Source organism: Ahaetulla prasina, chromosome 6 (assembly GCF_028640845.1).
Source record: "Ahaetulla prasina isolate Xishuangbanna chromosome 6, ASM2864084v1, whole genome shotgun sequence".
NCBI lineage: Eukaryota > Metazoa > Chordata > Lepidosauria > Squamata > Colubridae > Ahaetulla > Ahaetulla prasina.
The window spans coordinates 23,483,467-23,555,555 of NC_080544.1; the positions used below are offsets into that span (position 1 = coordinate 23,483,467).

General features: G+C 41.3%; 1 long non-coding RNA gene across 1 annotated transcript; it reads left to right on the plus strand.

The window, feature by feature from the left end:
• Positions 1-2,786: 2,786 nt before the first annotated feature.
• Positions 2,787-59,128, plus strand: LOC131201256 (uncharacterized). The gene is made up of 3 exons (XR_009155815.1): positions 2,787-2,921; positions 58,100-58,186; positions 59,046-59,128. It is a non-coding gene; the product is annotated as an uncharacterized LOC131201256 (long non-coding RNA).
• The last annotated feature ends 12,961 nt before the right edge of the window (positions 59,129-72,089 follow it).

The following is a 72,089-nucleotide window of genomic DNA, read 5'->3' on the forward strand; positions in this document are numbered from 1 at the left end:
GTGTGCATAAACATTTGCATGCACGGACATGCACAGACATGCACATGCATGGACGTGCATGAATGTACACATGCATAGACATGCACAAACATGGACAGGCGGGCATGCACAGCAGAGACACGAAGACCAGCTGGCCGATGGGAGGCAGGGCATCCCAACACTGGCAGCACAGCAAGAGGTAAGATCTTTTTCTTTCGTGAGCTTCCGTTTCATCATTTGCAGGGACACAGAAGCTCATGAAAGAAACGCCACGGAGATCTGACCTGGGGCGACGGTGCGCCTGCCAAACAGAGAGGTGTTCTGTTTCCCCCTCCCACCACTCCCCACAAAAAGTCAATCAAAGGCCTTTTCCCAATTTATTTACATTTGGCTGGATTCCTTCTGGCACAGTGATGTCTCCCCACACGCCTGCCAAAATCCCTGGAGATAACCAGAAAATTATAGATAAAGCACAATTCACTCACAAATAGATTCTTCTATCCATGACACAGTTTGCCCGCACAAATTCATTGCTTTGTCCAAGACAAAAAGCCAGGAAGTTCCGCCTCCTGCTTTATAGCCCCTGTGGGTGTCACTCCGTGACTCATCATTCTTTGACTTTGTCCCAACGCCTCTCTGCTGCACGCGCCGGTCATGTCTGCGCAGTCTTGCATCAAGCCAAGATTGTTCTTGGGGCGTTGCCAAATCAGGAGAAGGCCTGGGGGAATCAGGCCTTGCCAGCCCCTCCTCCTCCTCCTGGGTCGGTGCCAGGGAGGGAGAGGGCCCAGGGGAAGCAGGCCTTGCCAGTTCCTCCTCCTCCTCCTGGGTGGGTGCAGGGAGGGAGAGGGCCCAGGGGAAGCAGGCCTTGCCAGTTCCTCCTCCTCACTTTCTGAATCATCTTCCTCCAGGAGTCTGAGTCCGGGAACTGGGTCACAACAGAGAGGGCTCTGCGTGCCACCTTTGGCACCTGTGCCATAGGTTCGCCGTCATGGACCTATATCCAAATCAGGAGCTTGGCACCCAATCAATTATATAGCGTGACTTAAATTTGGGGTCAGATGTACCCTAAAATGAATATGAACGGATTTCCATAGATTTGAGATTCATCCAAAATATAACATAAAATCAAGTCTCCCCGAGAGTTTGAAAAAAATATAGATTCTAAATTTCAGAGGGATTTGGATAGTTTCCGTGTCAGAAATAATGAAGATCACTTTACCATGAATGGCTAATATGCGGGTGTATCCACTTTGACTGTTTTCCTCTGGTCAATTTGCAACTGGTTGAGCAACCACATCCAAAGGCTGTTCAAAAATAGTTCAGCATTGTCCTGGAGGGATGTTTCAAAGCTTTAGTCTCAGCCTGGTGCTATTTATCATCTTTATAAATGACCTAGAAGATGCAATGGCGGGGGTGCTTATTAAATTTGCAGATGATATCAAGCCTGGCTTTGCTAATACTTTAGAGGTCAAGATCTTGAACACCAGATGAAACTCAGTAAGGGCTGTGCATAAGTAAAGGAGTGGAGAGTTGGTCTCTGACAGAAAGCCACTTGAAGAGACTAGAAGCATTTGAAATGTGGATTTACAGGCGGCTGTTACATATAAGTTGGGTTGACAAAATCAGAAGTGAGAAGGTGATAAGCCACCTGGGAAAGCCAAGTGAAATCATCAAAACCATATAAAAACAAAAATTAGAATATTTTGGACATGTGATGCGACACACAGAAAAATATGGCATACTTCACTTAATTCTCCAGGGAAAGATTGAAGGCAAACCAGGTCCAGGCAGAAGAAGAACATCATGGCTTCAAAATCTAAGGGATTGGTTGGGACAAAACTCAGCAACACTTTTTCATGCGGCTGTTGATAAAAATAGGATCGCCAACAGGATTGCTAACGCCCAATGAGGGATATGGCACAAGAAGAAGAGATAAGTAAAAGATTCCTACCTTATTTTCCCATCATTTTCTTTTTTATTTTGTATTTATATTATATTTTGATAAACTAATACAATTTTGAATACACACACACACATACACATACCCAAAACAATCAACCAGATTGGATGATGCATGTTTAATGTTGACACTATATACCCGTGATGGAGAACCTATGGCACATGTGCCGGAAGTGGCAGGCAGAGCCATCTCTCCGGACATGCCAGTCATCACCCGTTGCTCTTCTGGGTTCTGGCACGCACATGTGAGCTGGCCAGCTGGTCTTCTCGCACACATGCATGCCAAAAACTGGAAGACCAGGTGACTAGCACGCATGCCAAAAACTGGAAGCTTAGCTTCTTGGGGCGCGCATGCCCCAAGGGAACTGAACTTCTGGTTTCCGGTACTCCCGCACATGTGTGCCTGGGAGCTGCACTTCCGGTTTCTGGTGCTCCCCTGCATAAATGCACAGGCGCTCCCATTTCAGCACTCAGTCCCGAAAGGTTTTGCCAACACTGCTATTGTTGTGGCTCCAGCCCCCGAACCTGGCCCCATGCCCGAAAGTGACTCCGAGAGTGAGGGGGAAGGGCCAGTAAGGCTTACCTCAGAAGCACCGAATCCTTTGGCCCGGCTCCAGGAGCCAGAACCAGGCCAGTCGGAGGATGTAATGAGGCCGACATCCCCTGATTCCTCCCTTCCTCAGGCTACGCCCTCAGATGCAGCTGATAATCATACTAATCAAGCCTGGATCGAAGATTAGAGAGGCAGTGTCATCAGAGGGACCCCACCCCACACGATATATAAAGAGTTTTGGGACTGCTCTCAGTTCCACAGGAAGCAAATTAGCTGAACCGTGTCAAAGTGAGCTGAAGTCTTAATCTGTTTGACCTTTTTGGCAGGCAGCTGTGTTTTCTCGGCCAGGACTGATAGGAGCCGTGAACCCACTGGCTGTAGGCCAGCTCATTACTCTAGAGTGAGGACGGAGACAGAACAGCTATATACAGTATGTTATGCCCTCTTTTTTTAATTATTCCTTTCTTTTTTTGTCTTGTCTGTAATTGTTTATTTTATATGTAACATCTTATTTTTGAAATCAATACAAACGTTGAAAAATAAAAAAAATACGGGTTTTATAGAAGCTTCAAAGTGCTGTTTTAAATTTATCAGGCTTTTCATGACTTCTGCGTCAGCTGTCTTCCTCACTGTCTCCTTCAAATCAAACTGTCTCGTCCTGGATCTTTTACCTTCGTAAAAGATGGTGGTTATTACAGTCTATTCCCTTTGGTTTGGTTGACTTCTATCCTGATGTCGTTTTGGAAGGCTGTAAAAACAATGTTCTTCTTTAAAGCCTATTATCTGTAATTGTCACAGTAGTACCCCATTTAAACTTATTTTTTTAAATTCTTTTTAACTTGCTTTAATGGCTTGATTTGTAACTTGATTGTGTTAATTGCTTTTCTTATGTGTATGCTACCAGGAATAATATTAGATTCTGTACAGTGGTATAGAAATACTGCAACTACATAATTGGACAGATAGACATAGGCCCTGGGAACAGGTAGAAATTAGCTATTCCTGTTCATAGGAGTTTATATAATGCACATTTTGTTTCATCATAGGGCTAGAAGGAAACTTGGAAGTCTGCTAGTCCAAACTCCTGCCCAAGGCAGGAGACCTTATACCTGTTGTGACCCAGGCCCAGGTAGGTAGTAAGAAAGTCAGTCAATGTAAAAACAAACAAACTTTATTAGCACAGCTGAGAATAAACTCATTCTCAGTGTAGTCCAAACTAAATTAAAGCAAATTCCTCCCAACACAATTCCTCAGTCTTATCACCAACCTGGCTCTTAATTAGGCAAACTGCCAAAGGCCTTTCATGGCAAAAGTTCAGAAGACACCGATACGAAACAAATGCAACAAGACAAAGCTATCAATGTTGCTTTCCGGCAAAGAGCTCAAATGCTGTTGCTGGTCTTTTAAGCCTTATGGGAGGGGCCAATCATCTCTTGGATTTACTCCCGAGTTGTCCTCTTTGCTTTAGCTGCTCTTGCCTTCTGGCAACTCTTCTCATGCGTGCATTAGAACAGGCTCCTCCTGTTCCTCTGCCTCACTACTGTCAGCCTCTGCAGTCTATACATCACTCCCCACCTCTGCCTCCAACACAGAGCCCTCATCTGGGCCTTCCCCAGCCTCCAGGACTGGCCCATGTTCTTCCTCAGCCTCATTGCTGTCTGACTCCGTTGCCAGCTCCGCAGGCTGCTGGCGGACCACAACGCTACCATCCCTTCTTTCTTCTTTCTGGCAGCGCCTTAACTATTGGAACATTCACAACATGTCATCCCTAGACCTCCTTTAAAGAGCACAAAAGCTTGCTGCAGCACCTAGCCAGCCTTGGCTGATTTCTAAATGCTAAGCAGAGTCAAGAAGAGCTTGTATGGGAAACGACTAGAAATTACACAAGATGTAAACCAGCCTGAGAAGCAAAATGAATAAATTCCAGAATAAGACAAGAGCCAACCAATTTCACACTGTTGCTAAGAAAACAACATCCGTATGAAGTATGTGCCGTCACCAGGAATCAAGCTCAAACTGAAGGACAATTTATTTTTATTAAAAGATCGCAGCCAGGGGCATCCACAGCAACTGGGAAAGGGAAGACCCACTGCATTTTGTGTCTATTCAATGCATGAGAAACATGATGAAAAGGGATTTCCATGGCCTGGTCACACCTACCATTTTGAAATCTGAGACCATTGCTACAGATGTTCTGGTGATATATCTAAAGGAGTAGTTCAATGGCCACTGCCATGGGGGTCTATGACAATTCACTGTGGCCAACTCGCCATGGCTAACTTGCCACAGGACAACTCATTGCAGGAAAAGAGTTGCACTAATATCAAAGGAATGGTGGGATAGCATAATTAAGGAAAGGATGGAAAAGGAGGGGCGAAATGAAATGTGAATGTTGTGGTTGTTGTTAGTTGCGAAGTTGTGTCCGACCCATTGCGACCCCATGGACAATGTTCCTCCAGGCCTTCCTATCCTCTATCATCCCCCGGAGACCATTTAACCTTGTGCCAGCTGCTTCAGTGATTCGATTCAGCCACCTCATCATCTGTCGTCCTCTTCTTCTTTTGCCCTCAATCTTTCCCAGAATTAGGCTCTTCTCCTGTGAGTTCTTCCTTCTCATTAGGTGGCCAAAGTATTTGAGTTTCATCTTCAGGATCTGGCCTTGTAAAGAGCAGTCAGGATTGATCTCCTCTAGGACTTACCGGTTTGACCGCCTTGCAGTCCAAGGGACTCGCAGGAGTCTTCTCCAGCACCAGAGTTCAAAGGCCTCAGTTCTTTGGCACTCAGCCTTTCTTATGGTCCAACTTTCACAGCCATGCATTGCAACTGGGAAAACCATAGCCTTGACTATACGCACTTCTGTTGGCAGTGTGATGTCTCTGCTTTTTAGTATGATAAATGTGAATAGCAAAAATTATTTTTTTTAGAATTTTGAATAATTAAATAGAATTGTTAAATTGTCCTGCAACAAGTTGTCTCACGGCGAGTTGGCTGTGACGAGTTGTCCAGCGGCGAGTTGTCCATTGTGAGTTGATCACAGTGAATTGGCTGTGGCAAGTTGTCCCATTCTGAACAAAGGGCCTTGACAGAGTCTATCAGCCAACAGAGAAAGAGGAAGGGAAGGGAGAGAAGGAAGGGAGGAAGGAAGGAAGGAAGGGAGGGAGGGAGGAAGGGAGGGAGGGATCCCAAAGGAAGGGAGAAAGTATTGTTGATATTTTTAGCTAAGAACAAGGGCACACTGGTTAAGAAAAAGGCTGCACACTGAAATGTTCCATTTTTCTATCTACTGAGTTAAAGTAATGTATTGGCCCCAACATCCATATAGCATATAGTAAAATCCAAGCTGCATTTAAAATACCATTGGCTCTGATATGGACACAAGGGAAGGATAAAATACGTAACTGTGACCTTCCTCTTGCGATTTAATTTTCAGAATTTATTAGAACATTGCATCTGCAGCAAAGTTGCAATAGAGAACTCTTAGATACACTGGGTTCTTTTATATTTATAATCTGTAGAATAGAATAGAATAGAATAGAATAGAATAGAATAGAATAGAATAGAATAGAATAGAATAGAATAGAATAGAATAGAATAGAATAGAATTGAATTGAATTGAATTTTTATTGGCCAAGTGTGATTGGGCACACAAGGAATTTGTCTTGATGCATATGCTCTCAGTGTACATAAAGAAAAGATACCTTCATCAAGGTACAACACTTACATGATAGTCATAGGGTACAAATTTAACACTTAATGGTTGTCATAGGCTACAAATAAGAAATCAGGAAACAATACCAGTATAAATTGTAAGGATACAAGCAACAAAGTTACAGTCATAAGTGGAAAGAGATTGGTGATGGGAACGATGAGAAGATTAATAGTAGTGCAGATTTAGTAAATAGTTTGACAGTGTTGAGGGAATTATTTGTTTAGCAGAGTGATGGCGTTTGGGAAGAAACTGTTCTTGTGTCTAGTTGTTCTGGTGTGCAGTCATTTTAAGGGTAGGAGTTGAAATAGTTTATGTCCAGGATGTGAGGGGTCTGTAAATATTTTCACAGCCCTCTTTTTGACTCATGCAGTATACAGGTCCTCAATGGAAGGCAGGTTGGTAGACATTGTTTTTTCTACAGTTCTAATGATCCTCTGAGGTCTGTGTCTATCTTGTTGGGTTACAGAACCAAACCAGACAGTTCTAGAGGTGCAGATGACAGACTCAATAATTCCTCTGTAGAACTGGATCAGCAGCTCCTTGGGCAGTTTGAGCTTCCTGAGTTGGCGCAGAAAGAACATTCTTTGTTGTGCTTTTTTGGGTTGTTTCAAATCCCCCCCCCCCATGAAGCTGTGAGTTAATTATTATATTGCTAATTTACATGCTTTCTTATACCACTTTAATGCCTATTAATAAAGACAATTCTCAATTCCTTCTGGAGATAGCCGTAAACGGAATCCGTTTATCCATTTCTTCCCTTGCCTGACTGCCAGTTTTTCCTGGCAGAGATTAAACTCGGATCAATCCATAAGAATTTGTCTTTTTCTCTGGAAGAATTTCTCCCTCAGTGTTGGTTATGAGCTGGGAGATTCTTAACAATATTTCTTCCCGCCCAACATTTATGCAAGATGCTTCCTTGTTCTGTTCTAGACAGCCAGTTCGATTTGCCCAACTAATCCTAGAAAAAGGCATATTTATAATTAGGAGATCTTTCATTTGTTGGTGACACTTTTCATTACATCTTGGCTCTTTCTTACAAGCAGGAGAGAATTAGCCGGAACATTGATTACTTTGCCTGAAAATTGATGGTATCAATTGACTTCGGCATCTAAAACATCTTGTAACCCTTCCAAGCTGCAGGCATACTTGCAGCCCATGCTACCATATACAATGGCCCTAATTAGAATGGGCTCTGTGTGTGTATATATACACACATCCATGCACATAAGCACACAATAAATTATCTGAAGAAAGAAATACAGCATTGAATAGCTGATAGCTGAATCCTTAGCAGGATGTAGTCAATCATCCAGGAATTATAGCCAAGAAGCAATACAATGATAAGCTTAAGGTGATTTAGATAAATGTTTTGACTTCATCACAGAGGGATTATAAACTAGATCCAGAGAGGTGTAAAATGATTGTTGTAAAACTATTGACATCTTCCATAAGTCAAGGTAGAAAAAAAAAGGTTTTAAGAGAATTTGATATCTAGTAAAAGTGTGTAGATTGTCATATTAGAATAGAATAGAATAAAAGAGTTTGGACGGGACCTTGGAGGTCTTCTAGTCCAACCCCCTGCTTAGGCAGGAAACCCTACACCACTTCAAACAAATGGTTATCCAACCTCTTCTTAAAAACTTCCAGTGTTGGAGAATTCATAACTTCTGGAGGCAAGTTGTTCCATTGATTAATTGTTCTAATTGTCAGGAAATGTCTCCTTAGTTCTAAGTGAAGACCCTGTGAAATTGAAACGGATCATGCAATTTATGTTTAAAATATTACTTTCCCCCCCCTCCAATGGCTTCAGAGCTGCAATGCTAAAACAGTGGCTTGGAGAGAAGCAACTATATACAGTACCTGGAAATAAGGGATTATGTCCCTTATTTCTAATGTCATGCTAATGTCCACTCCTGACAAAGTGTACTTTGGATGGGAGAAAGATGGATTTTTGGCTTTCAGAAGAATCGTCAGGGTTCCAAGTAACACTCCCAATGAAAGAAAACTCTGAGGCCAGATGTTCCTCAAAGTTCTGTTTTATTAGAGATGTCATATTGGCACATCTGGGAAAACCTGAATCTGAAAGCTTCCAGGTTTTCTCCACCCAGAAGAAAGTCCAAGTCCCGTCCCCTGCACCCACATGTCCATCACATGGTCCAATCAATATATCGTCCCAACTGGAGATGCCTCCAGTCAGGGCAGGTGCAGGGCAGGATGTCCTTGACTCTCAAAGAAAAGAATGTTATTATGGCTACATATCTCTCTGCTCCATACAATCCCCCCTCCCAGTTTCCCACAGCATTAAATGTGGCAGCCCTGAAGATCCAAAGTAAAAGATGTCTTCCAGGACTGACAAGAAAATACTCCCCTTCCCTCCTTTCAGTTTTTTGTGCCACCTATGGCTTGGGCCAGTCCCTTTCGCTCAGCCCTAGGAAGAAGACAATGGCAAAATATGTCTAAAAATGTGACTAAGAAAACCGATTCCACATGCTGGAGATATATCTGAGAAAAAAATTTGCATCTTTAATATACAGCAACCAATCTACAATGATATTAACAATCCTATTGAGGTCAGCTCCAAATGTAACAATAATAAAATAAAGCAAACTATATGAGATTGTGCTCCAGCTTCGGAACTCCACAGCCAACAGCAAGATAATTTTGACTGACCTTTCCTAAACAGTCTCGAAGGCATCGACTGTATAAAAGGCAAAAATTTAAAATAATAGAAAACTATTTTCACATTGTTTGATTCAAACCTTCATTGTTTTATGAGAATGGGACATTCGAACATTAAAGGTCACTGACCATCTTTAGCAGAACACGTTCTTAACGTGGCAGTGTAATGACATGACATAAATGTAATGAACGGCCTGGTTTTTGCGGCTATGGTATGTGTTTTATACAAATCAAGTTGAAAACAGGTACCTATATTCTGAGGATACCAATTGACTGATACTTCTCACATTTCATCCAGATTAGGATAGGATAGGATAGGATAGGATAGGATAGGATAGGATAGGATAGGATAGGATAGGATAGGATAGGATGATAAGATAAGATGATGAGATGAGATGAGATGAGATAAGATGAGATGAGATGAGATGAGGCAAAGCAAGGCAAGGCGAGGCGAGGCGAGGCGAGGCAAGATTACCTTTTTTCAATGTAATAGCAATAGCACTTAGACTTATATACCACTTCACAATGCTTTTACAGCCCTCTCTAAGCAGTTTACAGAGTTAGAATATTGGCCCCAACAATCTGGGTCCTCATTTTACCCACCTTTGGAAGGAGGAAGAATGGACTTTTGAATTTCCTTTTCTCAGCAGTAAAGAAAAAAAAACCACACACCATACAGTATGGCTGTTATTCTCATAGGACAACCTGAAGTTCACTTTTAAGTGGTGGTGAGCCAATGATATGTAAGACCTTCCGTTTAGGTTATTTCTTTGTTGTCCTACGTATTCAGAAGAGTCTGGAAATTCACCTGAGGTAAAATTTTTCAAACCTTGCATTTTATGGTCAAAGGGGAAAAATGATATTTTGAAAGGCGTTTTCCCCAGTGAGATAAACACTGACATCCTGAAATTTTGAGAGCCTTGTATTCCTAGAGCTTTCACTTCTCTGGCGTTTTCAACGCATAGATAATCGTGAATCTTTTTGGCCTGGCTGATCTTGGGAGTTTTAACTAATTTTATACTTAACTATTCTTCACCGCCGCATCCAATACTTTATTTGTTGAAAGTATATTTGAAACAAGAGTGACAGATAGACTAGGACGATATCGGTAGAGGACCGGAAAGACAAAACTGCTTAATCCTATGTTTACTTCAGCATAAATTCTGCTATCTCTAATAAGCATTACTTCCGCAACAGATCAGCATGGGATTACAGCTTAAATCAATTTCCCCCCTAAACCTGCTGTGCTATAGATACGCTAGGCTTCCACTTCCATAATTATGGAATCCAAAAGATACAGAGGATTTAACCGTGTTGGTAATAACATAGCTGCTGTAAAATGCAGAATGATGCTTAAAATTTAAGATACGCAGATTTCATATCTTAAATTTTAGTTCTTGCACTTATGTCTTAGTTGTATCGTTTTAAGAGCTTGAACAGAAGATAGGTTGAATTTCATTTTGTTAGACAGGGCCCAGTGTTCAATTCTGTCACAGTTGTTTTGGATCTTGAGCTTATCTTCTGGAGTGGTAGCTATTCCTGCCAGTTTAGGGTGGTTAAGTTAGTCTAACTTAGTCTCCTTCCCAATTTTTGCTTTTTTTTTTACTTCCAGATATTGACTTAATATTAAGGGGCTTGTCTCATTTGTAACCAGTTCCTGGTCTTTGTTCTACATTTCTGGCTACCATTCTGTGCCGTTCTTAGCTATAGTGACCAGACGTCCCGCTTTTGGTGGGACAGTCCCGCTTTTTAATAATTTGTTCTGCGTCCCACGGCATTTCAAAAAAGTCCCGATTTTTTCCCCACTCCCATTCTGAAAATGGGAGGCGGCAACGCAAGAGGAGGAGGAGGAGGAGGAGAAGGGGGAGTGGCGGAGAAGGGGGCGCGAGATCGCCTGCTGCCTGGAAGAGCCGAGAGGAGAGCCAAGGAGAGCCGAGCCTGCCTGGAAGAGCTGAGAGGAGAGCTGAACCTGCCTGGAAGAGCCAAGAAGCAGCAGCCATTCCTCCTTCAGCCAGGTGGCGAGACTCAGTGTGCATGCGCCCCCCCCCCCCGTCAATGGTGTCCTGCTTTGCCATCGCTGAAATCTGGTCACTTTATTCTTAGCACAACTCTCCACCTGGCTCCTGTGACAAACATCAATCTGATTGGCGTGACAATATTTTACTTCTCATCCAGCGAGTGACTTGGTCATAAGGCATGACTTTATCTCACTCCTGGTGATAAGATATTGTTTTTCTTTCAGTGTCATTGAAAGGCTAATAGATAAATCTCCTTGCCTGAGCTCATGCATTTCTCTACAGCGGGTACACCAAAGAGCTATCATAGAGGTACTCTGATACAGCAAGAAAAGAGCGACAAAACCCTTTGCAAAGTTTCTAAAACATGTACATTGCCAGATCTCTCTGTATTTTTTTTCAGCTAAGCTATATCTTTTTTAAAAAAGTTTTTTTTATTAATAATTCAAAATTAAAAACATTGGATATAGATATGACATCACTGGTTCCAAGCATCTTCCAACACCTTAAAGTGATACATAATAAACTAATGATAAATATAATAATATATTTCTTAAACCTTATACGTTATTTACACATAATATAATAATAATAATTTATATCTTATTTCTATATAATTATACAATCTATACATATATATATACCTATCTATACAATTCACATATCCATTTATCTATCATAATGTATATATTTCTAGTCTAACACTACACATTTGTCTCGGCTATCCTCCTTTTATCTAACCATTCATAGAATTTTACCCAGATTATATAGTACAATGTTTTGCTTTTATCCTTGAGTTCCAAGGTGAATCTATCCATTTCTGCACAGTTGAAAATCTTTGGTAGTATTTCCTCTTCAGTATCTTTCTCTTTCCGCTTCTGAGCAAAAGCTATCCATGCCACTGTAAGTATATGCAGTAATAGATAATTTATGTCTTTCTTGTATTTACCCTCTGTCATTCCCAAAAGGAAAAATTCCAGTTTGACTTCTATATTTATTAACAGAATTTCTTCCAACCAATTCTTTATTAGATTCCAATATTTTTTTTGCCTTTGGGCATTCCCACCACATATGATAGAAGTTCCCCGGGGCCACCTCGCACTTCCAGCATGCCAAAGAATTTCCCTTATTAATTTGTGCTAATCTTGTGGGGGGGAGGTGCCACCTATAAAACATCTTATATAAATGTTCCTTATATGAAGTTGCTAATGTGATTTTTAATTTTTTTCCCCATAAAGTCCACCAATTGTCCAAATCAATACTACAACCAAAATATTTACTCCAAATATCATAGTTTCTTTGACTTGTTCCTCAATCGTGTCTTGTTTCAATAAATAGCTAAGCTATATCCTTGACCTCCATGAGGCAGTTCTGATTTGCCTGGATAATATTCTTTTTTAAAAAAAATATATAATTTTTTAAAATTTATAATACAAATTAAAAACAATGGACATAGCGTGACATCTCCGGTTTAAACATTTTCATCAACTTTTTTTTTCTTGAAAAAGTTTTACAAGATTTTTTCCCCCATACCTCTCCCCCTCCCCCCAACCCTAACTCTTCCCCTCCCTCCTCCCTCCTCCCTCCTTCCCCCATCCCCTCTCCCCCCACCGACTTCCCAGAGCAAATACAGAGTATCGTATCTAACAATCATAAACTAAAATATGCTAATTAACATAAACTCCCATCTCTCTTCTTGAACCTCAACTCCCCTTTTCCATAAAAAAAGAAGAAAAAGGAAAATATTAATACTAATACAATTACCTTCTATTCATTTAAAAGCTATTTAGTATTTTGTTATTAAAATCTCCATTATATATATCTTTCAAAAATAATCTTTCAAACATGGTGATAATTCTACCTTCTCATCTGTCCATTAAATTTAAAGTCCAATCTTCTGTAATAAACAATATCCCATCTTCCAATGTTGTAATATCAAAAATTATTCCTCAGTATATCTTATAATCCATCATATTTGTATCTCCATCATACTTAATAATAAACATCATCTTTCCTTATATAAATTTAACATTTACCTCATATTCCTTCCGCCGCGAACTGAAGACACATCTTTTCATTCGTGCGGGGCTGGCTTAAATTTTATCGGTTTTTTAAATTTTTAATATCAATTTTAAATGGGATTTTAGTTTTTTATATATTTTAAAGTTTCGGGCTAATTATAATTAAGTTTTTTAATTTACATTTTAAATTGTACATTGTATTGTCTTTTTTACTTCTGCCTGTACACCGCCCTGAGTCCTTCGGGAGAAGGGCGGTATAAAAATCAAATCAAATAAATAAATAATAAATAAATATTCTTCCCCACATTCCCCGTACCATAACTTTCTAAACAATTTACACCCTATTTATCATACAATCCATAACTTTTTCATCAACTTTTGTCATATAATTGATACACTTCCTTATCTCTATACATTTTGACACTAATTATCACATTTCAAATACGTATATTCTTTCATCCATATAGGTTATATTGATATCTAATTCAATTGTATCTATCATAACAAATTAGCATAAAAACCTCCAAACATTTTACTTGTCAATGATCCTATATTTCTCCTCCTTTCCAGCCAATAAAATTTGTTCCAGATTTCATAATACTCTGATTCATTCTTATCTTTAAGTTCCAAGCTCAGTCTGTCCATTTCTGTGCAAATTAATATTTTAGCTAACACTTCTTCTTCTGTGGGGGTCTCTTTGTTTTTCCATTTTTGTGCAAAAGCTAATCTTGCTTCTGTTAGAATATGGTAAATTGAGCTCTTATTGTATTTGCCCTCTATGATATCCAGTAGAAAGAATTCCGGTTTTGCTTCTGTATTTTGCGTTAATATCTCCTCTATCCACTGTCTTATCTGGTGCCAAAATTTGAGGCTTTTGGACATTCCCACCACATGTGATAAAAAGTCCCCAGCGCTGCCTCACACTTCCAACACATCGACAAATGTTTTTTGCTTATCTTTGCTAATCTTATTTTATATATATATATATATTAAAAAAAATTATTTTCCATAATAATTCCCACAATTTGACCAGTGTACAGTACAATCACTTATCCAACAATCAATCCTATACTCAAATTATGCTCAATCGGGCCTGCTCGGTCGCCACTCTCTTCCTTAATCCTTTCTACCCTTCTCATCCTTCTTCTAATTTCCCCACCATCCTCCTCCTCACTTTCCTACTTCCCCTCCTCCTTCCCACTTCTCACTTCCATCCTTTCTAACCCTCTATCTTCCCCCCCTCCTCCTCCTCCTATCCTTTCTTCCCCCTCCCTTCTTTCCTACCTACCTACCTGCCTACCTACTTTCTTCCTTCTTTACTCCTCTTTCCTTACCCTTTCCCTTCCGGAGTGGTTACCGAGCAGCCCCGACTTTACACTATTCCAATTTATTTAATTCTACCATTATTCCTGTACAATGGCAATCAATCAATTTATAATCTTCCCCTTCCCCCCCCCATTTCCCCTCCTTATCTTTGCTAATCTTGTGGGTGGGAGATGCCACCTATAAAACATCTTGTATAAATTTTCTTTATATGTAGTAGCTAAGGTAATTTTTATGTTTCTTTCCCAAAGATCCTGCCACTTATCTAGATCAGTACTATAGCCAAAATATTTGCTCCAAATTAACATAGTTTCTTTTACCTGTTTTTTTTATTTTTATTTTTATTTTGTCACAACAGTATACACAAGCATCAACATAAATCAGCAAAATATCATTTAAGCATATATATGAGCAAAAGTATGTAATAATTGTATTAATTTGATATAATGAAAGGAAACGTTAGGACAGGAATGGTAGGCACTTTTGTGCTCTTATGCACAGCCCTTATAGTCCTCTTAGGAATGGGGTGAGGTCAATGATAGACAGTTTTTGGTTAAAGCTTTTGGGAGTTTGAGAAGAGACCACAGAGTCAGGCAGTGTGTTCCAAGCGTTAACAACTCTGTTACAAAAATCATATTTTCTGCAATCAAGATTGAAACGGTTAACATTAAGTTTGAATCCATTGTTTGCTCTTGTATTATTGCGATTGAAGCTGAATTTGTTCTTCTTCTAACTAAGCTGTTCTTCTAACGTATCTTGTTCCAATAAATAATGAAGAAGGCAATAAGGAAAATAATAATTTTCCTTATTGCCTTCTCCTCTGTTCTTAATACAATTTTATCTAATTCTGTTAACTCTATTTTTATGCCGCAATCTTTTTTAGCCTGGATGACATTCTTCATGCCACAAAGATAACAGGGTGTTTGTTGACAGTGGAGGAGATTTCCAGTGCTGGTAGCTGCTTTAAAGGAATTCCTGTGTTAGTCTCCTTAGACCAGGTGTCCGCGGCTCTGGAGCTGCATGTGGCTCTTTCATCTCTCTGCTGCGGCTCCCTGTCACTGGTCGGCTTGGGTGGGGCGGGGAGAGAAGCATGACATATCAGGGGGAGACTCAGTGGTGGGTTTCCTGATCAGTTCTACAATTGATAGGGCTTTTGATTAGGACAGGTAGAGGAAAAAGGACACCGCACTAGGAGGAGACTCTACAGTGGGGGAACCAGATTTCTGGTTGGCTTCAGAATTGAATGGGGGGCATCTGGTTAGGACCTTTGTGAGTCTTTGAGGGTTTAAGGTTGCCGACCCCTGCCTTAGACATAAGATTCAATAGGTTCCATTCTAAGAGAGAAACAGCTAACTTGACTTTTCTTAAAGTCAACCAACCAAAGTTTAGGTTGATCCCCGATACCATCATCTTGAAGGAAGGGGATTGCAGATAGACAGTCCATGCATCTCATAATCAGAAATGTATGAGTAAGCAGAAAAGCAGTGATATCTGCTTTAGCATTTCCCCCATGGGGGGAAAATGGGACATTCCATTCCCAGCTGACATTTCAGTGGTATTTACCTTTCCATCAAAGCCCATTACACTAATGTTCATCTTTCTCCAATTAAAAATCTATTTAAAAAGCACATTAAAAAAAAACCACAACGGACGGAAGTTGTTCGTACAGTGCAGTAATTATATATATATTTTTTTCGTTTTAAAAAAATTCTATACCAGGGAAATTTGCATTTTAAAAGCCTGCATTAGGGAAATTTATGTTTAATGCAAATAAGGAGAATTTGCATTTTAAAAAGGTTCTTGGGCAATTTACATTAAAAGTTATGTAAATTAGATAAAGATGTATAGAAAGTTTTTACATATTACGAGGCGCTGAGAAAGCAAATGGTTACAAAATTTTCTACGAACTTTTAAAAAAAAGAAAAGAAAAGAAAATAAACCCATGAGTAGTCGGTATGATTTTCTCCAAATTGAATTCAACTCCTGTGACTTAATGCTGCCCTAATAATGTAGTCAATTTTTTTTTTTTTTTTTTGTGGAGGTTCCTACATCCCTAATCAGATTTTATGGTCATACTAATGATGAAAGTGCATTTCCTATGAAAATTGATTCTGAAGGGTTTTACCTGCAACGGGTCCTTTTTCATGCAGAAATAACGCACTGGGACTCCTTTGGATTGTGATGTTTGCAAGCACTTCAAACATAACCTGAAATTTCAAAGCCGACAAGGAAAATTTAGTTAATAAAGCATCTGTTTCTCTCGTATTACTTGACTAGAGGAGTCTGTACACTTAAGAGCTGGAGGAATAGTGGTGGCCATTATTGGAAGATGCAGGGAGGGAGTAAAGAACAGGCGAAAGGAACCTTCCAGATATCGGTTGAAGGATGACTTGCAATTTATAAACTCTCCCCTGAAATGGATTTCCAACTATATTTATTGCAGTATGACTGCTGGGCAGTTCAAAAATCAATTTTGTAAATGTAAAGAGAAAGGGTGAAATTGTTAATGTGTGTTTGATATAAACATCGAAGCAGCATCTTCCCCTGTAAAATAGGACCTATTTGTCCCTCAGTGCCAAAACAAGAAATTTGCAATCCCCTGTTTCTGGTAACAAACAAAACCTGGAATATTCCCGACACCTTTTGACCCAAACTTCATCACTTGGAAGAGTAGATCCAGAGGTGGGTTTCAGCAGGTTCTGACCAGTTCTGGAGAACCTGTAGCAGAAATTTTGAGTAGTTCGGAGAACTGGTAGTAAAAATTCTAACTGGCCCTGCCTCCATCTATTCTCTGCCTGCCAAGTCCCAGCTGATCTGGAGGAAATGGGGATTTTGCGTATCCTTCCCATGCCATGCCCACCAAGCCATGCCCACCAAGCCACACCCACAGAACAAGTAGTAAAAAGCTTTGAAACCCACCACTGAGTAGGTCACACTTATTTTCTGTATCAGCGGGCAAGTTCTGCCCAAGAAACAAAAGCCATCTCAATAAGTTTAAAAATACACAAAAACAACACTTTGGCCTCAAGCTGATTACCATGTTGTGGTGATTCAGTTCACGGTTGTGGGGAATTATTGCTTAAAATAGAGTCACAGCAAATTCTCCAACAAGCAGGCAGAAAAAAAAAACCTAAGAAAGATGTTGTGGTCTGGGAAAAAAAGGGTTCTTAAGATGAAAAAAAGGAGGCAATAAATCAATAGGACCTAATAAAAAAGGAAGAAAAGTAGAAATAGGTTCAGTGCAGGGGGAGGAAGTAATGAATATGAAGAAAACACCTGAGAACAAGCTCATCGGGGTGAATTACTGAGAACAGAGGGGGAGAGGATTTGTATCACTGTACTCCCAAAACACCGCCTGGGAAATGTGTGGCTGAAGATAATAAGTTGTGAGAATGGAGGAGAAAGTTGTCTAGGCCAGAGGTCTCCAACCTTGGCAACTTTAAGACTTGTGGACTTCTACTCCCAGAATTCATCAACCAGCTGTGCTGGCTGAGGTATTCTGGGAGTTGAAGTCCACAAGTCTTAAAGTTGCCAAAGCTGGAGACCCCTGGTCTAGGCTGGTCAGATATAGGAAGTCAAAAGGTTCTGTGTAATATAATGGAAGAAGTCTGGGATGATGGGGCCGTTTCCATACCGCAGATGGTTAGTGGATTAATTTATTTTTATTAATTAATTTATTTAGTTTGTCACAACATCATATAAAAAGATTATATAGTATATAAACATATATATGAGTAAATATTATGAGGTATAAGCATCTATATATATATAGGAAGAAGAAAAGAAAAACAATAGGACAAGAACGATAGGCACGTTTGTGCGCTTATGCACGCCCCTTATGGTCCTCTTAGGAATGGGGTGAGGTCCATAGTTGAAAGTTTTTGGTTAAAGCTTTTAGGATTATGGGAAGAGACCACAGAGTCAGGTAAAGTATTCCAAGCACTGATGATTCTGTTACAGAAGTCGTATTTTCTGCAATCTAGATTAAAGCGGTTAACATTAAGTTTAAATCTGTTGGTTGCTCTTGTATTATTGCAATTAAAGCTGAAGTAGTCTTTAACAGGAAGACTACTTAAGAGAAGATTCTATTTCCACTTCATTGTATATTAACCGAACAGGATATCAGCATTGGAAGGGACCTTGAAGATCTTCCAAACTAACCCTACTGCACAAGCAGGAGATCCTAGACCATTTCTGACAAGCCGCTGTCCAGTCTCTTCTTAAAAGCCTCCAGTGATGGAGCAGCCCAGAATTTCTGAAGGCAAACCGTTCCACCAGTTAATTGTTCTCACTGTTCGCAAAGTTTCTACCTTAATTCTAGGTTGCTTCTCTCCTTGCTTAGTTTCCACCCATTGTTTCTTGTCTTGCCTTCTGGTGCTTTGGAAAATAGGTTGAAAACCTCCCCACCCCTCTTCTTCGTGGCAGCCCCTCAAATATTGGAACACTGCTATCATGTCATTTCTAGTCCTTCTTTTCACTAGACTAGAAAAACCCAATTCCTGCAATGGTTTTTCATATGTCTTAGCCTTATTTTACTTCACATGTTTTAGCCTTATGTTTTGCTTTCTTCCTTGGCTATCTTTGTTAATTTTCATGTTAAGATTTATTGTTTTAAGGTTTTCATATTGTCATTTTTATCTTGTAAGCCACCTAGAGCCACTTTATGGTGAGGTGGGTGGCAAATTAATTTGAGTAAATAAATGAGAGGACATTTGGGGATAGTCTGATGCAGAACTAACATTTCTGCAAAAGAGGCATTATAACAAATGACAGGCATGGAAACACCCTGCTGAGCACAGCAATTGTACTGATTAAACCAGCAGAACTTCAGGTAATGGTAACATCTATCACCCTAAATGTGACCTGGGGTTGTTCTCCACTTTGAAACTGATTCTCTACATATAGGTAAAGGTAAAGGTTCCCTTGCACATATGTGCTAGACGTTCCCGACTCTAGGGGGCGGTGCTCATCTCCGTTTCAAAGCCGAAGAGCCAGCGTTGTCTGAAGACGTCTCCGTGTCATGTGGCCAGCATGACTCAATGCCAAAGGTGCACGGAATGCTGTTACCTTCCCACCAAAGGTGGTCCCTATTTTTCTACTTGCATTTTTTACGTGCTTTCGAACTGCTAGGTTGGCAGAAGCTGGGACAAGTAACGGGAGCTCACCCCGTTACGTGGCACTAGGGATTCGAACCGCTGAACTGCCGACCTTTTGATCCACAAGCTCAGCGTCTTACCCACTAAGCCACCACGTCTCTACATCTACAGTCACTTAAAAAAACTCCATTGGGTTATAACATTATTCACATGCTTAATAGTGAAAGGATGGGTCAACATATTTGCAAAAATTCAAATTGACAATCATTGTAGCTGGAAGGGGTGCCTTATTTAGTATAGCAAATCACATTTGCCATAGGAGGGAAGACTATGGCAAATGCCAAGTCTTCTTGGCATTTGATTCTATGATTCTATGATTTGATTCTATGAGTTAAACTTAGGTTTATGACAAGACCTAAGTTTAACTCATAGAATCATCTATTTTAATGTCCTTCCTGTTACTGACTACTTCAGCTTTAATTGCAATAATACAAGAGCAACCAATAGATTTAAACTTAATGTTAACCGCTTTAATCTAGATTGCAGAAAATATGACTTCTGTAACAGAATCATCAGTGCTTGGAACACTTTACCTGACTTCCCATAATCCTAAAAGCTTTAACCAAAAACTTTCTAATATTGACTTCACCCCATTCCTACGAGGACCATAAGGGGCGTGCATAAGAGCACAAATGTGCCTACCGTTCCTGTCCTATTGTTTTTCTTTTTTTTTCTTCATATATATATATATATGAAGAAGGGAACGACATATATATAAATATATATATATATATTTAGTCACAACAATATATGTAGGTATCATACAAAAAGATTATATAGTATATGAACACATATATGAGTAAATATTAGGAGGTATAAGCATATATATATATATAGGAAGAAGAAAAGAAAAACAATAGGACAGGAACGGAAATATTATACCTCCTTATACTTTTTCATATATATGTTTATATACTATATAATTTTTTTGTGTGTGATGCTTATGTATATTGTTGTGACAAAATAAATAAATAAATAAAATAAAATAAATGCACTGCCAGAGATGAGTGAAAGGAACAGAAATTCAGGCAAAGAGTAGAATACATGGTTGAGGATTGAGCTGTAATGAATTGCTTCGCATAAAAGCAAAGGGGCCTTGTCTGATCTTGGAAAGCTGTGCAGGATCAGACCTGGTTGCTGCTTGGATGAGAGACAACTACGAAATCAGAGAATTGAAGATGAGAAAGGAATTTTTAAAAAAAAATCACAGAAGGAAAATAATAATCCAATTTTCATATTGTTGCCAAGACCTTCCATATGGTCTCCAGAAGTTGAGTTTTACTTGAGGAAACTTTATTTTGAATTGCTTTGAGTGTTATCATAAATAAAAAAAGGGGAAGTGGCTGCGGAGAAGTGGGAATGTTAGATCTATGGTGTAGGTAAGATAACTGACAGTTGAAGTCTTCAGGAATATCAGCAGAGAAATATACCGTAATATTATGGTTGATGGAACAAAAGCATCTCTATGCTGTCAGAGATGCAGCAGGGCTGAGAGGAACGGGTGACAAATTAATTGGTTTTGATTCTTTTAATGTTTATTCAGATACACTACATTTTGCATTAAATTTTCTACCAATCCCATCTTGGTTCAGGGAGGCCACTTGTTGTGTCCCCCTCGCCTCCGTCCGAACGATGGCTTAATTAGCTGGCTCTTATCAGCTCTGGCAGCAAAAGAATCAGCGTCTGCCAAAAGCCCTCAATAGCTGCCAAGACGCTGGTGAGTCACAACCTTCAGCTCTAGTCAATCCGTGGATTTGCCTGATACAAAGAGACACACCAGCTCTTGCTGCCTTTTATATCCTGTGAGGTGTGGCTCCATGACTCAGCACTTCTTAGGCCTGCCCCTCCCCTGTTTCTGTCATTCCCTTCTCTCCTGCCTACGAAACCTAGGATTCAGCCAAGCCTGATTGCTTTCAGCTGGGTCTGCAGATGTGGCCTTGATGGGAAAAGAGTCAGGGGAAGGAGGCCTCGTTATCTCTTTCACCTGGCCTGCTCATGGCTCCTGGAGCTGAGCCAGGGAGGCCGGTGCTCCCAAGGTAAGTCCTGACGGCCCTTCCCCCTCACTGTCCAAGTCGCTTTCTGGCAGCAGGCCCGGCTCCGAGTCACTTTCAAGCAGTAGGCCTGGCTCCAAGGCACTTTCGGGCATGGGACCAGGTTCGGGGGCGGGAGCCGCAACACCACTGTGATATACAGTCCTCATGGCGATTGAAGCGTTTTTGACGTAGTTGTGAGACAAAATAACCAAGCTGCTCTTCTTTTACTTTAAAAAATTAAGACAACCACAACCAACTTGTAATGCAAGCTAGTTCTTTGAATTCTTAGTTGTATCTGTAGACTTTTCTCTCTTTACTATAAATGACTTCCCAATTAATTCTCTGTTTAGGACAAGTAGATCTGTTGATTTCTCTGAGGAAAAGGCCTATTTCCTTCTAATGTCCACCTTGGAATTCCTGTTTGTGATGCCTTCAAGCCATGGTGGCTCCAGATGACTGCAGAGTGTCTTTTCGGCACAATTTCAGAGATGGTTTACTATTGCCTATTTCCTTGGAGCTGAGAGAGTGTGAGTGGCTCAGCTGATTTTGTATGTAAAGCAGGACTAGAACTTATGATCTCCCCATTTCTAGCCTGCTGCCTTAACCTCTATACCGATAACAGTAGTCCTAGCACTTAGACTTATATACTGCTTCATAGTGCTTTATAACCCTCTCAAAGCAGTTTACAAGAGTCAGCATATTTCCCCTAACAATCTGAGTCCTCATTTTACCAACCTCGGAAAGATGGAAGTCTGAGTCAACCTTAAGCTAGTCAGGATCAAACTTCTGGCAGTGGGAATGCAGAGTTTGCCTGCAATGCTGCATTCTAACCATGATGCCACAAAGCTGACTTTCTAGTACAAATGTGTAAAACTGACAAGCAACAAAGGTAGGAAATGGGGTGCCTCTCTTGGAACAATTGGAAACTCACACTCAAATATTAAGCTCACAGTGAAATGAAAGTATTTATTAAGGAAATGGAATGAAAAGACGAGATAGACCAAAGTAATTTTTGTAATAGTGGTAGATATCTCTAGCTTGGGTTTAGGATAAGAGTGAAGGTTCATTCTCTGAGCTTGGGGGTTGGTTTCTGAACGTTTAGTTACCAGGCTAGGTAACACCTTCAGTGGAGTTTAGGGGATGTGTCAGTGTTCTGTTTATAAGGGCTTCAGGTGTGGGTGTGTCACCCCTGCTCTGACCCATCTACTTACCTTCCTTACCGGTTTGGAAGTGCACACATTGCATGTGCAGACCTTCTGCGTATGCAATAAACCTTCTGCGCATGCGCACAAGGTAAAAAATACATTACTTCCTGGTTAAACTAGGAAGTAATGACACCTGGGCAGGTGGGCAGAGCTTTGCTCCGTCATCGCTACTGGATTGCCGAACCACCAGACACGATCGCTACCGGATTGTGAGGTCCGGTCAGAACCTGGAGCCTTTCATCCCGGGGTTAGAGTAATTTTTTAAAAAGAAAATTAAACTTGCTGATTTGGAAATAAAATATAGACCATCCTTTTTAGCAATTTTAGATGATCAGAAAAGGCGCGAAATTGTATTTCACTGTCATCATAATTATTATAAAATAAAAATAAAATAATTAATTATTCATTGTATCATTGGAAAGACAAAGAGCCCATGCCAACCAGTCTTCATCAGAAGACTGGAACATTTCCATTAAAGGCTTTTTCACACCTGAACTGATGGAGCCTTATTTTGTCAGTTGGTCAACCAGTGGAGGAAAACGTATTTAAAAACAGGAAGTCTTTGGAAGGTCTGAGAGGCTAAAAATGCTTTTATTTAAAAGATGAGAAAAGCTTAGAAAAAATATTCAAGTTTTTCCTGAATATTCACAGATGCCAAACATATACATTTTTTAAAAAAACTTCTCTTATTGCAGAAAGGGAATGATTATTTTTTTTAAAAAAACCTTCCATTTTGAAAAAGGCAAAATAAAAGAATATCCTCAAATTAAAGGGAAGTTGCAGTTTAATATTTTTTAAAAAAATAAACTTTAGAACAGGGGTCAGCAACGTGTGGCTCTGGAGCCGCATGTGGCTCTTTAACCCCTCTGCTGCGGCTCCCTGTCAGTCAAAATATGTGTCACAACCACCAATGTGCGACACCCGCCGGCATGTAATTTATTGAGCTTTTCAACCCCAGGTAGGCCAACCATGGATAAATCCAAGAAAAGAAAAAAAGTTTCAGAAGAAAACAGAACATTTAATTTGACTACATATGCTAGTTTTGTGGCCGCTCTAGAAATAGTCAGGCACGGGAAGGGTTTTGTGGCTCCTGGTGTTTTCTTTTCTGTGGGAAACAGGTCCAAATGCCTCTTTGAATGTTTAAGGTTGCAGACCCCTGCTCTAGAAGGACACACATTCTTACAGCTGATTGGTATTAGAAGTTTGGCCAACAAAAAGATAACAGAAGGGAATTAAAGTATGACCAGTATCATGATTTATTTCACTGGAAAAGTCATACTGGCTTACTTCCACATTCCACACTGCAATTTTGGATTGACGGTTTTGCCAGTTTTTTCTTCTTTTTAAATGCAGACCAAGAGCAGGAGAAGTTGGGTGAAATCACAGTGAACTGAACCCATGTATGTGTTTGTAGTGATAGTTGTGGTTCCTGTTCCTTTGCTGGCTGGGGGATTCTGGAAGTTGAAGTCCGCCAGGCTTAAAGTTGCCAAGGTTGGAGACCCCTGTATCAGAGTAAATCCTTTTTTTGTGTGCATAAAGGACTAGGCCCAAGGTTAAGTCTTTCAAGTTAGTTCTTGGAGAAGATCTCCATCTGGAGCATCATCCAGACCACCAATCAGTGCAGACAGAAAAGAAATGAATGAAAAAAAGGGTTGATACATATAAGGAAACTTATGTTTTAAACTAACATAGTTTATATAATAATATGCTAATATATATTTTGTATCCATGATAGAAAAAAGAAGCTGAGACCTTAGAAAGTGTGGAGAGAAGAGGAACAAAGGTGACAAAGGATCTGGAGGCTAAATCATATGATGAAAAGTTGAGGGAGCTAGGTCTGTCTAGTCTATTGAAGAGAAGGGACATGATAACTTCTTCCAGTATTTGAAAAGCTGTCAAAAAGAAGAGGCAATTGACTTATTCTCTAGGGCACCAGAGCAGGGGTGGTGAAGTGGCTCCAGCCCCTCCCCCCGGGCCTGGCCCCCTGCCAGAGAGTGACTCAGAGAGTGAGGGGGAAGGGCTGTCAGGGTTCCCCTCCGCAGGGCCTGCCTCTCTGGCTCAGCTCCAGAAGCCAGAGGCAGGCCAGGTGGAGGAAGTAACGAGGCCTCTGTCTCCTGTAACTCCCCCCACCCAGGCAATGCTCCCAGATCCAGCTGTGGACAATCAGTCCTGGTTAGATCCCAGGTTTTGTAGACAAGAGAGGCAGGAACAACAGAAGCAGGGGTGGGGCAGGCCTAGAAAGTGCTGAGTCATGGAGCCATATGCCACGGGGTATAAAAGCAGGAGGGGCTGCTATACTACTTTGTGACGAACAAATCAAACTGATTGGAGAAAACTTGAGCTGAACTATTTGACTGAGCATTTGGCTTGGAGTGCTGTTTGTTCCTGACTTCCTGGTTGACACGCCGGCATCAAGAAAGATAAAAGAAAACCTTGGCAGACTCTCGCTGGTTTGCTGCCAGAGCTGATAGCTGCCGTGGACTAAATTGCCGACTAATTGAGTCATTTCTTGTGCCTCCCAGACTGAGGTGGGGGGACAGAACAGGTGGGTTCTACTTACCTTTACTACTGGTTTGTAACATGGCCGCATGCATGCATGCACAGAAGGTTTCTGATGACATCTGGGTCAGCAAGAGGTGGAGCCTCTTGCTGGTTTTACTATCGATTCTTGGGAACCGGTCCGAACCGGGGGCAACCCACCACTGTACCAGATGGCACAACAAGAAGTAGAATAGAATAGAATAGAATAGAATAGAATAGAATAGAATAGAATAGAATAGAATAGAATAGAATTCTTTATTGGCCAAATGTGATTAGACACACAAGGATTTTGTCTTTGGTGTATATGCACTCAGTGTACATAAAAAGACAAGATACACTTGTCAAGAATCACAAGGCACAACACTCAGTGACAATCATATGGTACAATAAGCAATCAAATCATACTACGAAACAATCAATTTCAATATAAATCTATAGCATTGTTTTGATGGTAGGAGTTGAAACAGTTTATGTCCAGGATGTGAGGGGTCTGTAAATATTTTCACAGCCCTCTTTTTGACTCGTGCAGTATACAGGTCCTCAATGGAAGGCAGGTTGGTAGCCATTGTTTTTTCTGCAGTTCTAATTATTCTCTGAAGTCTATGTCTGTCTTGTTGGGTTGCAGAACCAAACCAGACAGTTATAGAGTTGCAGATGACAGACTCAGTAATTCCTCTATAGAACTGTATCAGCAGCTCTAGTATGTAATGGGTGGAAGCTTGTTAAAGAGAGATCCAACCTAGAAATAAGGAGAAATTTTCTGACCGTAAGAGCTATTAATCAATGGAATAGCTTGCCCCTCAGAGTTGTGGTTGCTCCATCACTGAAAGCTTTCAAAAAAAGATTGGACAGTCATTTGACTGGGATGGTATAAATCTCCTGCCCTGAGCTGGGGGTTTAATAGAAGACTTCTGAGGTCCTTCCCAGGTCTATGATTCTATGCTCTGTGTTTGGAACTGTGACCTACCAGATATTGTTGAACTGCATCACCCACCCATAAGTCACCTTAGCTAATAATTGGGAATTACAGAATTTCCAAGGCCACAAGTTCCTCCATTCATGTGTTAGAGTAATATTAAGTACTTCCAGAGAATATGTAGAGAAGCATCTCTTTCAAACACAAAAGAATCTTGCAAAAGTCTTGCAAAATCATAATGAATAAATACATCTACCTTTCAGCATGGCAGACAATTTCTTATATTATTGATTTCTTCCCCTTCCATCCTGACTTTCATTTGTGTTCCATTGAAGGAAATGGTGGAGGGGAATGGTGGGAATTACAAACACTATTTTCCCTTCTGCCTAAGACATGCACAGAAGAATTGTCAAATCAAATCAGCGACTTGTAGCTGTTTCTTTACTTTCAGGCTTATAATTCTGGGCAATCCAAGCAGAGCACTCTGGCAAATTGTTCTCATAAATTACCCTTATGTCCAAGCTGATGAGGAAAGCGAAAACTGCAGGGAATGAGAAAGCAATACTGTTTTCACCAACCTTCAATTGTTCAACTTAGCCAAGTTGTCTTATTTTTTTAGCTACTATTTTTAAGGAAAGAAACTCCAGAATTTCAGGAAAAGCATGGAAAAGCTACAGTAGCTGAAACCATAAACAAAATGAAATGAAACAACATAAAGAAAAGAAAGAAAATAAAAGAAGAATGAAAGGAAGGAAGGAAGGAAGGAAGGAAGGAAGGAAGGAAGGAAGGAAGGAAGGAAAAAAGGAGAGGAGAGAAGAGAAGAGAAGAGAAGAAGAGAAGAGAAGAGAAGAGAAGAGAATGCTGACTTGGAAGATAGAATGTAAAAAAGTACAGACATTACTAACTGTATTGTGCAAGATTTTAGAATGTTACCTAATTATGACATCATGGTTTAATATGGCTTAAGCATTTACCTTCACTCATCAAAAAATGGAATCAAACACTAACTAAAACCCTTAATATCAACTTCCAATCTTGAATATCTCATGAATATTCAGCAGATATGTAGTTAACAGTGTTTGCAGAACAAATATTTAGGATATGGATAGACGCATTTCCATATTTTCTCTAAAGAGAAAGCATGTCACACCCACAGCTAAAATTTGTAGAGTCAAATAGTGTGTGTGTAAATATTTGTAAGTAATTATTATAATTTAAACAATATTATTGAAGTAGTGGAAAATAAACTCGGGCCAAATGAGCTGGTTGACCAGATGCTAATTACTGATGGTAATTTCAAGCTCCTCCTTCACTCTTCTTATTCCATTCATATAGTAATAGGCTTAGAAGGACTAAATCTTTCCTTGGGAAAAATAGAACATTACTTAAAAAGCAAAAATTCTCACAACTTACAGATATACAAGACAATTATGAAGATCCTATAGCAATAATGGAAAATTCAGAAGCTATAAACAAATTAAACCAGGGAAGGCACCAGGTCTGCATGGACTCCCAGGAACTCTTACAACCTCTTCAGAACATAATGAGGTATATTTTAGAAAAAAATGGGATGCCAGAATCATGTAAAGAAGCTACTGTTGCATTAATACCCAAAATGGGACACGATTTGAACTTAATCAAAAGCTATAGACCTATATGGTTACTGAATATATATTATAATATATTTACAATGATATTAGCCAATAGGTTGACAATACTCCTACAAGACTATGTTCACCCAGAGCAAGGTGGATTCTTACCTAAAAGACCCTTAAAAGGTAATGTGAGAGTAGTTTGGGATATTATAGAACAACTGGAACAACAATGAAAAACAAATTGCATTGCTTTGCTTAGGTGCAGAGAAAGCTTTTGATAATCTCAGTTGGTCTTGTTTGTTTAATGAACTTAGAAGCTATGGACTTTGGTAAGCACTTCATAAAATGGATGAAATCTATATATACCACACAGAAACCACGAATTATTTTAAGCGGAGATTGAATAACACCCTGTGAGATTAGTGGGGCATCTCATTCCATGACAAGCTGTTCGTGTGGATGAGACATCAGTGTCAGTGTAACAATTTATTTCTGAAGTGAGTTTGAATGAACAAGCTTTCAAACAGATGTACTGAAAACCTTGAAAGGCATAGACAGTCCTCTGTGAAGGAGAGCATACGGCTGATCTGGTTATTCAAGTTATTTGTTTTCTGTGACCAACATTACAAAGAATTACAGGAGAGAAAGGGCCGGTTTAGCTCACGCTGGTAAAGCCTGTTATTAAGAACACAGTAGCCTGCAATTACTGCAGGTACCCAGATTGTTGGGGGCAATAAGTTGACTTTGTAAAAATATACAAATAGAATGAGACTATTGCCTTATACACTGTAAGCCGCCCTGAGTCTTGGAGAAGGAAAGCTTCCAGTGATGAAGCTCCCATGACTTCTGAAGGCAACTTCTGTTCTACTCGTTGATTGTTCTCACCGTCAGAAAATTTCCCCTTATTTCTAGGTTGAACCTCTCCTGGATCAGTTTCCATCCATTATTCCTTTTCTGGCCTCCAGGTGCTTTGGAAAACACGCACAGAAGAATTAGCTCTACTTTCTTGTAAGGTAACATAATCTTGAATATCTGAAGATACATTTTTCCTGCATTGCCTTTACATCCCAAGAAACTAGGGAGGGTCACGCCCATTTTCCTGCTTCAAACTAAGCTGTCTCTTATCCAGCGGTTGCATTGGCTGCAGCTCTTCTCCCTATCTCCCATTAACATTCACACACACCACTACACATTTTTTCCAAGTCTAGTTTTTGGAGTAATCATCAATAAATAAATATCTTTAGCCATATACTCCGTAATTTCTCCCAAGCATTTGTTGTGGTCCGCCAGCAGTCTGTGGAGCTGGCAGCGGAGTCAGACAGTGAGGAAGCTGGGGGGGACGATGGGTCAGTCTTGGAGTCAGGGGAAGGCCCAGACAAGTGCTCTGCATCTGAGGAAGAGATGGGGCCAGGGCCATCTGGGAGTGATGTGTGGACTCTGGAGCCTCCAGAGGTTAACAGCAGAGAGGCAGAGGAACAGGAGGAGCCTGTTCCTAGTGCATGCGTACAAAGAGCTGCCAGAAGCCAAGAGCAGCTAAAGCAAAAAGGATGACTCTGGAGTAAGGCCAGGAGATGATTGGCCCCTCCCATAAGACTTAAAAAAGCAGCAATGGCTTTTGGGTTCTTTGTAGGAAAACAACATTGCTATAATTGTTTCCTGTCGGTGTCTCCTATTTCTGAACTTTGTGGGATTCTTGGCAAGAAAAGACTTTGGCAAGGAGCCAAAGAAGACAAAGGTTTGTGATAAAGCTGAAGGACTTTGTTTTGGACTTAATTTGGACTAAACTGAGAATGAAGTAATTCTCAGCTGTTCTAATAAAATATATTTGTTTAGGACTGATTGTGTCTGGTAATAACTACTTGGACCTAGGTGGCTCAACAGGCTAATGCAGTCTGTTATTAACACAGCTGCCTGCAATTACAATTACTGCAGGTTCCAGTCCTACCAGGCCCAAGGTTGACTCAGCCTTCCATCCTTTATAAGGTAGGTAAAATGAGGACCCAGATTGTTGGGGGGGCAATAAGTTGACTTTGTAAAAAATATACAAATAGAATGAGACTATTGCCTTATACACTGTAAGCCGCCCTGAGTCTTCGGAGAAGGGCGGGGTATAAATGTAAAACAAAAAAAAAAAAAGATTGTTGGCAGCTTGCTTCTGGCGTTCCGTGAGATAATCTAATTTACTTAATTTTAGAATTTGTCAGCCTTGTGAAGAAGTCTAGATAAAGAGTACACAGATTAACAGAGTTGGAAAGGACCTTGTAGGTCATCTAGTCCAATCCCACCCACCCCCAGCCAAGCAGGAGACCCTACACCATTTCTGACAGGTGGCAGTCCGGTCTCTTCTTGAAAGCTTCCAGTGATGAAGCTCCCATGACTTCTGAAGGCAACTTCTGTTCCACTCGTTGATTGTTCTCACCGTCAGAAAATTTCCCCTTATTTCTAGGTTGAACCTTTCCTGGATCAGTTTCCATCCATTATTCCTTTTCTGGCCTCCAGGTGCTTTGGAAAACACACACAGAAGAATTAGCTCTACTTTCTTGTAAGGTAACATAATCTTGAATATCTGAAGATACATTTTTCCTGCATTGCCTTTACATCCCAAGAAACTAGGGAGGATCACGCCCATTTTCCTGCTTCAAACTAAGCTGTCTCTTATCCAGCGGTTGCATTGGCTGCAGCTCTTCTCCCTATCTCCCATTAACATTCACACACACCACTACACATTTTTTCCAAGTCTAGTTTTTGGAGTAACCATCAATAAATAAATATCTTTAGCCATATACTCCGTAATTTCTCCCAAGCATTTGTTGTGGTCCGCCAGCAGTCTGTGGAGCTGGCAGCGGAGTCAGACAGTGAGGAAGCTGGGGGGGACGATGGGTCAGTCCTGGAGTCAGGGGAAGGCCCAGACAAGTGCTCTGCATCTGAGGAAGAGATGGGGCCAGGGCCATCTGGGAGTGATGTGTGGACTCTGGAGCCTCCAGAGGTTAACAGCAGAGAGGCAGAGGAACAGGAGGAGCCTGTTCCTAGTGCATGCGTGCAAAGAGCTGCCAGAAGCCAAGAGCAGCTAAAGCAAAAAGGATGACTCTGGAGTAAGGCCAGGAGATGATTGGCCCCTCCCATAAGACTTAAAAAAGCAGCAATGGCTTTTGGGTTCTTTGTAGGAAAACAACATTGCTATAATTGTTTCTTGTCGGTGTCTCCTATTTCTGAACTTTGTGGGATTCTTGGCAAGAAAAGACTTTGGCAAGGAGCCAAAGAAGACAAAGGTTTGTGATAAAGCTGAAGGACTTTGTTTTGGACTTAATAAACTGAGAATGAAGTAATTCTCAGCTGTTCTAATAAAATATATTTGTTTAGGACTGATTGTGTCTGGTAATAACTACTTGGACCTAGGTGGCTCAACAGGCTAATGCAGTCTGTTATTAACACAGCTGCCTGCAATTACAATTACTGCAGGTTCCAGTCCTACCAGGCCCAAGGTTGACTCAGCCTTCCATCCTTTATAAGGAAGGTAAAATGGGGGGCAATACAAGTTGACTTTGTATATAATATACAAATGGATGAGACTATTGCCTAACACAATGTAAGCCTCCCTGAGTCTTCGGAGAAGGGCGGGATATCAATTCAAATAAAAAAATAAAAATAAAAACAGTATTCAACAGCTTCTGGTAACAAATATTTCATTCCCAAATACTCTCCTCATAGAAGTTGTTTGGGGATTTTCATTTACTGGATTGATACAGCAAGATAAACCATTATATGGTTTAATTTTGGCTTAGTACATTATACATATATAACCAAACACTGACGTTTGTAAAACACGGTTCATGACTTAACAAGAGTGAACCTAGCCACTCTTTCCCTTCTGTTCATATAATGCATATTAATCGTTAGAATGACATGGATTATTCAGTTTGTGCTCATCACTCAGATAATATACTATTATAATGTAGTAGCTCAGAGCTATTCATGAAGAATGTTAATGCTTAGTAATTCTGCATTAAAATACAATATTAATTAATGGACCTTTGAGACAAAATCAGTGTAACAATTTGATAAAATAAAACACATAAGAATGCAGTGTTTTGGCAATCTTCTTGCCATTATCAATGTGTTACAAAGATAGATACAGTATACAATGAAGCACCAATTAACAAAAAGATAGCATCTACTTCTGAGGCAGAGGCACAGAATATGAGATTAAGAAACAGAAACCCAATCGCACGCCCAAGTAAAGCGGGTATAACAAAATGTCTGAAGATAGAAAGGAAGAGAGAGAGAGAGAGAAAGAGGGGGGGAGTCGGGGAGAGAGATAGACAAATAGTAGGATGGATGGATGGATGGATGGATGGATGGATGGATGGATGGATGGATGGATAGATGGATGTGGTAATATTGATAATATTGAAAGAATGGAAAAACGAATAGGACTGACAATGCTGGTTGAGTTGGTTTTTCAAAAGGAATATAATATTTTGAATTTAGAATATAGTTTGGAACATATGATATAATCAGATGATGGGTTAGGAAAAACAATGACAGTTCTTGGCAAAGTTGGTGGGATGTAGAGGAAACATAAGACAACAGATAAGGTGAACATTTGCATTGGAGAATATCGCTGATGTGCCCCTTGAAGAGGAACAGATTATCTCCAGGGACCAGTCAAGATGGAGTATAATTATCAAAGCCACAGAATTATTGGGTTTTGTTACTTCACTGCAAGAGAACCTGTTTGGTCTGGTGGTTAAGGCACTAGGCTAGAAACCAGGAGACTGTGAATTCTAGGTCCACCTTAGGCATAAAAAGCCAGCTAAGTGACTCTCTCTCTCAACACAAAGGCAGTGGTGAAATATAAAATTTGTTTCTACTGGTTCTGTGGGTGTGGCTTGGTGGTGGTAGGTAATGTGACTGGGTGGGCGTGGCCAATTTTTTTTTTACTTTTAAAAGCATTTTTTCTACAACCTCTTCACACGAAGAGGTTGTAAAAAAATGATTTTAAAAGGCTCTGATGACCTCAGCTGAGATGCCTGATCGCCAAAGGCTTTTGTTATCTTTTAAAAGCATTTTTTTGCCTTTAAAAAAAAAGCCTCTGACGATCAGGCAATTCAGCTGGGATTGTCAGAGCCTTTTAAAAGCATTCTTTCTACAACCTCTTCGGCCTAAGAGGTTGTAGAAAAAATGCTTTTAAAAGGCTCTGACGATCCAAGCTGAGCCACGTGATCATCAGAACCTTTTTTTTTACTTTTAAAAGTATTTTTTGGCCGAAGAAAAAATGCTTTTAAAAGTAAAAAAATAAACCCTCTGATGATCGCGCTGCTCAGCTGGGCATGGTGAGGGAGGGATTTTTGCTACCGGTTCTCTGAACCACCCGCCACCATCGGGCGATCCGGTCCAAACCGGAAGCATTTCACCCCTGCCCAAAGGGTTGTTGTGAAAAAAAAAAATAAGAGGAGGAAAGAGCATTAGATATGTTCACCATCTTGAGTTATTTATAAAAAGTAATAAAGGTGGGATTTAAAAAAAGTTTTTTTAAAACATAAATAAATTATGCTTTGGTGCAAGTTTTGAGGGCAGAAAGTTAAAAGTATGTATTTCCATTCTGGTAAGTTTATGTGTGTACACGTACAATATCTCTCAATATATGATTTAATAGCATACTAAAAAGCAGAGACATCACCCTGCCAACAAAGGTGCCTATAGTCAAAGCTATGGTTTTCCCAGTTGCAACGTATGGCTGTGAAAGTTGGACCGTAAGAAAGGCTGAGCACCAAAGAATTGAGGCCTTTGAACTCTGGTGCTGGAGAAGACTCCTGTGAGTCCCTTGGACTGCAAGGAGGTCAAACCGGTCAGTCCTAGAGGACTGCTCTTTACAAGGCCAGATCCTGAAGATGAAACTCAAATGCTTTGGCCACCTAATGAGAAGGAAGGACTCACTGGAGAAGAGCCTAATGCTGGGAAAGATTGAGGGCAAAAGAAGAACGGGACGATAGAGAATGAGGTGACTGGATGGAGTCACTGAAGCAGTCGGCATGAGCTTAAATGGACTCCAGAGGATGGTAGAGGATAGGAAGGCCTGGAGGAATGTTGTCCATGGGGTCACGATGGGTCGGACACGACTTTGCAACTAACAACAATAACATAATTTAAACTAAAAACTGATATTGGTATAAATATGAAAAGCTGATATTATTATCTTACTTATGCAACAAATGATAACATTTCCTGTTCAGAAGCATGATAGATCAGAATTTTTAGCTTCAGATTCCAATTAGAGAAAATCGTAGCCTGATGACCTGAATTCCATTTCTTGCATATTTTGGCAGCAAAACTACAACAAATTAAACTTGGCCACCTGTTTATTTTTCAAACATGCACCGAAAATAAATGCACAGCATCCATGAGCTGGCTCCAAGAACAGAAATTGCAAACACAATCGCCTGAAAACCACATTTTTCAGCTCACAGATTTCACAATTAACACACTTGCCCCATGCGTGGCTAAAAATGATCCCACGTGTAACATATAATGAAAACTGCAAGAAGAAACCTCTTCTCCTTCATTGAGGCTGAAGCTGGATAATTGCTTAACAACGCATGGCAAGAAAACCCAGCAGCTTTTGAGAAGACAAGCATATCCAATTGACGCTACACTGGGGAACTATTCAATTAGATTTGGCTGGTATTCAAACACACCTCGCTTTGCAGGTTCCCATCCCAGGCTCTCACTTTTCTTCTGTGCTTTCAAAAGCAGAGAGCTGGATGGAAATAAACAAGGGTAAATATTGTCTTGGCCTCTACAGTTTAAAATGAATTAACTAGTTGCGCTATAATTTGTTTCCCACCACGGAGGTTAACTGTCTGACATTTTGCAGGAAGACAGAGAGAAAGGTGTTCTTTGGTCTAATCTACATTTCATAGCAGTTGAAAACATAGTATATAGATAATGGCTCCGAGCTGTTTTGGCAGACTCCTGAGTTGGTTGCATTCACAAATACGTTTCTTTTAACAAGGAAGCTTAGGCTCTGTAGAATAGTTTGCAAATCAATAAAAATAAAGTTGATCAATTTTTAAAATGGGGTTTGTGGATTAAGGCACAATTGGATAGAATAGAATAGAATTTTTTATTGGCCAAGAGTAATCAGACACATTTGTCTTGGTGCATATTGTCTTGGCACATAGTGTAAACCGCCCTGAGTCTTTGGAGAAGGGCGGGATATAAATGCAAATAAAAAAAAATGTTCTCAGTGTACATAAAAGCAAAGATACGGTCATCAAGGTACAACAGTTACTGATGATAGTCAAAGGGTACAAATTTAACACTTAATGATGCAACAATTAATGATAGTCATAGGATACAAATAAGCAATTAGGAAACAATCAATATCAATATAAGGATACAAGCAACAAAGCTATAATCATACAGTCATAAGTGGAAGGAGATGGTTGATGGGAATGATGAGAAGATTAATAGTAGTGCAGACTTAATGAATAGTTGGACAGTGTTGAGGGAATTATTTGTTTAGCAGAGTGATGGCATTCAGGAAAAAACTGTTCTTGTATCTAGTTGTTCTGGTGTGCAGTGCTCTATAGTGTTGTTCTGAGGGTAGAAGTTGAAACAATTTATGTCCAGGATGTGAAGGGTCTGTAAATATTTTCACAGCCCTCTTTTTGACGAATGCAATATACAGGTCCTCAATGGGTTCGTATATCACATTAAACCATAAATCAAAGCAGTTACAATGTATCCCAGTGCCATGCGAAAGAACTTATCATTTCCTGAAGAAGAACTTATATGAATAGAATAGAATAGAATTCTTTATTGGCCAAGTGTGATTGGACACACAAGGAACTTGTCTTTGGTGTATTTGGTCTCAGTATACATAAGAAGAATAAAATACATTCATCGAGAATAAAAAGATACAGCACTTAGTGATAGTCAAGGTTACTAATAAGCTCTCAAATCCGACTAGGAAACAAATAAAAACAATATAAATTGAACGATACAAGCAACATGGTTATAGTAATAAGTGGGAAGAGATAGATACTAGTAAAGATGAGAAGAATAGTAATACAGTCTTAGTAAATTATTTGACAGTGTTGTGGGAATTAGTTGTCAAGCAGAGTGATAGCGTTTGGGAAAAAACTGTCCTTGTGTCTAGTAGTTCTGGTGTGGAGTGCTTTATAGCATCTTTTTGAGGGTAGAAGTTGAAACTATTTATGTCCAGGATGTGAGGGGTCTGTAGATATTTTCACATTTTCACATATTTTCTCTTTTTGACTTGTACAGTATACAGGTCCTCAGTGGAAGGCAGGTTCCTAGCAATTGTTTTTTCTGCAATTCTAATTATCCATTGAAATCTGTATTTGTCTTGTCTGGTTGCAGAGCCAAACCAGACAGTTATAGAGGTGCAGATGACAGACTCAGTAATTCCTCTATAGAACTGGATCAGCAGCTCTTTGGGCAGTTTGAGCTTTCTGAGTTGGGTTAGGGTTAATAATGTAATGTTAAGTCTTAGACAGAACCAACCTTGGTTTCAAAACTACACAGGATCAGAATTCAGTTATAGCTACACAGTTCAGTAGTTCTCTTCTCTTCAGTTCAGTGTTTATTAACTTCCTACAGAGTGGCAAAGAATCAGTGCTGGAGGGAAGAGTAATATATAACTTTGGGAAAGGTCTGGATATTCAGATAGTTCAACCTGAAATTCTTCAGCGGGGAAGCCATTATTATGTACTTATTCTGCTTTCCATGTTCACATGTTGTACTAAGCCAGTTTTGTTGAAGAAGCTACATTTGATTGGCTTTGATCTCATCACAGACTTAATATAAACATCGCCATTAAGATCATGGTTTAGTCCAATACGTGCGCTAGTTTACTGAGATGATTTTGAAGGAGGGTACATGGATGGAACAGATTTAACCATTCCCACCTTCCAGTTTTCCTTTCTAAAGTTATTAATAGTATATGCTTTATCACTGAGCAGTTTTCACTAAGCCCAAAGGTGATTAAGCCTACTATCATATCCAAAATAAGACCATGAGTTAATTGTGCCTCTCAATCCTGCTTCATCCTTGTGGGTTGTTTAAGGATTACTGAGTCTCCCTGTGCTATTGGGACTTGGAGCGGATGGTTTCCTTGCTTGAAACTTTGAAATAAAAATAAAAAATACAAGGTTGGAGTAGTTATTAAATGGGTCACTCTGCTCTAGGATGTCTAGTGTTTCAATCTGTTTTTCCCCTCTCCCCCTTCACAGGCAAGTGTGTATGTGTGGAGATGGAATGAAAATCAAATTTTGGAGAAATTCACTTTTTCTCCACCCAGCCTCAACTAAAAGCTACCCTACTGCGGTTACAAAAATACAGGTTGACCACTAGTTGGCAATAAAGAGTTACAATTTTCTGTATCCTTTTGCTGCTGTTGACATCTAGAGGCTACCTGGATGTTTGAAACTCTACTTAAACTCTAATCAAGCCACTGTTTTTAATTTTTCTAAACAGTAAAAGTGAGGTGTTGTTGGGATTATTTTTTTTTGAACTATGGTGTTATGAGACTACTGGCTCACATTAAATGTGACAGTAAGCCTCAATTGGCCCTATTTTGCCATATTATTCTGATGTTCCAAAAGCAAGGATGTCCCTATTTATGAATACTGCCAGCCAAGTTTTTCTGAGACTTGCAACCTGATTTAATGGATCAATAATTTGTCATTAGTGCATATATCGAACACTTCAGGGGTGGAATGCTGCCGGTTTAACAACTGGTTCAGTGAATATGCGCTTTGTGCACGCACATGCACTTTGCACGCGTGTGTGCCTAAGACGCTTGCACACACAGCACTGAAAATGGAGCATTTAGAAGCTCAGCTGCTTACCTTCAAAGTCAGCAATGGTAAGGAGAACACCAAGGGTGGGGGGGAATCAGCTGTGCTGTGCGATTGAGAGGAGCTACAAAGCAGGAAATAAAGGACAGGATAGAGTGGGGAGGATGGGCAGGGCCAACTAATCATCAGTGCTACCGATTCGCCTGAACCGGTTTGAACCGGCTGAATACCACCTGCAGAACACTTCAGATTTTCAAACTGGAAAAAAAAATGCATAGAATCGAACTGCAAAGTATGAAAAGAGTTTTATTGTTCTTGTGCCTAATATATTTGGTTCTCTGTAGAGCAGAGGAGGGAAGGCAGTAGCCCTGAAATTTTTGGACATTTATTTTCTCTCATCAAAAGGAATTGGGAGGTCACAAATGGCTGTCACGTCTCTCCTGTTCCACTTTAACCCTAAAGTGACAGCTGCATTTATGTTTCCTGTAACACAGTGGTCACCAACTGGTGGTCCGTGGACCACTGGTGGTCTGTGAGAAAATTTTGGTGGTCCTCAGAAAAATATTTGCATTTTTGCATTTTTTATATTGCATTAAGTCAGGGATCCTCAAACTATGGCCCCTGTGCCGGATATGGCCTGCCAAAGTAATTAATCCTGCATGCTGATGGGATGGGGTCCTTCAGGCATTTAGCCTGGCTGCCTGTTTAGTAGCTCCAGCTTCTCTCTCTCTCCTTGGGAGTCCAGGGGCTTCAGTCAGCAATACATGAAACTTCAGCTGGATTCCTCGAGAGACAGAGTTTGCAGGGGGAGGGGGGGCGCATTTAGCGCCTGGGCTGGCTACTAAGCAAATGTTCATTCTTGGTCGTATTTGAGATTTCTAGCTGCAATGGACAGCAAAGCTAGGGTTGACTCCGGGTGCTTCTCTTTGCTAACAGGCGGCCACGCTAAGTGCCTGAAGGACCCTGTCCCATCACTAATTCATATTAGTGGTCCGCGGGATTTAAAGTTATGAATTTAGTGGTCCCTGAGGTCTGAAAGGTTGGTGACCCCTGCTCTAACACAGTAGCCAAAGGTGACAAGACTGAAAAAGTTACCACAGGGGAGAGTATCAGCTGGCCGGTACATTGAGGAATGTGGCTGTCCAATTCAGTGATAATAAAAAATGATGTTCCACCATACATTTAATTTTTATATGGAAGGTTATTATTTTTTACCTGACTTTGATTATATAAACCATGGTTTAACCCAATTTTGTGGTTCAGCAGTAATCCATGAAGTAAACATGTAGGCAAGAACATTGTACACAGAAACATGGTTGGATAGTTTGTGGTTGAATGTGTCTTGCAAACATACCCTAAAAGTGGGATGAACATCAGGCAGTTAAAAACCTTCACTTTACAATTGGCTCTAAAACAGGGGTCTCCAACCTTGGTCTCTTTAAGACTTGTGGACTTCAACTCCCAGAGTTCCTCAGCCAGCTTTGCTGGCTGAGGGACACTGGGAGTTGAAGTCCACAAGTCTTAAAGGGACCAAGGTTGGAGACCCCTGCTCTAAAATACTGTTTTCTGTTGCCAAAATATGAAAACAATGGACTCTAGATGTGGGTTACCAAGTTGTACAATTAATCTTGCTGTCGGGATTTGGGAAAGCTGGGATATCCAGCAAAAGCTGAAGGACCACATGATTCTTAGGTTTGATTTAAATGTTTGGGGCATTAAGCTCATGATTTATGTATGTTTAAAAGTTACTTTCATTCTTAAGCTGAGGATTTGACTTTTTATTCAAGATGGATCCTCATATATTCAAATTTTCAAATTATCCTAAGCCATGATGTGTTCATCTTTGGTTTAAGGAATACATATTATTTGATTGGATTCATAGAACACAGTTAACATATAAATATGGGTTTATGGGGGTCTTGATGCATATAAAATACTGTGATAAACTAGCAATCGACATTATATCTCAGTGCAATGTATTAATTCATATAAGTTACATATAAGTTACAGTTTCTTACGCATTCACATTTGTGAACCGATAGGGAGGGTAAGTGAATACCAACCCTGGATACACAACCTTCTTCTCAAGCAGGGTGTCAACCCTGAAGCCATTTTGGATTATCTTCAGGGCTGCCACAGCTACACTGGTTGGAGCTGTGGGAACGGGAATAGAGATGGCTGGTGACTTATAGTCAAAACAAAATTATTTCTCCTGGGAACCAAGGACGTTTTCACCAGGTGTTGGGGCAACGTGGACTGAAACCAACTGGGGTTAGGATGTGACTGGATTGAACCATGTGATGAATATGTGGACTGGGGGAAAGAACTTTGATTTTTAATTTGGGTGGGGAAAACTGCAGGACCTTCAGAGTCGGGTTTTCACCAGATATGCCAATATGACATGCCTAATTAATCTGTACTTTGAGGAACACCTAGGCCAGGGGTGAAATCCAGCAGGTTCTGACAGGTTCTGGAGAACCGGTAGTGGAATTTTTGAGTAGTTCAGAGAACCAGCAAATACCACCTCTGGCTGGTCCCAGAGTGGGGTGGAAATGGGGATTTTGCAATATCCTTTGGCTAGGAGTGGGGAGGGAATGGGGATTTTGCAGTATTCTTCCCCTGCCATGCCCACCAAGCCACGCCCACCAAGAGACACCATGCCCACCAAGCCACACCACACCTACCAAGCCACGCCCACAGAACCGGTAGTAAAAAAAAAATTGGATTTCACCACTGACCTAGGCCTCAATGGTTTGATTGCATTGGGTCTGTTACTTGGAACCCTGACACAGGGATCATATCATTTTATAATCCAAAATGGCCAGAGATAGAAGAACCCTCAATTCTGCACCCAGAATTTCTCAAGACATAATGGGAAGCATTAGTGGTTAAAAGGAAAACCAGGCCACCAAAGAACACCGTGGCTGGACACCATCTTAGCTGACACCAACAGAGCATAGAACAACTCAAAAACATAGTGCAATATTGGAAGACGTGGAGAGACCAGGCCTATAGGATTGCCAAGGGTCAGACACAGCTGGATGACATCTTTATCAACTGGAAGCTGACTTTGCTTCCTGAGTGAAATTTCTTCCTGAGGAAAATTGGCATCTTAAACCTCCCCATACAATTGGCAGAGAGGCACTGAGGAAATTGGGTTGGCAATCTAAAGCAACACCTCAAAGTGCAGCTTTTAATCCAATTTGTCACATTAAAGGAAGACAAGACAGTGGCTGGAAAAGCAAGTGTTGCTGATAGACATCAGGAGTGGGCAAAGAGAAGAGTTCCCCTATGTATTTGTCTCTTATAAGTGGCAACAGCTCTTCGTTCTCTCTCATCTTAGAATCATCATAGCTTCCTAGAAAACTCATCTGTGAGATGAGCCACAAGAACAAGTAGGCAGGCACACATCCAGAAGCCAACCAGTCAAACTTCCCTGTACAAGAAGTAACCAAAATAGCTTCCCCATAGGCTTTGGCTTGCAGCCACATGTATTCACAAATATGCTATTTTTTTAAAGTGAAAGGTTTCTTTAAATTATCACAGCAATAGCTGTCGTTAAACTGTCACTTCTTGAATTGGTGTAACTTAGTTTGGAAGCCTTCTGAGATGGTAACCATCATGCAAGGAGGCGCTTCCTTGATGTATCCCAAATCTGTTACCTCAATGATGTCTGTTTATCTGTTTCTGTCATGCCCATCTTTTATCTCCTATCACCAAATTAAGAAGGCTGTGGCAGATGCTCTTCTCGAACAAAGCAGATGATCTTTGATCAACTGTGGTTGCCCCTAGAGCGCTGCACACCAGAACAACTAGACAAATAATGCTAAACAAATAATTCCCTCAACACTGTCAAACGATTTACTAAGTCTGCACTACTATTAAACTTCTCATCGTTCCCATCAACCATCTCCTTCCACTTATGACTGTATGACTGTAACTTTGTTGCTTGTGTCCTTACAATTTATATTGATATTGTTTCCTGATTGCTTATTTGTACCCTATGACTATCATTGTTGTACCTTATGATTCTTGATGAACATAACTTTTCTTTTATGTACACTGAGAACATATGCACCAAGACAAATTCCTTGTGTGTCCAATCACACTTGGCCAATAAAAAATTCTATTCTAGTCTATTCTATTCTATTCTATTCTATTCTATTCTATTTTATTCTATTCTATTCTATCTTCTTTCCTCTAGCTAAGGACAGGTTCACCCATAATTCTAAGACAAGGTTTTAGTTTTTTTTTTGGCAGTTGAACAAATCACAGTAAAAGCATGCATAATGCTAAGGCACAGTGGGTGGGTTTTCACATTACACCATGCAAATCTCATTAAGGCTAAGCGTTACCAAGTCCGTTTTAGTGGTAGGATGCTCAGATGGAAAGTCAAGTCTCTAGTATCTTTTATAGCAGTGTAAAAGATGGCATACATCAGCAACTGTAACAGAATCTTGCTGTCAGCCCTAAAGACATCTTTTTTTCAGCATCTAGAAGGGCTGCCACAGCCAGGACGTTTGGATCTGTGAGAACATAAGGGGGGGTGGTATCTTCAGGCCTGCCATTTTGGGAGCATCTTCAGGGTTGCCACAGCCAGCCCAGCTGAAGCTGTGAGAACTTAAAGGATAGAGATAGCTGAGGGTATGTAGCCAAAACAACATTCTTTCCTGTGGGAGCCAAGGATGTTCTACCAGCCAAGATGGTGGCTGCGACCTGGTTGGACCATGTGACATATGTGTGATCTGAGGGGAAGAATGTTCGGGTTTGATTTGGGTAGGGAAAACTTCAGGTCCTCCAGAGTTAGGTTTTCCCCAGATGTGCCAATATGATATGCCTAATAAATCTATACTTTGAGGAATATGCCTGACTTGGAGTTTTGATTCCATTGGGTGCGTTAACTGGAACCCTGACACTTGCTTTTACACAATTTTGGCAAAGGCAGGACCCAATTAAGCAAGTTTTCCCTAACTATGATTTATTTATAAATCACAGTTGGGTCATAATATACGAAATCAAAATCAAAGATATCGTGTTAAGTTTGTCTCATATTTAACATACATAACTGCTAGGTCATATTTAAGTAGTTGTTCACTAGGATTACTAGCAAGCAACCACTTAAGAGCCATTAGTGTGCTGCAGCTGCCAAACAAAAAACCCAATGCAATCTGGGTTACATTAACAGAGGGTGTATCAACATTCACATGAAGTATTTGTTGTGATACAGGCCCAAGTAGATAGTAAGAAACTCAGTCCGTGAAAAAACAAACAAGCTTTATTTGAACAGCTGAGAATTACTTCATTCCCAGCATTGTTCAACTCAAATTAAAACAAATGCCTCCCAACACAAATTCCTCAGTTCTCTCGCAAACCTGGTCCAAATAGGCAAACTGCCAAAGGCCTTTCTTGGCAAACGTTCACAAGTCACAAAAATAAAGGCAAGACGTAGACGAAGCAGAAAACGAAGCAGAAGATGAAGCAGAAGACAAAGCTACCAATGTTGTTTTCCAGCAAAGCTCAAACGCCGGTGCTGGTCTGTTTTAAGCCTTATGGGAGGGGCCAATCATCTTTTGGCCCTACTCCTGAGTCGTCCTCTTTGCTTGAGCTGCTCTTGCCTTCTGGCAGCTCTTCTCATGCTTGCATTAGGAACAAACTCCTCCTGTTCCTCTGCCTCACTACTGTTAGTCTCTGGAGGCTCTGGAGTCGGCACCTCACTTCCCGATGGCCCTGGCCTCACCTCAGCCTCATCGCTGTCCGACTCCGTTGCTAGCTCCGTAGGCTGCTGACGGACCACAGCAGCATTATATTGCACTGGTGAGTCCACACTTGGAATGCTGCATCCAGTTTTGGTCCCCACGATACAAAAAAGATGTTAAGACCCTAGAAAAAGTGCAGAGAAAAGCAACAAAGATGATTAAGGGACTGGAGACTAAACATATGAAGAACAGTTGCAGGAAACGGGAATGTCTAGTCTAATGAAGAGAAGGATTAAGGGTGAAATGATAACAGCCTTCCAGCACTTGAAGGGCTGTTATAGAGAAGAGAGGGTTGACTTTTTCTCCAAAGCACCTGAAGGCAGGACAAGAAGTAACAGATGGACACTTATCAAAGAGAGATCCAACCTAGGACCGGGAAATTTCTTGACAGTGACAGCAATTAATCAGTGGAACAGGTTGCCTCCAGAAGTTGTGGGAGCTCCATCACTGGAGGATTTTAAAAAGAGATTGGACAGCCATTTGCCTGAAATAGTAGATGGTCTCTTGCTTGAGTAGGGAGTTGGACTAGAATAACTCCAGGGTCCCTTCCAACTCTGTTAAGTGTCAGACTGATTTGTACCAAACCAAGCGAGAGCTTCTAACTCCTCAAGTAGGATAAGAAATACTCTCTTTCAAAGATTTCATTGGCATCATCAAAATAAAACAAGATGGAGTTGGAATGGCAAATGGTCAACAGCAAACGTGTCTGGGGGGAGGGGAATCAAATAATTCAAGAGGGCGGCCTTGATCACACAATCAAAGGCTTGTCCCTTTTCAAAAATGTATATGTAGTTGGGGGTGACTTCTTTACCCCTGATTAGGAGTCTTGTTTTGGCCCATGAATCCTGCTTTTGGTCTAGGAGAATTTCAGCTTCCTGTACATTTCTACATCAGTAATGGTAAAGGTAACGGTTCCCCTTGCACATATGAGCTAGTCGTTCCCGACTCTAGGGGGCGGTGCTCATCTTCCTTTCAAAGCTGAAGAGCCAGTGCTGTCCGAAGACGTCTCCGTGGTCATTTGGCCAGCATGACTCGACACCAAAGGCACACAGAATGCTGTTACCTTCCCACCAAAGGTGGTCCCTATTTTCCTAATTGCATTTTTTATGTGCTTTCGAACTGCTAGGCTGGCAGAAGCTGGGACAAGTAACGGAAGCTCACCCTGTTACGCGGCACTAGGGATTCGAATCACTGAACTGCTGACTTTTCGATCGACAAGCTCAGCGCCTTAGCCACTGAGCCACCGCATCCCTTCTACATCAGTAGTGGGTTTCAATTTAGTTTGCTACCGGGTCGCTCATGTATGCGTGCAATGCTTCTGCAGAAGCATTTGGGCAGGTGGGCGGAGCCTCCCTCTGCCGCTACCGGTTCGCCCAATCCAGAACGAACTGGTAGGAACCCACCACTGTTCTACATGATGCCTAAGCTTCATTGTTCCCTCTGAAAAAAAAAACCCTCGGTGTGTTGAATCTGTAGCACAGAATATATTAAAAACAAAATCAGCAGGAAGTTGTGTCTGCTTCTCTCTTTTGGGATAGCAGAGAGAGTGTCATAATAGAAAAAAATGTTTGTCACTTGGTGTAAGTTGTAAACCAAATCAGCTGCGCACAGCGTATAAATCAATGCATTTGCTTGAGGATTAGAAATGATTTCTTTGTTTTCTCAGCCACGACGACGATTTTTTGGGGGGAAAAATGCAAGCAACATGGCACCATGACTAATTTCTTTCTTATAGCTTTTGCTTGACCAATTCCCACCTGTGTTCCCATCAGTTAGTGTACAGAACTGACAATTGCAACAGGGTATTGATCAATTGTTGAGCCACTTCTCGACAAGGGTGATTATTTGGAATGCAAAGTGGGAGGGGGGGGAGATAAGATCTCCAAAGACAAAAATCTGTTTAAATAGTACGAGAAAAGGAACAGAGAAAAGGCTGTTGTCAACCATGGTCAATACAATTCTGGCTAACTTTATGCAACATCCTTCATTTGTCACCCAAGGTGCTCAGATTGGAAAAGGAAACTTCTCTCATTTGACAGAAAGTCAGTGAAATCATTCAATACAAAGATAGTTCATGTTTCATTAGGCTCCTTCCCCCCCCCCACCCCCTTTTCAGTAGACCAAACAACAACTGCAAAAATTTGGCCATTTTTCATTATGCTGGGTACATATAACAGTAATTTATAAAGTGCTACAAGGTCCACTTATATTGCCATGGCAATATAGTTTGGGGGGCACTGGTTTCACTTCTTTATTTTTTTTTCATTCTGACTTACTGTAAGAAACCTGGGAATTTAGCCATCAACAGAATAACTAAAGGAGCGAGAGATAAGTACCTTGATCCAGGGGTGAAATCCAGCAGGTTCTGACAGGTTCTGCAGAACCGGTAGCGGATATTTTGAGTAGTTCGGAGAACTGATAGCGGAAATTTTGAGTAGTGCAGAGAACCGGCAAATGCCATCTCTGGCTGGCCCCAGAGTGGGCTGGGAATGGAGATTTTGCAGTATCCTTCCCCTGCCACACCTACCAAGCCATGCCCACCAAACCACCCCATGCCCAACAAGCCACGCCCACAGAACCAGTAGTAAAAAAAAATGGATTTCACCCCTGCCTTGATCCATACATTAAACATATGGCCCACTGGGAGGCCCATATTAATTCAACATACCTCATGTGTGGCCAGAATTTGAAAACAATGTTTAATACAGCACAGTTTTGGACTAAAACGCACCGACTGATATTGGCATACCTGGGCCTGATTGGGGTAGATTGCAGGGGGTGACACAAAAATACAATTTTATGTCATTTTATTCTATTTTAAATATTTATGTATTAAATTATATTGTATTTTATCCTATAACTATTATATTTTACCCTACTCTTATTTTAAATTATTTGTATAGGATTTTATTGGTAATACTTGTTTAAACCTTGTACTTGGTTATGGCCTATATAGTAGTGGTGAAATCCCCCCAGTTCTATCCAGCTCGCCGAACTGGCAGCACCAGGGCAAGAGGCTCCTCACACCTGCTGGGATGTCATTACATCCCATTTTTTTACCATCTGAGTGTGCTCTCGTTCCCGAACTGGTAGTGGAGGTAAGTGGATTTCACTGCTGCTATATAGGCTAATCAATAAAGCTAATCTAATCTAATCTAATCTAATCTAATCTAATCTAATCTCACTAACAGAAGGGACCTTGGAGATCTTCTAGCCCAACCCCCTGCTCAGGCTGGAAATCTTATACCAACAGCAACTTCCTGCTTCTTCATTTTTAAGAGACAATTTGATGTAAAAATTTACTAACTTTGATGTTGATTAAAAATATAAACCACAATTGAAATAAAAGTGAGAAAGGGACAAGTGTTTCAACTTCGCGATTTGTATTTCTGTTGTTGTTGTTAGTTGCGAAGTAATGTCCGACCCATCGTGACCTCATGGACAACGTTCCTCCAGGCCTTCCTGTCCTCTACCATCCTCTGGAGTCCATTTAAGCTGACACCTACTACTTCAGTGACTCTATCCAGCCACCTCATTTTCGTCGCCCCCTTCTTCTTTTTATTTATTTTTATTTATTTATTTATTTTTGTCAAAACAATATACATAAGCATCACACAAAATGGTTATATAGTATATAAACATATATATGAGGAAATATGAGGAAGTATAAGCATATATGTATAAGAATAAAAAAACAATAGGACAGGAACGATAGGCACCTTTGTGCTCTTATGCACGTCCCTTATAGTCCTCTTAGGAATGGGGTAAAGTCAATAGTAGAAAATTTTTGGTTAAAGCTTTTGGGATTATGAGAAGAGACCACAGAGTCAGGTAATGTGTTCCAAGCACCGATAACTCTGTTACAGAAGTCATATTTTCTGCAATCTAGATTGAAGCGGTTAACATTAAGTTTAAATCTATTGGTTGCTCTTGTATTATTGCAATTAAAGCTGAAGTAGTCTTTAACAGGAAGGACATTACAATAGATGATTCTATGAGTTAAACTTAGGTCTTGTCGAAGGCGACGGAGTTCTAAGTTTTCTAAACCTAGGATTTCAAGTCTGGTGGGATAAGGTATTTTGTTGTTTTCAGAGGAGTGGAGAACTCTTCTTGTAAAATATTTCTGGACACGTTCAATTGTATTGATGTCAGAAATGTGGTGTGGGTTCCAGACAGGTGAGCTGTATTCAAGGATTGGCCTAGCAAATGTTTTATATGCTCTGGTTAGTAGTGTAGTGTTTTTGGAAAAGAAGCTACAATTTTTCTCTCAAACAAACAGGAAGCACAGGTGAAGCTAAGCAAGATCACATCAAATACCTGTACAATTAGCACAGGGCCCCCCCAAGGCTGTGTGCTCTCCCCACTTCTCTTCTCTCTGTATACAATGACTGCATCTCCAACGATCCATCTGTTAAAGTTCGCAGATGACACAACAGTGATTGGTCTCATTCGAGACAATGACGAATCCGCATATAGATGAGAGGTCGAACGACTAGCCTTGTGGTGCAACCAAAATAATCTGGAACTGAACACACTCAAAACCGTAGAAATGGTGGTAGACTTTAGGAGAAACCCTTCCATACTTCCACCTCTCACAATACTAGACAACACAGTATCAACAGTAGAAACCTTTAAATTTCTAGCTTCTATCATATCGCAAGATCTAAAATGGACAGCTAACATCAAAAACATCATCAAAAAAGGACAACAAAGAATGTTCTTTCTGCGCCAACTCAGTAAGCTCAAACTGCCCAAGGAGCTGCTGATTCAGTTCTACAGAGGAATTATTGAGTCTGTCATTTGCACCTCTATAACTGTCTGGTTCAGTTCTGCAACCCAACAAGAAAGACACAGACTTCAGAGGATAATTAGAACTGCAGAAAAAATAATTGCTACCAACTTGCCTTCCACTGAGGACCTGTATACTGCACGAATCAAGAAGAGGGCCGTGAAAATATTTACAGATCCCTCACATCCAGGACATAAACTGTTCAACTCCTACCCTCAAAATGACGCTATAGAGCACTGCACAACAGAACAACTAGACACAAGAACATTTTTTTCCCGAAGGCCATCACTCTGCTAAACAAATAATTCCCTCAACACTGTCAAACTATTTACCAAATCTGCACTACTATCAATCTTCTCATAGTTCCCATTACCAATCTCTTTCCACTTATGACTGTATGACTGTAACTTTGTTGCTGGCAATCCTTATGATTTATATTGATATATTGACCATCATTTGTGTTGTAAATGTTGTACCTTGATGAACGTATCTTTTCTTTTATGTACACTGGGAGCATATGCACCAAGACAAATTCCTTGTGTGTCCAATCACACTTGGCCAATAAAAATTCTATTCTAATCTTTCCCAGCATTAGGCTCTTCTCCATTGAGTCCTTCCTTCTCATTAAGTGGCCAAAGTATTTCAGTTTCATCTTCAGGATCTGGCCTTCTAAAGAGCAGTCAGGGTTGATCTCCTCTAGAACTCCTCTAGGACTTATTTGTTCGCCTTGCAGTCCAAGGGACTTGCAGGAGTCTTCTCCAGCACTAGAGTTCAAAGGCCTCAATTTTTTGGCGCTCAGCCTTTCTTATGGTACAACTTTCACAGCCATACATTGCAACTGGGAAAACCATAGCCTTGACTATACACACTTTTGTTTTCAGGGTGATATCTCTTTTTTTTAGTACGCTGTCTAGATTTGCCATAGCTTTCCTCCCCAGGAGCAAGTGTCTTTTAATTTCTTGGCTGCAGTCCCCATCTGCAGTGATCTTGGAGCCCAGGAAAATAAAATCTGTCACTACCTCCATTTCCTCCCCATCTATCTGCCAGGAATTGAGAGGGCCGGGTGCCATGATCTTAGTTTTCTTAATGTTGAGTTTCAAGCCAACTTTTGCACTCTCCTTCTTCACCTGCATCAAGAGGTTCTTTAGTTCCTCTTCGCTTTCTGCCATTAGAGTGGTATCATCTGCATATCTGAGGTTGTTGATATTTCTCCCAGCAATCTTACTTCTAACTTTTGATTCATCTAGCCCCACCTTCCTCATGATGTGATCTACATATAAGTCAAATAGGCAGGGTGACAGTATACAGCCTTGCCGGACGCCTTTCCCAATTTTGAACCAATCAGTGTATTTCTGTAGTGTAGGTAAATAGAAATAACAATGAGTTCAACACTAATGGCCATTTAGATTGAAAGTCAGAATGCATTTAGTGGGGCATTAAATGCTGCCAAGCCTATAACTCCCTATGTGTGTTTATCTTTTTGAAGGCTGCAAAAATAATAATAATAAAAAAATAAAAATGCCTCCGCCAATCTCTCTAAAAGCACAATAGCAAGTTTCACATTGCATTACATGGTACATCTGTTGATGTGTTCGGTTAAGATTTCCAAGCAAATAATTTCTTTCTGAATCAAAGGATGAATAATTTGAATCTTTCATTCCAATCTCCTGCCTGTATTTAGGAACACACTAGACAGATTTACTTCATAATGCCAGTGGGGGCAAATCATGCCTTTTAAAAGCAAAATAAAAGCTTGACTTCCCCAGTAGAATTTGCTCAGAATGAAGAAAGGGAACGGGGTGGGTAAGAGCCTGCATTCTGAGTTATATAAAATTAGATGAGAATTTATTTTAAATTATTAATGGAGACAGATAACAGTCTACTGCATTATACATTTAGAATCCTGCTGTCAGGTAATAAAGAGGTAAGGAGGATGTATTAGCACACATTAACTGCAGATATGCACTAAGTGGAAAAGTAATTTTCTCTCTCTGTATTTATAGTTACAGAATATTGTGCATTTTACTTGGCTTGTATCCTGCGTCTGTGTTGGTCTCTAGTGCAGTCTGTACTAAGTTGGCTTGCATATTAAGCCTTGGCTTCTCCATCAGGTTTTGTTGATTAAACCATAATTGGTATCTATATATTGTTCAACTATCGTGCAACAATATATAGATCAATAGAGTGGTGTTTTCCATATCCGCAGATTCTCTATTGAGCAGGAGAAATTGATAATGTACAGCAGGGGTATCAAAACTCGGTTTCATTGAGGGCCGCATCAGGGTTGTGTTTGACCTCCGGGAGCCGGGGTGGGTGTCGCCAGCTTGACGTCACTTGTGTTGGGGGCGCCTGTGGTGGCCAGAGTGCTCTGCCAGTGAAAATGGGCTCCCAAGCTCTATTTTCAGCTGCGACGGCCTCCTGCAACCCTCTGCCAGTGAAAACGGAGCTCCATGTTTGCTGGCAGAGGTACCATAGGCCGGTCCTTCACTGTTTCCAGGGAGGCCCTGCAGGCAGATCTAAGCACCTCGTGAGCCAGATCTGGCCTTTGGGCCTTGAGTTTGACACCCTTGATGTACAGGCTCATCCAGGTAGCATATCTGAGGTAGAACCTGAAGCTCAGGAACCAGAAGGAGTGAAGCAAAAAATCTTTCAACGTGGAAATCCTTCTATTACTTCATAGAATATAATAATAATAATAACAGAGTTGGAAGGGACCTTGGAGGTCTTCTAGTCCAACCCCCTGACCAGGCAGGAAACCCTACACCACTTCAGACAAATGGTTATCCAACATTTTCTTAAAAATTTTCAGTGTTGGAGCATTTACAACTTCTGCAGGCAAGTTGTTCCACTGATTAATTGTTCTATCTGTCAGGAAATTTCTCCTGATATGATTCATACCTTCTTTGAGTCAGGGGGGAAGGGTACCAATATAAATGGCACTATCCAAACCTCTATAACTGTCTGGTTCAGTTCTGCAACCCAACAAGAAAGACACAGACTTCAGAGGATAATTAGAACTGCAGAAAAAATAATTGCTACCAAGTTGCCTTCCATTGAGGACCTGTATACTGCACGAATCAAGAAGAGGGCCGTGAAAATATTTACAGATCCCTCACATCCAGGACATAAACTGTTTCAACTCCTACCCTCAAAACGACGCTATAGAGCACTGCACATCAGAACAACAAGACACAAGAACAGTTTTTTCCCGAAGGCCATGACTCTGCTAAACAAATAATTCCCTCAACACTGTCAAACTATTTACTAAATCTGCACTACTATTAATCTTCTCATCGTTCCCATCACCAATCTCTTTCCACTTATGACTGTATGGCTGTAACTTTGTTGCTGGCAATCCTTATGATTTATATTGATATACTGACCATCATTTGTGTTGTAAATGTTGTACCTTGATGAATGTATCTTTTCTTTAATGTACACTGAGAGCATATGCACCAAGACAAATTCCTTGTGTGTCCAATCACACTTGGCCAATAAAAAATTCATTCAAACAATTACCCTTACTATATCCTACAACATCTTGAATCTCCAAAGACCTACTTTGTAGGTCCTGTTTGTAGACTTTAGTTCAGCATTCAATTACCATCATTCCAGACACTCTTCTAACTAAGCTAAACCAGCTACAGGTACCTGAACACACTTGTAAGTGGATCTTAAGCTTCCTAACAAATAGGAAGCAGTAGGTGAAGCTAAGCAGAATCACATCAGATACCTGTACAATTAGTACATGGGCTCCCACTCTTGCACGCGGCACACTCTCTCAAAACAATTCTCCTGTGTGGAGCACATTTGTGTCATAATCGTGTCTCACCACACTGTAGTGAGCCTTGATGAATCGTCATGTCAAATACAATACGTCTCATCACACGCAACGGATCATCTCGGCATCGATCGAATATGGAGATTTACAGATTAGTCTTCAAATATCGAAAAGAAGGACATGTAGAAGGATACTTTTTGAGAGAGGACAGAATTTACAAAAGAAGGACTGTCTTCCCTGAAGGAAGACGATTGGTCACCTTAAAAATATTGAACAGAATGGGATGTCTTTTTGACTCTAATGTATGAAGGAAAAGGATGCTGATGCATTCTCATCTATTCCTAAATAAGTTTTGCATCTTTTTTCTATACTAATTTTGCTCCAAGGAATTAATTTTCCACCAAAATTAAATAACTCTGGTATAATCTGGAATTAACCCAGTTATATTTACTCAAAAGTTTGTAAGTTTTCTTTTTAATTGTGAAAAACAATCTGGCTAGTATTCAGCTTGGAATACTACATAATTTTTAGGTCAGTCTTTGCCCTGAGAAAGAAATTGTTTTAATATTTATAAAAAACAAAAAAACAAAACATTGGGCGGAGAAAAATCTGGCTTTCAAAATATATTCAATCTCTGCCTGCATGAAAACAAAACCTCCTCTCACTAATAATGCATATTATTAAGCAAGGAATATATACTCTTTGGATAATCAAGAGATAATTAGGGTGGGGTGGTTTGCAAGTTTTTTCTCTTTTTTTGCCATTTTCTCAATTTTCTGTGTAGTACGTCATGTACTGTATTATTTTGAACAGTCTGAATCTCCAGCTACAAAGGATCAGGGAGCAAAAATACCGCTTGAAACTCCCTTCCCATTTCTATTTTCATAGCAAAATTGGTGATCTGCTAGAGCTGTGATGGCGAACCTATGGTACACGTGCCACAGGTGGCACGCTTAGTCATATCAGTGGGCACACGAGCTCAGCTGATTTTTTGGGCCTTCTAGGCCCACCAGAAGTAGGGAAACAGGTTGTTTCCTGCCTCTGGAGGGCCTTGGACTGGGGAGGCCCATTTTTTTCTCTCACCTGGCTCCAGAGCCTTTCTAGGAGTCTGGGGAGGGCGAAAACAGCCTTCCCCACCCCCCCAGAGGCCCTCCGGAGTCCGAAAATGGCCCATTTGCCAACTTCTGGACCCTCCCCAGACTCCTAGAAAGGCTCTGGAGCCAGGTGAGAGAGAAAAATAGGCCTACTGGGCCATTGCGTGCCAGGAGCGGGGGCGCAGGGGGAAGCATGTGTGCATGTGTGCATGCATGGGGGCAGGGGGCATAGAATGCCTCAAAGTGCAGCTTTGGGTGTGGGCATGCGTGCGCACAACCCCCCGCTCCCATCCTGGCATGCCATGGCAAAAAGGTTAGCCATCACTGTACTAGAGTCTACAAAATTGTGCACCAAGGTGCCTGGGCTAAAAACTTTGGATATGCAACAGAATTAGATAAATGGCAGAAACTATGGAATAGAAATAGTCAATTGACTATGTCAACTGCATATAAAGACAATCCGTATAAAATGTTTTATAGATGGCATTTTGCACTGGCAAGATTGGCAAAAATGTATAAAGACAGATCTACTAAATGTTGGAAGTGTAATCAATCCCCTGGTTCACAATATCATGTGGTGGACATGCCCAAAAGCTAAAAAATATTGGACGAAAATATATCCTTGGTTGGAAAAAAGGACAAAGCAATATATAGACTTGAAACCAGACATATTTTTGTTGGGCATTCTACCAGAAAAATATGATAAAAAGATTATATATCTGATCTTGCATATATTAACTGCAACTAGAATTGCATTTGCACAACAATGGAAAAATGGTGCGATTCCATCTGAGATGAACGTAATTAAGAAAATATTAGAATGTGCAGAAATGGATAGTTTAACGCTTACCATTAAGGATAAAGAAGAAACTGAATATTTTTTGATATGGGATATATTCTATCAATGGCTAGACAACAGAAACAGAAGTTAGAAAGGAGGAGATATAAAAAGAGGAAATGTTAATGTGGAGAGTTGTTAAAAAAGATGAGGTTAAGTATTATCATTATTACTTTATTAATATTATGGTGATGAATACTACAACAAACATGTGGATTATGATTGTTTAAAAATAACTGTGCCCAGATCACACACCGTTTGATGGAAATTGAATGTTATATAAATAAATCAAATAAAACATGGGGGGGGGGAAATTACGCACCAAGGTTTTTACAATTTTTTTTTACTTAACATTCTTAACATATACAATTAACAAGACCATCTTTAAACAAAACATACTTAAACGTGAGAAAAAATAACAGAACCCCCAATAAAATGATACAAAGTAATAGAAAAGAAACAATCCCAAAGAAACAAAACCCTTGGGGGTTTTGGGATAGAGGTTTTTCAGAGGTTGACACCTTACTGAGTCCGGCATTAAAGAGAAAGCAAAGTGAGTGTGTAGAAATGAGATTTGCACTTTAGTGTCAGGATACTTTCAATGGAATCAGTCAGAAACAATTTTAGATCTGTGTGATTCCATGTTATTGACTCAGTTTGTGAGCAGAAGCCACCTTTCAGCTGGTTCAGGCCGGTTTGGGCGAACCAGTAGTGGCGACTGTCCCTCCCGTCCTCCCATCCCAGTGTAATGCTGTCCTATTTAGCCATGTTTTCAAGGCTGGGCACATGTGCGGAAGGCGTGCGTGCAAGCAAAGCGCATGCGCAGAAGGCCGAGTGCATGTGCAGAAGGCACATGCATGCACAAAGTAAACGTGCATGCACGGGGCGAACCAGTGATAAGAATATGTGAAACCCACCACTGCACATAACTGTACTATGATTCATCTGAAAATGGTGAGAAAGTAGAACTTTTGTTGTGTATGCCAAGATGTCGCTTTGTGGAGCTTATGTTCTTTTCCAATTTGTGGAATTCTCATCTCATTCTACCTTCTGGCTCCTGGGTTTCAATACTCAAAATTACAGGACAGATTATTTACACAACCTGAGTTGTTGGAAATAGAAGTAGAAACAAAGTTAAACAAAGGAAGAAAGAATGTGCAGAAGAGACCACTGGTGTTGTGTCTGTGCCCCCCAAGCCAGGGCCCCTGCCAGAAAGTGACTCGGAAAGTGAGGGGGAAGGGCCATCAGGACTTACCTCTGGAGCACCAGCTTCCCTGGCTCAGCTCCAGGAGTCAGAGGCAGGCCAGGTGGAGGAGATAATGAGGCCTCTGTCCCCTGACTCTTCCCCCCAGGCCACGCCTCCAGACCCGGCTGATGGCAATCAGGCCTGGCTGGACCCTAGGTTTCGTAGGCAGGAGAGGCGGGAACAACAGAAGCAAGGGTGGGGCAGGCCTAGGAAGTGCTGAGTCATGGAACCACACCCCACAGGATATAAAAGCAGCAAGGGCTGCTATACCCCTTCGTGGCAAGCAATTCAACTGCTTAACTGGAGCTGAAGTACTGTTTGTTCCTGGTTGACTCATCGGCATCAAGAGAGATAACAGGGACACTTGGCAGACGCTCGCTAGTTTGCTGCCAGAAGCTGATAGTTGCCGGCTAATTAAGTCATCGCTCGGACTGAGGTGAGGGGGGACAGAACAACTGGTTATAATTCCTCTTCTGCTTCTTCCCCCTCCTTTGGGCTGGAAGTGAGGAGGCCATCTTGCTCATTCTGTCAAGCCTGGCTGAATGAGGTTTTCTTGCATTCTTTCTCAGCATTTTGAGGTTGGTGGAAGTGAAGACAATTTTTATTTGTTTGTTTGTTTGTTTTAAGACCCAGGAACTCAAGCTGCTTTTGAAGTATTAAAAAATAGAAAATGATTGGGAATACCTTTTGTCTGAAGATGAATATTGCCATAAAATGCATCAGGAATTCAAGGACTAAATTTGCACCAGAAGAAGCAATAGTTAACTCATCAGTTCTTAAAATACCGAAAGCTAGCTATAGTATATCTCACATGTGACTTCTGCCCAGAGGTGGGATTCACTTACTTTCTCTACCGATTCACAAATGTGCTCAATTTACTCACATGCGACTACTCTGTGCGTGTGCAGTGCTCACGCATCACATCTGGGAGGGTGGGCTGAGCCTCTGGCAGTCACCGCTACCAGTTCTCCCGATCTGGAGAGAACTGGCTGAATCCCACCACTGCTTCTGCCTTGAGTGAAATAATGCTTCTCCTTACCTTCAAAACAACAACAACAACAACAACAACCCAGAAATAAAAAGCAATGTGATAGTCCTTACGGTGGAGAATGTGTAGCTTAATTTTAGGCTATGGACCAAGCTGTAGAAAGTTAGCAACCACCCCTCTCCTAGAAGAATGAAATATTTTAGGAAATATTAAAAAGGCAGAATATTTCCCCTAAAAGAGAAATAGAAATCTTAAAGGAGACAGAAAGTCAGCCCCAGTTCCCTGCTCCCAGCAAATATCTTGGTGCCAGCCTAGCTACAGGACAAAAGACTGGGCCAGCCTATCTACAAAACAAAAGACCTTCAGCTCCAAGATGATGGGATTATCCTTCAGGGCAAAGCCATTCAGTCACTGTGCCAGCCTAGCTACTGGACAACAAGCCCCTTCATTGCATCAGCAAGCTTCAGCCATGCCTAGGACTCAAGACAGCCTACAAAGCAGGGGTGAAATCCAGGAGGTTCTGACAGGTTCTAGAGAACCGGTAGTGGAAATTTTGAGTAGTTCGGAGAACTGACAAATACTACCTCTGGCTGGCCCCAGAGTGGGGTGGGAATTGAGATTTTGCAGTATGCTTCCCTTGCCATGCTCACCAAGCAACACCCAACAAGCAACACCATGCCCACCAAGCCATGCCCACAGAACCGGTAGTAAAAAAAATGAATTTCACCACTGCTACAAAGTTAGCTATGACCCCTGCATAGCCCCATGGGAGTCTGACAGCAGCCAACACAAATAAATTTCTTACATAGAAACAGGAAGCTCAAGGGCCAAGACCCAAGAGAGGGTATAAATAACCCTCTCTCTCTACTCTATGTGCTCAGCTGCCCAGGTCTTCAAACCCATGTGGTCCTGTCCATCAATAAACCATCTGTCAGGTCTGGAAGCCATCTTTTGCTTTGGATCGTCAGGCCTGCCACATTTAGTACTGTGGGAAACTGGGAGGAGGGATTGTATAGAGCAGGGGAGGTATATAGTCATAATAACATTCCTTTCTCAAAGAGTCAAGGACATCATGCCCTGCACCTGGAGATGTGTGACTGGGAGTTCTCTCCAGATGGGATGGTGCTTTGATTGGACCATATGATGGACATGAGGGCGCTGGGCAGGGACCTGGACTTTCCTTTGGGTGGGGAAAACTGGAAGCTTTCAGATTCGGGTTTTCCCTGATGTGCCAATATGACATCCCTAATAAAATGGAACTTCGAGAAATTTCAAGACTCGGAGTCTTTTTTTTTAATTGGGGGTGTTACTTGGAACCCCGCCCCCATCTTTCCAATCAGCCTCCATGTTTCCAGTGTCTTTCTCCCCACTTGGAACTGAGCCAGATGGATATTTCTTCCAACAAAGCAAATTAGGACTGGATGGAAAATTCTGAATGTGAACCCTTTCTGATATTCTTTTAGATTCATTAAGGATCATTATTGCTAATACCATTATTATCCAGGTAAAATCAGATTAGTTTAAATTATTCTTGGATTTCCAAAGTGGCTTCCCCGTCAGTTTAAGAAAGGTCCATCATCTTTCTTTGTACTCGCTTTATCTAAACCTGGGATAGGTAGGTTATCATAGGTCAGGAATCTAATGACTTGGAACAGATGTTTGAGGAGTCCCTCATCTGGAAAGAAGACAGCTGGCAAATAGCCCTCCGAGAGAAGGAAAGGACATTCCCTGCGTGTCCTTTCAGTCAAAGGGCAGATTATAAAATGATAGAGCAAGCTCTTCCAGGGAAAAAGTGCTCCTACACTAACAAACACAACAAGATCTACTGGGATAAATATTTGAGTGGTTGAGAATCCTCAAGTTGGAGGTTTTTTGTTTTTTTTAAAAAAAGAAAGCTAGATCTTTTGCTGCATCAATGGGATCCATTGTCAATTGTGTGGAAGAGAGGAGGGGACTCTGTGTGTGAAATACCTATGAAACAGTCATTTCATTTTTTTTAAAAAAAAGAAGTTTTTTATTGATTTTACAGCAACAACACAACACAACACAAAGATACATAACACAAACACATAATATGTGTTTTCTTTTTACATTTCCAGCTGATGTGACATTCTGCCAAGACAAAGATGGATGGATGGAGAAAAAAAAACTTAGATGAGAACTGAGAAAAGATCCTGTGAGAGAAGGTGAAAATAAAGACTTCAGGGGTTCCCCACTCCACCCTTGCTTTTCATCTTACCTGAATAATATTTTACTTAGGGCCAAAATGTAATCAAAAAAAGCTTTATATATTTATAACTATTGGGAACGGCTTCAGACTAAGTGGAGAAGGTCGTAAAGGGCTCTATCATTATTGATCTTTCTATTAAGAGTTTCAGTTTTAGAATAGAACAGAACAGAACAGAACAGAACAGAACAGAACAGAACAGAACAGAACAGAACAGAATAGAATAGAATAGAATAGAATAGAATAGAATTCTTTATTGACCAAATATGATTGGACAATTAAGGAATTTGTCTTAGTGCATACGCTCCCTGTGTACATAAAAGAAAAGATACATTCATCAAGGTACAACACTTACAACACTTAATGATAGTCATAGGGTAAAAATAAACAATCAGGAAACAATCAATATCAATATAAATCTTAAGGATACAAGCAACAAAGTTACAGCCATTCAGTCATAAGTGGAAGGAGGTGGGTGATGGGAACAATGAGATTAATAGTAGTGCAGACTTATTAAATAGTTTGACAGTGGTGAGGGAATTATTTGTTTAGCAGAGTGATGACATTCGGGAAGAAACTGTTCTTGAGTCTAGTTGTTCTGGCGTGCAGTGCTCCATAGCGTTGTTTTGAGGGTAGGAGTTGAAACAGTTTATGTCCAGGATGTGAGGGGTCTGTAAATATTTTCACAGCCCTCTTTTTGACTCGCGCAGTATACAGGTGCTCAATGGAAGGAAGGTTGGTAGCAATTGTTTTTTCGGGTGCATTGTTATCTTTGCATGCTTAATCATGCCTAAGATTAACCTAATTTTTTTTTTTAGGCCATGGAATTTGCAAAGAGGGACAAAATGAATCAGTGCGAGAAAAAACAAAACTGCACCATTGCAATGTAGGTCCTGCGGCTCCTGCTTCTTTTGTATGTGTGCCATGGCATGATCTGCATGTCCCAAAAAGGGGGAGCTTGTGACACTGGTTATTTTGATGAAAGTCACTAGAGCTATGGGCTTCCCTGAATCTAGGCCTTTTTTTTTTAAAAAAAAATGTTTTTATGTATGTTTGATCCTCATGAAAATCTAAAATATACAGCAAATGGGGAATCAATGCAGTATCTACCAAGATTCCTTCAATAAAATTAATATCCTTAAGTGGATATTATAAGCCAGTTGTTGTCATGCAAGTTTTTTCCCCTTGGCTAAACTGGGGGTGGGAGTGGCCAGCATGTTATTGGTCCATGGGCCACAAGTTTAACAAGGAAAGGAAAGGAAAGGAAAGGAAAGCAAGGGAAGGGAAGGGAAAGGAAGGGAAGGGAGGGAAAGGAAGGGAAGGGTAAGGAAGGGAAAAGAAGGGAAGGGACGGGAAGGAAGGGAAGCGATGGGAAGGAAAGGAGGGGAAGGGAAGGGAAGGAAGGGAAAGGGAAGGGAAGGGAAAGGAAGGGAAAAGAAGGGAAGGGAAGGAAATCACTTAGTATCACAGGAATCCAGCTGACAACACAGAAATTTTGCAGCTTCATAAATAATCCTTAATGAAAAGGAAAATTGTAGAATGTATGGGAAAACTCCAGGGTAAGAATAAAACGATGTGAATACTGCAGTTATGCACTGAATATTTATATTAGCACTTTATGATTGTTTATTTGTTTGGCTGCATTGGCACAGATGTACTTAAACCTGTAGAGCTCTTGAGTCTTCCTTAGTAATTCAATCCAATGGTCCTCTTAAGTTCTTTTTTAAAAAATTACAATTATTATTCCTATACAGCTTTAGGTACATGTGACACAAAACACGTTATTTCCGTATTAGAAAAGCTTAGAATAATACTAGGTGCACTTTCCAATCTCTTTTGTTAGATGCATTGAAGAATGTTATGTTTACTGACAGATAAGCACCTCAAGGTAATTCTAGGCACTGCAGTTTGTTTTTGCAACTTGTAAATCTCCCACCTTGTTGGTAGCAAAATAGTGCAAGCATAATTATACATTATTTTTACTTTGTATGCTGGTCTGTTTTATTTTGTGGGGTGCATTCTATAGTATGTCCTACTTATTCTGAGTTCCTGACCCGTTTTAAAAAAAATGATTTGATGTTATTTTTAAAAAATCCTTAAAAAATATAAAATAAAATGAGGAATTAACATTATTATTATTATTATTATTAATCAAATTTTTATACCGCCCTATCTCCCGAAAGACTCAGGGCGGTTTACAGCCTGATAAAAATACAAATATAATACAAGATAAAACACTAAATTAAAAAACTTATTTAAATAGGCCAAAATTTAAAAGTACAATTAAAATGGTAAAAACCCCATTAAAATTAAATTTAAAATTAAAATTCTAGTCCAGTTCTGCACAGATAAATAGATGTGTTTTAAGCTCGTGGCGGAAGGTTCGAAGGTCAGGAAGTTGGCGGAGTCCTGGGGGAAGTTCATTCCAGAGGGTGGGAGCCCCCACAGAGAAGGCCCTTCCCCTGGGTGTCGCCAGTCGGCACTGCCTGGCGGACGGCACCCTAAGGAGTCCCTCCCTGTGAGAGCACACGGGTCGGTGGGAGGCAATCGGTAGCAGTAGACGGTCCCGTAAGTAGCCCGGCCCTAAGCCATGGAGCGCTTTGAAGATGGTTACCAAAACCTTGAAGCGCATCCGGAAGGCCACAGGCAGCCAGTGCAGTCCGCGCAGGAGTGGTGTCACATGGGAGCCACGAGGGGCTCCCTCTATCACCTGCGCAGCCGCATTCTGGACTAACTGGAGCCCTCAACTAACTGGTGCTCCTCAAGGGAAGCCCCATGTAGAGAGCATTGCAGTAATCCAGGCGAGATGTCACGAGATCATGAGTGACCGTGCATAGGGCATCCCGGTCCAGGAAGGGGCGCAACTGACGAACCAGGCGAACCTGGTAAAAGGCCTCCTGGAGACGGTCGTCAAATGGTCTTCAAAAGACAGCCATCCATCCAGGAGAACACCCAAGTTGCGCACCCTTTCCATTGGAGCCAATGACTCGCCCCCAACAGTCAGCTGCAATTGCAGCTGACTGTACCGGGGTACCGGCATCCACAGCCACTCTGTCTTGGAGGGATTGAGCTTGAGCCTGTTTCTCCCCATCCAGACCCGTACGGCCTCCAGGCACCGGGACAGCACTTCGATAGCTTCGTTGGGGTGGCCCGGTGTGGAAAAGTACAGCTGAGTATCATCAGCGTACAGTTGGTACCTCACACCAAAACCACTGATGATCTCACCCAGCGGCTTCATATAGATGTTGAACAGGAGGGGCGAGAGAATCGACATGGCTGTTGTTGTTAGTTGTGAAGTCGTGTCTGACCGATCACAACTCCATGGCCAATATTCCGCCAGACCTTCCTGTCCTCTACCAACCTCTGGAGTCCATTTAAGCTCACGCTGACTGCTTCAGTGACTCCATCCAGCCACTTCGTTCTCTACCATCCCCTTCTTCTTTTGCCCACAATCGTTCCCAGTATTAGGCTCTTCTCCAGTGAGTCTTTCCTTCTCATTAGGTGGCCAAAGTATTTGAGTTTCAGCTTCAGGATCTGGCCTTCTAAAGAACAGTCAGAGTTGATCTCCTCTAAGACTGACCTGTTTGCTTGCCTTGCAATCCAAGGGAGTCTTCTCCATCACCATAGTTCAAAGGCCTCAATTCTTTGACGCTCAGCCTTCCTTATGGTCCAACTTTCACAGCCATATATTGCAACTGGGAAAACCATAGCCTTGACTATACACACTTTTGTTGGCAGGGTGATGTCTCTGCTTTTTAGTATGCTGTCTAGATTTGCCATAGCTTAATTAATATGGTAAAAAAGGTAAAGGTATAGGTTCCCCTCACACATACGTGCTAGTCGTTGCCAACTCTAGGGGGTGGTGCTCATCTCCGTTTCAAAGCTGAAGAGCCAGTGCTGTCCAAAAACGTCTCCATGGTCATGTGGCCGGCATGACTCAATGCCAAAGGCACATGGAACTGTTCTGTCTCCGTCCTCACTTTGGAGTAACGAGCTGGCCTACAGCCAGTGGATACACGGCTCCTATCAGTCCTGGCCGAGAAAACGCAGCTGCCTGCCAAAAAGTTCAAACAGATTAAGACTTCAGCTCACTTCGATACGGTTCAGCTAATTTGCTTCCCGTGGAACTGAGAGCAGTCCCAAAACTCTTTATATATCCTGTGGGGTGGGGCTCCTGCCCCACCCTTCCCTTTGATGACGCCACCTCTCTAATCTTCTGAAGCGCAGGTCGATCCAGGCTTAATTAGTATGATTATCAGCTGTGTCTGTAGGCATAGCCTGAGGAAGGGAGGAATCAGGGGATGTCGGCCTCATTACATCCTCTGACTGGCCTGGTTCTGGCTCCTGGAGCCAGGCCAAAGGAATTAGTGCTCCTGAGGTAAACCTTACCGGCCCTTCCCCCTCACTCTCAGAGTCACTTTCGGGCATGGGGCCAGGTTCGGAGACTGGAGCCACAACAGGAACGCTGTTACCTTCCCACCAAAGGTGGTCCCTATTTTTTCTACTTGCATTTTTACGTGCTTTAAAAACTGCTAGGTTGGCAGAAGCTGGGACTAGTAACAGGAGCTTACCCCGTTATACGGTAGCACTTGGGATTTGAACTGCCGAGCTGCTGACCTTTCGATCGACAAGCTCAGCTGTCTTAGCCCCTGAGCCACTGCTCAGGGGCTAATATGGTACAGAATGCCTATCTCCAGCACCATGGTGAGTGTTAAAACAGTCTAGTGCTTTATCTGGAAAGAAGACAGATAAGGTGGTTTAAAACACCTCACACATAGAGCTAAAACAAGTGACAAGGAGTTACTTCCTCAGTTTGCTTCTGCTGAAGAGATGTTTCATAACTAGCTTCATCCTTTGTAGCCACCATTTTGTAAACAGGCTAAACTTCTCTCAAGATGGTCTTTTTGTGTGAGGCTCCACAACATGTTCTCACATTTCCAAATGGATTCCAAGTGGGATCCATAATATGAACATTGACACTTCGGATTCTTTCCTCAAATCAGTTCTTTTTAAAGAAAAAAACAGAACAAACGTGTGTCACTTCAGTCATTCTAACAGTGCACACCAGAGGTGTTTTGGGTAAGAACATGGTAATGGTTTTTACATGTCTAGGTATATCCTTGGATATGAAAAAATATGGAATTTTATATGGTTGAAATGTTTTTTAAAGGTGCGTTAGGTTACAAAAATGTTAATGCAATTGAGCTTGTGGCTTTGGGTGGGGCTTGTTGGATGGTTGCATGCAGTGGTGGGTTGTTACTGGTTGTTGTGACTCTGGCTCCCGAGCCTGTCCTCATGGAGGAAGATGACTCTGAAAGTGATGGGGAGGAGCTGGCAAGGCCTCCCTTTCCAGGACCCTCCTCCTCCCTGGCAACGCCTCAGGTTCCAGCTGAACGCCAGGAAGAAGGCATGTCGGAGCACCCACTAATAGGAAGTGATGAAGATCAATCTTGGGTTGATCCCAGGCAGCGTCGGAGGGAGAGGCGTGTGCAGCAAAGGAAGAGGCGTGGACAGGCCAGAGATTGCTGAGTCACTGAGTCATGCCCCACAGGGGATAAAAGTGGGTGGGGTTGCTCTGCAGGCTCTGTGACAGACAAAAACTGCACATCGTGAGCTTTGGATATTTCTCGGACTTAGGGCTTGCACTTCTGACTATTCTTGGAACTCTTGGTTGTCCAAGCAACGGACTGCAGCTACCCTGACTCCTGGAGGTGATAAGAAACTTGGCAGGCATTTGGAGGGTAGCTGCCAGAACTTTTATCTGCCAAAGGAAACCAGGTCAGCTTGAAGGAATAAATTACTGGCAGACGTCATTCGTTCGTGTGTTTTTTTCCTGGGTGAGGTGGGGGGACAGAACACCGGTTCTCCCCAGTTCGGGAGAACCGGTAGTGGAGATGTTGATGTGACAGTGAACCGGTTTGCTCCGACCATCATCTGGGCCCTCCCACCCGCCCCTGCGCTATACCTACCTTTATTCCTTTGGTTTTTGCCCAGCTGAAAGGCATGGCAGAGCGGATTGCAATGCCTCAGCTCTTCAGCAATTCAATGCACTTGCGCAATGCACAAGTTTGGCATGTGTGTGAGCGAAGCATGCACGCACATGCCAATCACGCACAAAGCGCATGCGCAAAATGAATTGGTGGCAACACCAGTTAGAACTCACCACTTGCACGATGTCTCTTCTTTATACAACTTCATCCTCAGAAAAGTGGGTCAGCAAGGAAAGGAGTGATTTAAGAAGGACAATAATAATCGTATATAGGATAGTGGAGCTTTCAACTGAGTGTGAGTTAGAGAACGTTGGTCTGTCAGTTGAAAGGAGGAATGATAACAAAATGTCTTGTTTACTTTTGTATGATTATACCAACAGCTAAGCCACGGATGCCCAAACTTGGCCCCTTGAAGAGTGGTGGACTTCAACTTCCAGAATTCCCCAGCCAGCAACTTGCTCATATTTATAGCTCATGCTGGCTGGGGAATTCTGGGAGTTGAAGTCCACCACTCTTCAAGGGGCCAAGTTTGGACACCCCTGACCTAAGCTAAAACAAATCTTCTCCTTAGTAAGTGGTATAAGGAATTTTTTTTTTATGTACCTATGAAAAAGTCTGGATGCATCTGTTCAAACTACACTCACATGGAACAGAAAGAACTAAATTTTTGAATGGAAAAATAAGCCATGGGTTAGTTGAAGAGTGGAACTGATTTACCCAAGTATCTGCAAACTTATATTAATTAATCTAAATTTGTGATGGGGAGATTAGGTTTGTGGACTGTAAGCAGGTGTTCCAATATCTTGTACTCCCTGGACTATACACAGATGTTGCAATACCTTTCTGGTATATAGCCAAAACATGCAAAGATTCCAAAACCAAGCATCTCTGATAGTGTTTAGCAAAGCAAGTGATCCCATGAGATTTCAATAAGATTAGAAGGCTGGCAAGATAATTCCTTTTGGAGGGCATGCTTAGAGCCTAAAAATAACAAAATTCTTACTACTTTCAGAAATTGAAGCATCCATTGAGGACATCTGAATGGGCTGTAGATGACCACGTGCGTGTTTGTGTATGTGCACACCTTTGAGTAATTCTTTTTGACTTCTGGCAACTACATGGATAGATCCCTGCAGTTTTTTTAGCAGGTTTTATGGAATTTGCTTTCCATTGCCTGTGTTGTGGTTCACCAGCAGCCTGCAGACCTGGCAGCAGAGTCGGACAGTAAGGAGGCTGGAGAGAACAATGGGCCAGTCCTGGAGTCAGGGGACAGCCCAGACAAGGGCTCTGCATTGGAGGCAGAGATGGGGCCAGGGCTATCTGGGAGCGATGCGCAGACTCCAGAGCCTCCAGAGGTGGACAGCAGAGAGGCAGAGGAACAGGAGGAGCCTGTTCCTAGTGCACGCATGGGGAGAGCTGCCAGAAGGCAAGAGCATCTGAAGCAAAAAGGACAACTCGGAAGTAAGGCCAGGAGATGATTGTCCATTCCCATAAGGCTTAAAAGAGCAGCAATGAGCCATTGGGTTTTTTGTGGAAAAGCAAAGTTGATTCCATTGTTTCTTGTCAACGTCTCTTGAATTTTGTGGAGGTTTTGCCTTTGGCAGGTTGCCAAAGACACCAAAGGTTGGTGGTAAGGCCGAAGGACTGTTTATGAAGAACTTGTTTTGGACTAAGCTGAGAATGAATTAATTCTCAGCTGTTTTAATAAAATAAATTTGTTCAGGACTGAATTGTGTTTGGGAATCACTACTTGGGCCTTAGTCACAACAGCCTGCTTCCTAGGAAAACTGAGAGAGCTACTGGCACAAGGCTCCCCAGCTGGTTTTGTGCCCAAGACAAGACTAGAATTCCCAGTCTCCAGATTTCTAGCCTGATGCCTTCACCACGATGCCAAATGAGCTCCCCAGATGACCATTTTACGCAGATCTTATTCCAAGGACAGCCTGTCTCCACAACTTCTCTGCCAAATGTTGTTCCCCTTTTCTTCTTCCATGTTTTTCTTAGCTATCTTTCCAATACCATTTCATTAAAGGTCATTTACATTCATAGTCACCTGCGAACAATAATTAAACTACTTTATAAAGCCTGGAGGAATAGTGCAGGAAAGTAATCAGAAGAGGAAGTTGCTATAATTGGTAAAATGTAGGCACCAATGAAGACTCAGGTCATGTAAGATTACATAAATGGCAGAATTCATAGCAGAATTATCAGATTTATGGGGGGATGGACTTAGGTTTTTAAACTACTATAAGCTTAGGTGAAGTCTTAAGTCATATGTAGAAAGGTCATAGAAGTCTTAAGTCATAGAAGCAGAGGTGGTATTCAGCCGGTTTTGACCAGTTTTGGTGGACCGGTAGTGGAAATTTTGAGTAGTTTCCAGGTTTTCCCCACACAAGTGAAAGTACAAGTCCCTGTCCAGCACCCACAAGTCCATCACATGGTGCAATCATCCACCATCCAAACTGGAGACACCTCCCAGTCATCCAACTCCAAGTGCCAGGCCAAGGCGTCCTTGACCCTCTGAGAATGGAATGTTATTTTGACTACATGTCACCCATACTCTAGGCAATCTCCCCTCCCATTTTCCCCACAGAAGAATATGTGGCAGGCCTGAAGACCCAAATGTAAAAGATGGCTTCCAGGTCTGACAATAGCAATAGAAGCATCTAGGAACCAAGGCAAATGCAATTTCTTGTTTTTTTTGAAGTGAGTCTATCCCATGGAATTTCCATGGGTCAAATCTTAACCACATCTGGAAGATGCAACTAACAATAGCTCTATGCCTCCTTCTCTTGATCTCCTAAATAATGTCTAGTAGGCTACAAAGCACACGTGCTGTTCCCTTTTGCTGAGAAGCTTGAGAAAGAGTTGTATTGGATAAAGGATAATCTAAGGAAGAAACCACCTGGTGCCTTTCAGATTTTTAGAATATCGCTCCCAGAATTCTGGTCATTAGCTACAGTATGATGGCCCTCACAAATATTTACAACTTTAATATTTACAGAATAACCTTGCAGGCACAAGGATACTACATAAAATGCGGGAGCTTCAAGGACATTGTATACTTGGATTGCAGGAATTCAAGTCCCATCCTTGCTGGCTGTAATTATCGGGGGTGGAAGGAATCTGTTTTAGGGAAGGGTAAAAATATATCCTTTTCCCCGTCTTCTAAAACATTTCTTCCCCCCCCCCCCAGGTCCGTACATTCAAATGAGGAAACTCAGATAGCAGAAAATGCATAATAAAAAAAAAGAGGGAGCTTCAACCTTATGGTTATGTGGCCATCATCCTGACTTTTTGATCTCCTTCTGGATCTTCCTGGAAGACACCTGGTACAAAAGGGGGAAAAGAGTGACCTGCTGAGGCCTCTGACACTCGTCAAGACAAGTTCACCTGTCTTAGGTTGGCCTAGAAGGCAGAGACCTTCATGGCAGACTGCTTTGCTGATTGATGTTCTGTCCAGTGCTGCATTTTTTTTCTCAGGCTCTTCCTCTTTCCCTTCAGACTTTTCCATTCCATAATTTCAGCTGAAGTGGACAATATGACCATGAGATTGCAAATGCACAGATATCTGTAGCAGAGGCGGCCAGATTCCACATGGGTCAAAGGCCCATTCTTGCCCTCTGTAGCCCCTGACATTGATGTTCCCTGCCAAGGTGTAGGTGTGCATCTATCCCTCAATGTCATGACATCTTCATATTTGTAATTACCGTATTTTTCAGAATATAAGATGCTCCGAACCAGAGGTGGGTTTCAGCAGGTTCTGACCAGTTCTGGAGAACCGGTAGCAGAAATTTTGAGTAGTTCGGAAAACCGGTAGTAAAAATTCTGACTGGCCCTGCCCCCGTCTATTCTCTGCCTCCCAAGTCCCAGCTGATCAGGAGGAAATGGGGATTTTCTAGTATCCTTCCCCTGGAGTGGGGTGGGAATGGAGATTTTTCGGTATCCTTCCCCTGCCACGCCTATAAAGCCACACCCACCAAGCCACACCCACAAAACTGGTAATAAAATTTTTTGAAACCCACCACTGCTCCGGACTATAAGATGCACCTACCTTTTTTTGGTGAGGCAAGCAAGAAAAAGAAATCTGCCTCTGCCTCCCAGAAATTTTGCCTCGTTGCAGCAAACAGCAAACAGCCTGCTGTACTTTCATTTTCGTTTTCAGCATAGCTTGATTAGCACAAGAAAAAAAAAATCTGCTCCTAGCAATTTACCTCCTTGCAGCAAGCAGCAGAGGCCCGTGCAGCAATAGGCAATGGCAATCCTTGCAGCCTGAAACAGGCCAATCAACTTGTGCTAATTAGGCTGTGCTGAATCTGAAAAGGGCTGTTTCTTCTTGCTGCTTGCTGCAAGGAGGTAAACTGCTGGAAGGCAGAGGCTGGGAGGCAGAGGCCAAAGTGTGGGGGCCAGTGGGTGGGCGGGGCTACATTTGATGTATAAGACGCACCCAAATTTTCACTCCCTTTTAGGGGGGGGAAAGGTGCGTCTTATACTCTGAAAAATACAGTAGATACTGGAATTTAGTGCATTAATTCAAATGCAAAACGTTTTTGATACTGAGATGTTTTGAAGTGATTAGTAGTAATAGGTAATGGTAAAAATAACTCAGAGAAAGATATTCGCTATTTCCTTTCCAGAGTAAGGCAAGTCTATTTATAGGCATTTATAAAGAAACTCAGAAATTCCAAAGCCATCCAAAGTAATCATTGGGCAATACCTATATAGAAGCCAGCTTCTACATATGTTCCTGAATACTAGTGGAATGATGCCATACACAGCACATATTGCATTGATGTAATTCCACACTACGCACCTAATCATCCCCCTTCACCTTACCATTAAATGACTATATATAGTTTCACTGACATTAAACTATGTTGGCAGTTTCTACTGCATATGGGAGCCCTCCAGTTCCTTCGAGGGGGATATTGTTAATTCCTGTTCCAAATTCTTACTTACACCACTCTGTGCTAAACTGTAGATGTCCATATGATCATTCTGTTCATCCTTGGTGGTACGGTGGTTAAACTGTAGTGTTGCAGGCAAACTCTGTCCACAGTCTGGAGTTCGATCCTAACGGGGTTCAGGGTTGACTCAGCCTTCCATTCTTCTGAGGTTGGTAAAACGAGGACCCAGATTGTTGAGGGAAATATGCAAATAATGCTTTCATTGTAAACCACTCAGTGAGTGCTGTAAAGCAGGGTTCCCCAACCTTTCGGATCTCAGGGACCACTAAATTCATAATTTGAAATCCCACGGAGCACCAATATGATCTGCCTAATGACTGGCTGGGTGCGTGTGGCCAATTCAATGTCCAACTTGATGTCACTCATGTCGAGGGGTGCCTCGCCAGCCTCTACTCGCCCCTCCTCTCCCGGCCACTCCTCGCCTGCCCACCAGGGCTCCTTAGGGCCCCAACAGGAAGCAGTTATTGGTGCTAAGCAGCCACCACAAGAAAGAGTTAGCAAAACAGCTGGCAGTTCAAATTGGACGCGGCCGAGAAGGAGGCTCAGCAGAAGCACCTCACCGAGGACTAGGAGCATAGGCTTTCCAAGCAGAGGGGAAGACCTGTGAGAGTGCAAGGCCAGGTACCGGCACCTGGAGGCTCAGCGAGCTGAGATAGTCAGCCAGTTCCAGGCCATGAGACAGTCCCACTGGAACGAGCGGCGCTTCCCTCCAGCCTTCGCCCAAAGCCCCACACCAGGAAGCCAAAGCAGACCCCAAGTCAGAATTTCTGCCCCACTCTGCCCCACACAAAAAGATCCCGAAGGGGGAGACTCTCTGCAGCAACACAAATGTTCATTACACTTATCCATCCCAGGGGCCGTAGTTTGAGGACCTGATTTAGTGCAATATAAAAAATGCAAATAATTTTTCTGCGGACCACCAAAATTTTCTCGTGGACCACCAGTTGGTGACCGCTGCTGTAAAGTGCTATGGCCGTAATGGCGAATCTATGGCACGTGTGCCAGAGGTGGCACACAGCACCCTCTCTGATGGCACGCAAGCTGTCGCCCCAGTTCAGCTCCACTGTGCATGCAAATGCGCCTCCTGCTGGCCAGCTGGTCTTCGAGTCTTTCCCGCAGATGCGTGGGTGGGTAGGGTGTGTGCATGGGGGCCACACAGACATGCATGGGGACAGGGCATGTGTGAGGGTGCATGTGGGGGACATATGCAGAGTCGTGTGTACGTGTGCAGGGGGCAGGGGGCAGGAGGCATGCAGGGGGCACACGTTTTGGGGGTTCGGGGGTGCACGCTTTGAGCACTCGGTCCGGAAAAGATTAGCCATCACTGTGCTAGGGGGTATATAATAAGCATAAATGCTAATGCTATTGACGCCACTGATCAAGGTTATACATACAAACCTCTGCTTTAAATATGCTGACCAGCTCTCTGGAATGATTTTAGATCTGCTTTGGAAAGCAGCTTAGAACAGTACATCTAATCTTGCCATTCTGCGGCTATGACCTTGCTTTGTTCAACAGCTCGTTCTGATGTATGAACAAGTGCCCAGCTTTTTTTTTTTTTAAAAAAAAGGATGGAAAAAATGTACACAGTGCCATTTACTAAATCTTCTAAATCATAGAAAGCCTCAATAGTCAGTGGCATAATAAATCAATTACCTTACATAAAAGTTATTCAATTTAAATGAATTAAATAAAATAAGATGAATACGGTACATTAATAAAGTCAGCCACATCTAAACAAACTGAAGGAGAAACTTCCGAACAGTGAGAACAATTAACCAGTGGAACTTCAGAAGTTGTGGGTGCGCTTCATCACTGGAGGTTTTTAAGAAGAGACTGGACAGCCATTTGTCTGGAATGGTATAGTGTCTCCTGCTTGAGCAGGGGGTTGGACTGTAAGACCTCCAAGGTCATTTCCAGCTCTGTTATTTTGTAAAGGGAATTAATTCTATATCTACCTGTCAGGTGCAAAAGTTCAGGTACACAAGTAAAGATCCAGATAAACTGATTTATTGCTACTCATGCTAATGCACAGGAATATTCTGTACTAATGGTTAGGACCTGCTTAGATTAGATAAGGTTCAGTGGTCCCTTCCAGCTTCTATTCTATTCTATTCTATTCTATTCTATTCTATTCTATTCTATTCTATTCTATTCTATTCTATTCTATTCTATTCAACATAAACTGTTTCAACTCCTACCCTCAAAACGATGCTATAGAGCACTGCACACCAGAATAACTAGACACAAGAACAGTTTTTTCCCGAAGGCCATCACTCTGCTAAACAAATAATTCCCTCAACACTGTCAAACTATTTACTAAATCTGCACTACTATTAATTTTCTCATCGTTCCCATCACCAATCTCTTTCCACTTATGACTGTATGACTATAACTTGTTGCTGGCAATCCTTATGATTTATATTGATATATTGATCATCAATTGTGTTGTAAATGTTGTACCTTGATGAACGTATCTTTTCTTTTATGTACACTGAGAGCATATGCACCAAGACAAATTCCTTGTGTGTCCAATCACACTTGGCCAATAAATTCTATTCTATTCTATTCTATTCTATTCTATTCTATTCTATTCTATTCTATTCTATTCTATTCTATTCTATTCTATTCTACTTTACTCTATTCTATTCTATTCTATTCTATTCTATTCTATTCTATTCTATTCTATTCTATTCTATTCTATTCTATTCTATTCTATTCTACCCTACCCTACCCTACCCTATCCTAAATTGGCTGGTTTTTGTTTTACAAATAAATATAATGCTTATACAAATTTCTCTGGGGTAAGAAACTGTTCTGTACTTAGAACAACCAGGTAGGGTCTGAGGCTTGGTCAGCAATAACTTGTTTATTGATGAAAGTTCACAACAACAACAACTGCAAC